Genomic DNA, 54,788 nt, shown 5'->3' on the forward strand with positions numbered 1-54,788 from the left:
GTAGGAGGCACAGGAGGGTAAATAGAAGAAAACTGAGAGGAGAGGCAGAGGGTACTTCTGATGGGGGGACGGGGGAAGGAGGGGAGGGAGAGTAGAAATGGAGAGATGAAGACAGTTACTAGAAGCTTCCTTCCTAAGTCACTTCTGAGATACAGCTGTGAACCAGAGTGAGGGCTAAGACAAGCTAAAATGACAGCTACCATTAGGAATAAATTGAATTATACAGATTCTCTGAGCTCTAATTTAGTGCCAGAGCCAGCCATCTTTTCACATATTATTCTCCTTGGTCATTTTTGGCATGGCTCAAGACCCTTTATGGGCTAGCATTAATTTGCATCCAGAAATCAGACCCAATATTCATAGCATGTAACTGCAGCTGTCCCATCTTGTCAGCAAATACCAGCTCCCCAAGCAATGTATTCTACCTGGACAGAACTCATGTCATAAGCTTAGCGGTTTTCAACTGTCATCCAGTCTCCTTGTGGATTCCTCATCTATAAAAGTTTAATTCCCACTTGGCCAGTGTGGCTCAGTGGTTGGGCATTGACCTATGAACCAGGAGGTCCTTGTTCAATTCCTGGTCAGAGCATATGCCTGGGTTGTGGGCTGGAACCCCAGGGTGGGGGTGTTCAGGAGGCAGCCAATCAATGATTCTCTCTCATCATTGATGTTTCTATCTCTCTCTCTCTCCCTCTCCCTTCCTCTCTGAAATCAATAAAAATATTTTAAAAAAATAAAAAATCACTTGTTCTCCTGTGCAAGTCTTCTAAAATTCTTTCTCAGGATATGGCAAGAATTCCATTCCAATGAGGTGAGGACGAGGACCCCCCACTTTTACAGGTAACAGTGGGAAGCTGCAGAAATCATAGAAACTGACCTTGTCCAAAGCCAAAATAGAGAAGAGGGCTCCTACATAAGTTAATATTTGTATTTCCCCCTCACATCAGCTCCAAGCATCTAACACTGTGTTATAAAGGCCCAACAGCCATTTCTTGGTTAATTGATTCTCCAGACCTAGGGTGGGGGCAGGGTAAATGATAAAATTTGAAAATGTAATATGAAAAATAGAAAAGCACAAAAGGGAAAGGAGACAAGAGAACATTCTAAGGAAGGCTATTTTGTGTGTCAGCCCTGCTAGCCTTGCCATGGAGGGAGATGACACATCAGTCCCTTGAGAAACACTAAGTAAAGGCTTGCCTGGTGGTCTTTTATTGACGGTCCTATTAAATGCCCTAGGCCTGTGGTCGGCAAACTGCGGCTCTCGAGCCAAATGGTGGCTCTTTCACAAAATACCACAGCCTGGGAGAGTCTATTTTGAAGAAGGGGCGTTAGAAGAAGTTTAAGTTTAAAACATTTGGCTCTCCAAAGAAATTTCAATCGTTGTACTGTTGATATTTGGCTCTGTTGACTAATGAGTTTGCCGACCACTGCCTAGGGCAGGTAGGTGGAATTTGCTTGACTACCATTAAAGAGAAAACCACTGGCCCAAAATGGAGTCACCTGGGCTAAAGCACCAAACCCAGATTTCACACCTGCCCGTTCAACCTTCTCCCAGAATGCCATGTCGGTCTGTCAATCTGGAATTTTCTAGTGGGTACCAAAGAGGTAATGTGTCACCTGGGTCCATTCCATCCCTCCCAAGGAAGTCCAGTTAATCTGCATGATAAAACCTTCTGCCTTCCGCCTAAGGAAGGGTAACCTTGCCTGGGCCGATCTTTCTTTTCTTTTGCTAATAACTTTTTCATCCTGCCCAGCTTCAGCCCCTGGCAGCCTTCCGTTTTGCCTGGAAAGCTTGCTAGCTGGAATGCTCCCAAAAGCTAATTCCATCTTCAGATTTAAACTTGATTGAATTTTTGTCCTTTAACACTGTTTTGTCCCTACCCTGATTCTTCTCCCGTTTTTAACCTTGTAAATACGCTCTAAGACACACACACCCAGTTCAGGCTCCTGCTCGTGCCTGAGCCTTGCTCTCCTAGGGCAGTGGTCGGCAAACTCATTAGTCAACAGAGCCAAATATCAGCAAACAATGATTGAAATTTCTTTTTTTATTATTGATTTTTTACAGAGAGGAAGGGTAGAGAGTTAGAAACATCGATGAGAGAGAATCATCGATCAACTGCCTCCTGCACACCCCGCACTGGGGATGTGCCCGCAACCGAGGTACATGCCCTTGACCAGAATCGAACCCGGGACCCTTCATTCCGCAGGCCAACGCTCTATCCTCTGAGCCAAACCGGTTTTGGCTAAAATTTCTTTGGAGAGCCAAATTTTTTAAACTTAAACTTCTTCTAACGCCACTTCTTCAAAATAGACTGGCCCAGACCATGGTATTTTGTGGAAGAGCCACACTCAAGGGGCCAAAGAGCCGCACGTGGCTCTCGAGCCGCACTTTGCAGACCATGGTCCTACGGTAAACATTCCACTTTTTTTTCTTCCCCTTCTTCAAGTCTCAGCACAAAATTTTCTGGGCCTAATTCACATCTTTCAGGTTTTCCTCATCTCTGAAATATCTAGGAATAAGAAAAATATGGGGGGGGGGGGGGATGGTAAAACCTATTACAGTTGCTGTGAGGATTAAATATTATATATATACTTGAAAAACTTGTTGGAAACTGTAAAGGACTATAAAATTAGGCGTTTCTAGTTTTTATTCCTAAAGTGTTGTTTTTTTTGTTGTTGTTTTAATATAACCACTGAGCCAAACCAGTTTTGGCCCTAAAGTGTTTTTGATGGTTACAATGAGGGTGCTAGGGTGTTTGGCTGCTGCGTCTCAAGGAGGAGATGAAGATATTACCAAGAAAAATCCACTCTACTTAAGTGGAGGTTAGCTCACCTTGCACAAGGCAATTTGAAGAGGAGTGAGTCTGTTTTAAAAAACTGGAGGCGTGGGAAAATAAAATATGCAAATACAGAGCCCCAAGGCCTGGGCCCCCTCCACCTCCAGGCACCCAGCGGCAGGTTTGTCAGGGACCAAAACAGAATATTGGGGACTACTATGAGGTATAAGAAATATGAATCACGCCCTGTAACAGATTGTGTTGTTCTGAGTAGAGAAAGCACATTATAACCTGGATGGCAGCTGTACTCCCCCAGGACCTGGGAGTCAACCTTGGAGTGTGGTCCATTATCACATCATCACAGATTAACATCCTGTTACCCAAACAATGTAATCTGTAACCATTATACCCAGTTTTATTGTTTTTGCCTACTTCCCCATGCCTGTAATATCCATTTTGCATACTCATTCTTTTTTAAAATATATATTTTATTGATTTTTACAGAGAGGAAGGAAGAGGGATAGAGAGCTAGAAACATTGACCAGCTGCCTCCAGCACACCCCCCACTGGGGATGTGCCCACAACCAATGTACATGCCCTTCACCGGAACCAAACCTGGGACCTTTCAGTCCATAGACCGAAGCTCTATCCACTGAACCAAACCTGTTTGGCTACTCATTCTTATTTCTTTTGCCTACTTCCCTATGTAATCTTTATCCTACCCCGTATAAGCAGCTGACTTAGGGGGTGAGGGGAGGGCAGCTTTTCATCAATGACCCACAGCTCTCACATACTGCTAGCATTGGAATAAACACTCCTATGATTGACCCCCTGCTTAATTGGCTCAGGTAGTGACAGGCAGCTGGGACTCTGGTTGTGGCCTTTCAGGCTGGCTTCTGGGGGCGTTTCTCTGCTGTCTTACCACCAGGTCTTGCTCCCAAGCCCACGCCTACCGGCCTTGGGGAGCTAAGACTTCAGGTCCTGGGGGTTTTAACACTTTCCAGTTGACCAGGAATTCTAAAACTTCCTCAAGCAGTATACCTGCCACTTCGGGGTGTCCTGCACACTCCATCCGTGGAAAGAAGGCCAGGAAAGTTATGGTATAACAAAGTGAGACTAAAGGTCGTAGAAAGAACAGGCGAGTCTTTTTTTTTAATTTTTTATTTGAACAGGCGAGTCTTTGCAGCAGTTCTACATGCTCTGGGTTAGGGGAAAAGACAGACTTGGGATTCGAATCCCATGTTTCGCCAGGATGTGGGAAACGCCAGAGCAATCTCGTGTAATTGAAAGAATACCAGGGGGCTGCAAAGGAAGTGCGGGACGGGGTATGCGGGGCCAGGTCAACTGTCTGCAAAGGAAGCGGAGCCCTCCCTTGTCTGAGGCTACCTCTGGGCAGGCCACGGTTCCTAAGTGTGAGGGTGGGCGGATTACCAGCTAACCGCCTTCACCGAAAGGGCCTGGGGTGTTCCGGTTTCAGGCCCGCCCGCTACTGAAATCAGCCATAGAAACCACTTGAGAAAACAGTTCTTTCGTTCTTAGTTCCAATGAGGTGTAAAAAAAAAAATAAAAAAAAAATGCAAGAAGCATGAACCGTGCCCAGAAAATGCTGCTGCCAGTGCAATCGGGGAGCGATCTAGGAGACAGCTGGAGGAAGATAAACTGGGCAGCCAAGGCGCGTGCAGCATGTCATGAAAACTGCACGTGTGTGCGCGCACACACACGCCACGGTGTGCAACGTCAATGCCGAAACGGAAAGCGTGCAAGCGGCCGAGTCGCCCGCAGTTCAGGTCTCAGAAACCGAGAGCCGCTGCTTCTGCGCTTGCGCCGAAACTGCGCTTCGCCCCGCCCCCTTAGAGCCCCGCCCCCGAGCCCGCTAGCCCCGCCTACCTCCCCTCCTCTTCCCAGCCCCGCCGGCGCCCGCGCATTGCATTGTGGGACACAAACAAAGTGCCCCCAAACAGGCTGGAGTGAGCGCAACGGCAACGGCGGCGGCGCCGTCCCGCACGCGCGCTCGGCGGCGGCGGCGGCGGCGGCTCCCTCCCAACCTCCCCTTCCCCTCCCCTCGTTCCCTTTCCCCTTCCCTCCTCCTCCTCCCCCCCCACCCCCACGCCCGGAAAACGCGAGCCGTCGCCGCGCTGCCTTCACACCGCCGCCTGCCCGCCTTCGGCCAACCGCCCCCAACGGCCGTCCCCTCTCGCTGCTCCTCCCCTTCGGCTCCTCGGGAGCATCGCGGGCTCCGGCCTCCCGCCGCTCCGCGCGCTTCCCCCGCTCGCGGGCACGTTGTTGCTGCCAGGCGCCATGCCCCGGCCGCGGGCTGCTCGCGGGCCTAGGCGCGGCGGCCCGAGATAGGGGCCCCCGTCCCCCGGGGGAGGAGAGAGGCTCGGGCCGCGCGCTCCGCCCCCTCCCCCCGGGCTGTCGCCGCCGCCGCCGCCGCCGCCGCCTCGCTGCCCCAGCTGGCGGGGAGGAGGAGGAGGAGCACCAGGCCTCGGTCCCCGCACCGCCGCCCGCAGGTAATGGGGAGCGGAGGGGAGGGGAGGGGAGGAGGGGGCGAACCTCGGCCAGCCGCCGCTCGTTGCCTGCGCGCCCTCGAGGGCCCCTGCTCAGGGGCTGACAACTGCGCGTTCCCCCCCATCTGGGCGCTAGACGGAAAGGAAAGCCTTGGGCTGGTCACCCTTATCTGCGTGAGAGACACCCCACAGGGTCCCCCCCCTCTCCCCCCTCCCTCCAATGGTATTTAATCCTTCGGGGAGGAGACTGGCCCCTCTTGCCGGCGCTGCACGTCATTAGGGTGCCAGTTGCCCGATACCCTAATCCGGAGGAGGCTGAGGGGTTCCCTCCTCTCACCTGGGCGACCCGGGGAGCCCCCAGACCTGATTGCCTTTATTCCCTCTGCTCCCTGGCTGCGTTTTCTCTAGAGCTGGGAAGGAAAAGGAATGGCACGTCTTAGGAAAATCAAAATCAAAATGCAATCACTTCTTTTCCTTCTCTACCTGAGGATCTCTCAGCAGCTGGTCGTTTTCTGCTGGCCTAACGAGAAAAGGGGGTTAACCTGAATGATAATTACGTTAGAACTAAGGAGAGGAAATCATGTCTTTCTGAGTTAAATGAATCGTAATTAACCAGGTTAACAACCCAATAATTGTGTACCTTCTTGGAACTTACAACAATGAAGGCAAAAATTTTCAACATATAGGTAGGTAACTAGATCTGTTGGCGGTTGGGGGGGAAGGGGGAAATCTCTAAGTTTCACTTATTTTCTGACTAGGCTAATACCAAAAGCAAACTTCACAGTTTGGTGACAAGTAGTTTGCATAGGTAGAGATTTTTATGGTTTTCCTATGGCTTGTTGACGGTTTTCCGTTGGAATTATTGGATAAAGCAAATATTTAAATCTTCATTTCCCCCCATTACTTCACATCAACTGCCACTGGATATTTAATTTTACCTAAAGTTGTTTCTTAATATGGGTTGTGAAAATAATGCTTTTATGTAGTCTTGTAATTTGGAGTGATTGCATTCATTCATTATGAGAACCAGATGAACTTATTTTACGCAGCGCTGCTAGCTAGGCATTTTACATACGTGATCTTACTTAATTCTCAGGACAACCCAACAATTTAGATATTGTTACTTGAGTTTTATAGATGAGACAAAATTAAGTGATATTAAGTAATTTGCCTTAGGCCACACGACTAGTTAAATAATAGAGGTGAGATTTGTGGCCAGATAGAATTCCAGTGTAGGTGTATTTTCTACTGTACCTCAGATGGGTACACTTGTTAAAAACTTGATTATGAAAAATTTCAGTCTTAAGGAAGTTGAGGAAAAAAATACAATGAACACTTTATTACCAAATTAATATTGTTCCCCCTCTTCTCCCTTTTTGTGTGTCTCGCATGTGCTACTATTTGAGAACAAGTTGCAAACATCTTGAAATGCAAATATTCCAGTATGCGTGTCCTAAAAATAGACACCTTTTCCTACTAACCCCAATTATCAACATATATAAATTTCCTTATTGAGCCAAAGTCTCTTTGGGAATCCCCCTAAAGCCATAGCTATATCCAATCAAGCTTCATGCATTGCATTTGGTGATTGTCTTTTTTAAAAGGCTAGCCTGACAGCTGATCAAACAAACTGTTTTATAGAATGCTCCCCCATTCAGACTTGTTGCCTCATACTATTATGCAATTTATTCCTCTGTCCCTCTGAATTTTCTGTGGCTGGAAGTTAGGTCTAAAGAAAAGCTTGATTAGCTTCAAGTTAAACTTTTCTCTGGCAACAAAATTTAATAGGTGGTGCTATGCACTTGTGATTGCACCTGGAGGAGGTGCATCCTATCGGTTTGCCATGCTATCAGTGATGCTAAGTGTGACCACTTGATTAAAGGACTACAGATCTATTACAGAGGTGTAGTTTACCTGTTTGTGATTTGTGTGTAATCCCGAGGTAGTACTTAGCACTGCTTTTGGTAAGAGAAAGGGTATCTTTTTAAGAAGTCCACTGGGAAAATGGAGATTGCTTGTGCTTTGGACCCATTCACTTGCATTCTGTCTTTAATCTTAGTAAAAATAGACTGTCCAAGATGCAAGTAATAAAATAAAAAAAAGGCCACAAATAAGAACATAGGTATGTATGCAGCTATACCCTTTGTGGTAGATTGAATGGACTAAATATTATGAAGGTGATGTTTACTAACTTTTGTTGAGCTCTTACAAAAAGCCAGCACTGTGCTAAACATTTTTACACATATGATTTAAATCTCTCACTGAAAGATAAATAAATCTCATATTGACCCATTCATATGCTGCTAGTATCTTTTTTAGCAAGTCAGGAGCATGCTCAATATCCAGGTTTCAATCTAAAGTCTGTTGGTCTTCAGGGCTGGAGCTTAACCACTTTGCTATAGCTGACAACTAAGTGTAACACGTGATAAAAGTGAATATATTCTCATTCACCACGACTGGTTTTTGTCCTGTAGCAACACTGGAAATTGCCTGCCCAAGAGCCCCACGTGCTTTGTCATGTCTATTATAGCAGACCTTGCTTCAAAAACTGCATTTAGAGAGCACTTTAGTAGGCATTTGAAGAGTAGATAAAACATCAGCAATCGAGATGGATTAATAGTTAGATATATGAATGATAAAACAAGTATGTATAGTAGAACGTTATTGGTAGAATCTAGGTCTGGCTGTTTAGGCACTAACTTGTAAATTTATTTAAATTTGCTGTATCTGAAAGTTTGCATAATAAAATGTAAGAGTGGTTGAAAATATATTCTTCATTGACAGTTGTATAAAAACCAATAACATGCTATATCCTCTATGTTGACAGTGGTCTTCTTAAACTTTGAGTAAGTGTTCCTGGCCTTGAAAAGATACAACTGTTTTGTCACTGAAAATGGCAAAGCATCAAAGACTATTGCAAAGAGGCTTCCTGTATTAGTTAGAGGGTTCTTAAGTAGTTAAGAGTCCTTCCGATTATAATTTTAAAATATTTTTATAAATATTACATATATTGTGTTTCCCTGACATTTTATGGTATTTTCTAGGCTGCTATTGAGCATGCTCTTTATATAAGCTTTATCGGCTGTTTTTACTTTAAATCTACCATATTCATGACTGAAATAGTTTTTTATATACTTCAGAATGACTGCTTGAAATTTATTAAGCCAAAAGATACATTAGTTTTTCTTTGTTGTTGTTGTTAATATATTTTTATTGATATCAGAGAGGATGGAAGAGGGAGCTTGACCGGAATCAAACCTGGGGCCTTTCGGTTCATAGGCCAAACCAGCTAGGGCTGTTTTTTTTTTGTTTGTTTTTTAATTTGTTGGGGTGACATTGTGTTTTTTTTTTTGTTGTTCTTTATATTAGAAGTACTTCACCCCATTTTAGGCAGTGAGATGGAAATCTATTTTCTTAATCACCAGATCTAAAATAATGATTATATATGTGCTTTTAAAAATAGAAAGATAAGTTAGATTTATATTATACTCCTGCTTGAAGGGCACATTGAGTATTGCATTAATTTCTTCACTAACATTATTATTGGTGCCAAGGGTGACCTTAGCCAGCACATTTTTACATAACTGATCCAGGAATAAATCACTGACTTATATCATAATCATATTTCACATTGATAATTCTGTCTTATAAGAGTGAAAATTGGTGGATGAAACTTAATAGCTTACTCTTCTTGGAGAACGTCTTCCTTGTCTCCACATGGAATGTTTTTCCATTTTAATAATTTTCTTGTATACCTTTAGAAAATACCTTAAAATAGAATTGGATACCCAGTCAGTTTGTAATTTTGATAGTCTTAAATCGCTGTCTTTCTACAGGTATTAAATGGTCTATTTCTTTATGTTGATGTGATTTGCTATTCATTTGGTTTTGACAGTTCTGATGCATTCAACTATAAACATCTTGGGTTTAACATATAACCAAGACCATGAATCTCTGGATTTTGTAGAACTTTAACCCTCAGCTTCTGAAGCAATTTAAGACAATTTTTTAAAAATGATTTTCTCTTTAATTCAGTTCTTAACCTGCTAAGTATTTGAGCCTAGCTTTCTCTTAGTAAGTAAGCATATTCAATATTACCCACTATTCAGTATTTTATTTGTGCTCCTTGATAAAATTAGGAAATTCTTTAGTCCTAACAAAGAAAACAAAAGGGTTTTCAGAGACTCAGACATACTTTACTTCCATTTCATTTTCCTCTTTTACTGGTGATTACTGGTTGTGTATGTATTTTCATCCACTTTTACCTTTTCTTCATTTTTAACAGGTTGACTCTCTGGGTTCTACTTTTTCCTTGGTTCTTTGCTTTGGATTTTCCAACACTGCTCATTTTCTTTTTGTGACTTCCCATTACTGAATGAGGACAGTTTCTTTTGTCTTTGGTGTATTTTATGTGCAATATAAAACTACAAACATACTTCTATGAGAAGTTTTTCTATTTATAGGAATCACTGCCTGTTTCTGATTTTATTTAATATGTAAAATAATTTTTTTAAAAATGACTGGTACATATAAAGTACAATGTAAGTACTATTAATGATTACTATAATTTTTTTTGAAATTGATACAAAGTCCCTGCTTTTGTTTTTGACACTTTATTGAGATAGAACTTAAAAACCATAGATTATTGCCACTACACATTTGTGGTCTTCAGTTTCAATTGGGTTTTCAGTGCCTCCTAGCCATCCTTAATTTCCTTGTCTCCACACATATTTCTCATGTTTTATTTTCCTCAAAATTCTACTTTATTTTCAGTCATCTACCTCTACCTCTAATTTCAAAGAGAAATAAAAGGCAACACTGTCAGACAAGAACTCCTATTGCTTCTTACCACCCATCTTTAAGCCTAACTAACTACACACTTCCTTTTCTTTTTTCCTTATCCTGGATCTCCTGTTTAAGGCCAGGCCATTCACTGGGCACTGAATCCAATTCCTTTCCATCTGCCCAGAGAGTTATGCTGTTATCACCTTTACAATTTCTTCTTCTCTCAATCTGTTTCCAACAACAATCAAAACATTCTCTGTATACTTTACCACAATTTTAAAAAACTTTAGGTTAAGGGGAATTGTCTAGTTACTCCCCATTTTATAAAAATACCAATACCTTCCCTCAAGCCCTTATTTTCCTCCAGCTAACCTCTTGCTCTATCTTTAGAACCAAACTTCTTAAGATTGAATTGTCTATACTCACAATTTTCACTTCCTCATTTCTGCAGACTGTTTATCTTTGTCTATCGCCATCGCAATCTAGCATCAAACTAGGCCACCTCTTCCTTATGTGCTATTATAAGGTCATCAGTGACTCCTGTGGCTAAATTAAATAGACTTTGGTCTATATCTTATTTGACCTTTCAGTAGCATTTGACACTGTCAACCACTCCTCTTTGGTTTTGAAACGTTCTACCGGGTCTTTCTGTATATCTTTCCCAGGTTTTCCTTATGCTGCCCTATCCCCTCCCCCTTTTTTCCTTGGTCAGTCTGCTGAAGGTTTATCTATTTTGCTTATCTCTCAAGAGAAACACGTTTTTGCTTTACTTTTTTTCTGTGGCTTGTCTACTTTCTGTTTCATTTATGTTTGATTTATGTTTGTACTTAATTTCCTTCTCTTTATTTTAGGTTTCTCTTGGTATTTGTAGTTTTTTAAGATAAAAGAGTAGACCACTACTTGTTCTAATAAAATTTGATTTGTGAAAACAGGAAGTAGATTGGGCCATTGATTTTTTTTTTTGTAGTGAAATAAAATTTACTACCTTAATCATTCTTTTTTTAAACATTTTTTTTTTTTTTTATTTCAGGGGGGCCGGGGGGGAGAGAGAGAGAAAGACAGACATCAATGATGAGAGAATCGTTGATCAGCTGCCTCCTGCATGTGCCCTTGGCCTGAATCAAACCTGGGACTCATTAATCCACAGGTGGATGCTCTATCCACTGAGCCAAACTGGCTGTTGGCTTACCGGTAACCATTCTTAAGTGTACAGTTCAGTAACATAAAGCAGTGTTTTTCAACCTTTTTTGGGCAAAGGCACACTTGTTTCATGAAAAAAATCACGAGGCACACCACCATTAGAAAATGTTAAAAAATTTAACTCTGTGCTTATATTGACTATATATAAAGTAATTCTCTTGAATAGGAATCAAATAAACACAAAGAAAGTATTTTATAATTACTTTATTATGAAATATTAAATAAACAAAATAGTGAAAAATTATAAAATTCTTGTCTGCACCTACGGCACACTAGGCAACATCTAGTGTGCCGCGGAACAGCGGTTGAAAAACGCTGGCATAAAGTATGTTTCCTTTGTTAAGTAACTATCACCATTATACATTTCTAGAACTTTTCATCTTGCAAAACTATACTTTACCCATTAAGCAATAATCAGTCTTACTTTCTCCAAGCCCCTGACAACCACCTTCCTACTTTCTGTCTATAAATTTGACTGCCCTAGAGGTGTCATATAATTAGAATCAGACAATATTTGTCTTTTCATGTCTGGTTTATTTCAACATGTTCTCGAGATTTGTGCATATCACAGTGCATATCAAAATTTACTTTTAAGGCTAAACAATATTCCATTGTATGTATATACCATATTTTGTTTATCCATTTATCAGTGGCTATTGTGAGTAATGCTCCTGTGTTCATTTGTGTATAAATAGACATTTATATGCCTACTTTCAATTCTTTGGTACATATACCCACAAATAGAATTGTTGGATCATGTTATTGGTTTCATTAAGTAATTGTTTCACTGATTTTTCTTAACCTGGAGGTAAATCTCAGTCTCTTCTCAAAGCTCTAAACTAGAAAAAACTTTATGTAGTAAAATAGGTGATATCTTTATTTGATTAGAAAATAGCTAGTTATAAAAGTAAATAGTTTTTTTATAACTCAAATATAGTAACCCATTTGAAAATTCTTCCTGAGAACTTAAACGCTTAAGGAGAACCCTTGGGAAATAAACCATCATCAGATAAAGATCGTATACATTTTTGTTAGTGTTCAGCGTGAGTAAAACATGTTCTCAAAAATGAGTATTCAAGTGAATCCATTCTAAAAACTGTTATTCTTTTCAAGAAAAACATAAGAGATATTTTGTTCTTGTTTAGATTGACAGCAGAGAACAAATTTTAAAATATTTGGCACTGAAATATTTTATTGCTGTGGCTGGGATTTCCAGTACTATCTTATATAATAATAAAGGAACGTGCAAATTGACCATCACGCTGTCACAAATATGGTGGAGCCCATATCCAATAATTGACTGTCGCGCCCTCAAAGATGGCGGCGTCCAGTCCCCTTAGCTCCCCTGGGCTGCAGGAACACAGCACGCTGGGCCTACCCCCAGTGGGCCCAGCTGCTCCGTGCACCTGCCTCCGGGGTCCCGCTTCCCCTCAGCCACCCAGGGCCAGCCCAAGGTGCAGGCAAGCCTTGGATGATTGCTGCCCAGGGCCAGAGAGGCTTGCGCTTCCGGCAGGGGCCTCCCTCCCCTGAGGGCTCCTGGACTGTGAGAGGGGGCAGGCCAGGCTGAGGGATCCCCTTATCCCCCCTTCCCATCCCCTCCCCACCAGTGCATGAATTTTCATATGCATTGGACCTCTAGTGTTGAATAAGAATGGTGAAAGTGTACATCCCTGACTTCCTGCTTTTAAAGAGAAACACTTTTAATTTTTCCCATTGAATTTGATGTTAACTAGGGTTTATCATATATGGTTTTTATTATGTTGAGGTATGTCCCTTCTATTCCCACTTTGCTGAGAGTTTTGTTTTTTTTTTATCATAAACTAAAGGCCCAGTGCACAAAATTGGTGCACTGGTAGGGTCCCTAGCAGCTGCTTTCTGGGGCCTCCCTCACTTCCCTGGCCTGCCCTGTCCCTTGGATGAACTCCCAGTCAAGGGGACAATTTGCAAGCTATGCTTTTATTATGTAGGACTAGAGGCCTGGTGCATAAAACTTGTGCACTGGGACCCCTTCAGCCTGGCCTGCACCCCCTCACAGCCTGGGACCCTTCACTCCTTACTGCCTGCCTGCTCTCTGCTCCTTACTACTTGGCTCGCTGCTCCTTAGTGCTGCCAGGGAGGCAGGAGAAGCTCCCATCACCACTGCTGCACTTGCCAGCTGTGAGCCCGGCTTCTGCTGAGGGGTGATCCCCCTGTGGGAGCACACTGACCACCAGGGGGCAGCTCCTGCAGTGAGCGTCTGCTCCCTGATGGTCAGTGCACATCATAGCAACCAGTCATTCTGGTCATTCCACCATAATGGTCGATTAGGCTTTTATTATATAGATGGGTGCTGGACTTTGTTAATTGCTCTTTCTGCATCTATTGATATGGTCATATGATTTTTATCTTTCATTTTGTTTATGCATTGTATCATGTTAGAAAATGTGTTTTTTAGCTGAAACTAGTTTGGCTCAGTGGATAGAGCTTTGGTCTGCAGACTCAAGGGTCCCGGGTTTGATTCCAGTCAAGGGCATGTACCTTGGTTTCGGGCACATCCCCAGTGTGGGGTGTGCAGGAGGCAAATGATTGATGTTTCCCGCTTGTTGATGTTTCTAACTCAGTGTTTTTCAACCTTTTTTGGGCAAAGGCACACTTGTTTCATGAAAAAAATCACGAGGCACACCACCATTAGAAAATGTTAAAAAATTTAACTCTGTGCCTATATTGACTATATATAAAGTAATTATCTTGAATAGGAATCAAATAAACACAAAGAAAGTATTTTATAATTACTTTATTATGAAATATTAAGTAAACAAAATAGTGAAAAATTATAAAATTCTTGTCTTGTCTGCACCTATGGCACACCAGGCAACATCTCGCGGCACACTAGTGTGCCACGGAACAGCGGTTGAAAAACGCTGTTCTAACTCTCTATTCCTCTCCCTTCCTCTCTGCAAAAAGTCAATAAAATATATTTTTTAAATGTGTTTTAAAAAAATATGTTAACATGTAATGGGGCTTATTTTCTAATAAAAATTTGTTTTTACAATTTTACATTTTAATTCTTAGTAGACATGGGTGACATAATCAAAAGCTGTTTAGATTCTCAGTAAGTTTTAAGAGTCTAAAGGGGCCCTGAGGTAAAGAGTTTGAAATCTTGCCATCTAGTGCTGAAGCTCCTCAAACCACATAGGTACTTTAAAGTTTCTCCATTTCACCATTTTTCTTGTCATTTACTGATTACCTTCCTATATTGCAGGATGTGTTGTGGGCATTTCAGAATCATTCATACTATTCAATTATTTTTAAAAAATGTATATTTTTATTGATTTCAGAGAGGAAAGAAGAGAGAGATACAGAAACATCAGTGGTGAGAGAGAATCATTGATCATCTGCCTCCTGCACGCCTCCCAGTGGGGATTGAGCCCACAACCCGGGCATGTGTCCTTGACCAGAATCAAACCTGGGACCTTTCAGTTCTCATGCTGACGCTCTATCCACTGAGCAAAACCAGTTAGGGCCTATTCAATGATTTATTCCATTCATAGGGGCAGCATGCTTTCTCATTCTTTACTAATATATTTAGCTCTGCATTTTATCTTAACCTTAATTACATACCTCTCTGTTTAACACTTGCAGCATTCTTATAATTTTTGTGCTTATTGATTATGCTGGATTTAATAATATTTATAACCACCTCATAACTAAGCACAGAGAGCAGACTCTAGTGAAGATTAGAGAGCAAAGACTAAATGATCTTGGAAGAGCATTGTCAGTCATCTCTTGGAAGTGGACATAATCAGTCTCTTGTCTGCCGGAGGACTTTGATTTGTCAGTAAACAATCATATGTAGGGATGTATCAAATCTTTCTAAATTTGGCTGGGAAGGGAGAGTAGCGAAGGGAAGATTTCCAGGTTTTGAAAGGAGGTGGGAGGTGGGGAATCAAAAATGAGCACCAGATTTTAAGCTCTGGGTGGCTGGGTAGTTGAAAACCATTAAGAGAATTAGAAATTTTGCAGTGGAGTATCAGTTGAGAAAAGGAATTTGAGTTGATTTTCAGATGGTTAATTTGAAAGTTTGCAAACATTCAGATGGAATTGTCTAGCACTCCAGCTAGTCACTAGAGGCCCAGAATTAAAAGTTCAGGAAAGATGATGGGGTTAGAGATTCTAGATGAATACAGCCAGAGGTGACGATAGAGTCCGAGATCTGTCTATAAGCATATTTCATCTATTCCTCATTACTGTATCATGTTCTTATGTGTTATTATATGCTAGACACTGGGCACGTTCCATATACAGACTCTTCCTGGCTTATAAGGCTGACTTAATTTTTTTTTTTTTTTTATGGTGGTGTGACCGAAATACGTATTCAGTAGAAACCGTACTTTGAATTTTGATCATGCTAGTGATATGCAGTATATACTCATGATTTGCTTTTCCTAGGTGGTTAAAGTTCTGGCCCAACAGTAATTTTTTTCCAATATCATTTTGTAAAATTTTCCTGACTTTCTGTCAGTTTGACAATTTAGAAATGTGTTTACTGTAGCGAGTCATAACTTTTCCCACCCAAATCTATTTTTATTTGAATAAAAGCAGCTTGTCATTTCCAGAATAGTTGATTATTAGTTTGAATAGACATTCTAGAAATAATAAGATAACTTTTATTGTGATAAGAGCAATTGTTTCTATATGGAAACAGAATTGTATTTGCACTATTATCAAATAAATCAGTGGGAAGAATGCTTGTCGTAATTTAGTGGGAGTACTGGCTCCAGATCCTATTTTTAACTAATTTTTGAACAAAGCAGTGGGTTCCAAGAATCAAATAACCTGGGCTTTCCTCCCATCTTCCATGAAGTTAATGACTTGGTTAACTTTTCTTGGCTCTTTATAGCACAGTATCTAATACCTGATAAATGTTGCACTAAACTTCTCTTAAACTACAAAATTCAAGTCCTTTCATTCTATTTCTGAGGGGTGTTTCCAGTTGCAGAAGAAATTGCCTCTTTATAGTCTTTTCTTCTATCCTTTATCTCTTTAACCTCTAAGAGTGTGTTGAAGCTGTGAATAGTAATGTCTATTGTATAAGAGAATAAACAATCGCAGAGGCTTACCTCACAGTCTGACACACAGTTCCTCTGGAGCTACTAAATACAGTATTGACTATCCACACAATGTTTTCCCACACTCAGTTGTCTATATCTTCACAGACTGGTAATTCCCAGAGTTCTGTAGGAGGAAGTCCTGGTCTTGAGCAGCTTTAGTCGGGGTCTTCAAAGGGGCATGCATATCTTTCCAAGGGTTTTGTGATTGGTATCTTTCATCAGTTGTGAGTTAAAGCTAGAGCTTGAAAAGTGGGGCTTCCATAGCTTAACTGCCACAACTTATTGTAAGCAACCATGACTACTGTACAGACTACTAATAGTTGTGGCAATTATGAATCATTGAAGTATTTGTCATAGTTACTTCAGTTTCATTTTTATTCATGGATACATTTATAATGAGAAGGATGGGTAACCAAAGTGTGAATTGTACATCTCTGAGACACATACCCATAAGATTAGTTAGTGCTTATGTTTTCTTCTGTGTTTTATTGTCAGGTCCTACATTCAAATCTTTAATTCATTTTGAGTTAATTTTTGTGTATAGTGTAAGGTCATACTGTAGTTTGTTTCTTTTGCATATGGCTGTCCAGTGTTTCTAACGTCATTTATTGAAGAGATTTTTCCTTTATTGCCTGTCCTTGGCTGCTTTGTTGAAAATTCGTCGCCCATATTTATGTGGAGGAATGTTGAATGTATTTCTGACCATGAACTTTCTCACTGCCATCTTTTAGTTTTTTGATTTAGCATAGTGGCTACATGGAAACTATATAAATTACCTATTATGACTACTAAACTATCAATTAATGCTTATTTTATGTATTTTTAGGTCATTTCTGATTCATTTGCATCTTTGAAGAGCATCTGTAAGAGAGGAAGGAAAAGATGGGTGTGAAAACATTTACTCATAGCTCTTCTTCCCACAGTCAGGAAATGCTTGGAAAGCTAAACATGCTGCGAAATGATGGACATTTCTGTGACATCACTATTCGTGTCCAGGACAAAATCTTCCGGGCACATAAGGTGGTACTAGCAGCTTGCAGTGATTTTTTTCGCACTAAACTTGTAGGCCAAGCAGAGGACGAGGACAAGAATGTGTTGGATTTACATCATGTTACAGTGACTGGTTTTATCCCCCTTCTAGAATATGCTTACACAGCCACTCTGTCAATTAACACAGAAAATATCATTGATGTGCTGGCTGCAGCCAGCTACATGCAAATGTTTAGTGTTGCTAGCACCTGCTCAGAGTTCATGAAATCAAGCATTTTATGGAATACACCCAACAGCCAGCCGGAAAAGAGTCTCGATGCTGGACAAGAAAATAACTCTAACTGCAATTTCACTTCTCGAGATGGAAGCCTTTCACCAGTGTCGTCAGAGTGCAGCGTGGTAGAAAGAACCATTCCTGTCTGCCGAGAATCCCGGAGAAAGCGCAAAAGCTACATCGTCATGTCTCCCGAGAGTCCCGTGAAGTGCAGCACGCAGACAAGCTCCCCCCAGATACTGGGTTCTTCGGCTTCCTACTCAGAAAGTAGAAGCCAACCAGTTGACTCTTCTCTAGCTTTTCCCTGGACTTTTCCTTTTGGGATTGATCGAAGGATTCAGCCTGACAAGGTTAAGCAGGCAGAAAACACCCGGACTCTAGAACTACCCGGCCCACCTGAGACCGACAGAAGAGTGGCTGACTTTGTGACTTGTGAGAGCACAAAAACAACCCTGCCTCTGGGGACCGAAGAAGATGTCCGGGTGAAAGTGGAAAGATTAAGTGATGAGGAGGTGCATGAGGAAGTACCCCAGCCTGTCAGTGCATCTCAGAGTTCACTGAGCGACCAGCAGACAGTGCCAGGAAGTGAACAAGTCCAAGAGGACCTTCTGATTAGTCCACAGTCTTCCTCAATAGGTACAGTGTTTTCTGTTTGTCATGATGCTATAATCAAATAAGTTCAAGCATCTTTAGCACTTACTAGATTAAAGTTTTTTTTTGCTGGGTCGTATAGGAAATACTGGGAAGAATAAAGCATAACTGAATTTTTTTTTAGAGGTTGCTACTACTACTATCATTATAAGTTATGCATTGGGAAAGAAAAATAGTTGAACAATATCTGATGGGACAAAGATACATACAGGTATATATGAAAGAATTGTGAATTACTTCCAATGCAAACAAAAAAAAAGTTTTAAAAAAAGTCCAGTTAGTGTTTTATTATTTATTAAAATATTTATTGAAAACATGTACCAAGCATTGGGGATACATGATTTAACAAAAGGATTTAATAGTCTAATTGAAGAATCAGATGTGTAAATCAATGGTTAGTGCTAGGCTAGAGGTATGAATCAAGTGTTATGATTCACAAAGAAAAAAAAAGTTAATGCTGTGTATTTACCTTAATGTTAAGTGGGGGTTTGCCCAGGTGAGGGAATGACATTTCTTTGGAAATGTATAAAAGCATAGTGATGTGGAAGAATCCTAATATATAAAAACCCAGCGTCTGTAATGACGTACCAAATACTGGAAGTCAGTCCTGCAGTCAGTTGCCATGGCAACCCAGAGCTGAACTGCCAAGGAGGCTGTGATCAGGCCCAGAGAGAGGCCCGAAGAGAGAGGCAGGGTCTGATCCGAGGTCTCCGTGGCAGCTGTTGATCAGCTGTTGCCTCTCTTTCTCTCGGGCTTTACCAGCAGCTGTGCCTCTGTTTCTCTCTGGGCCCCCACGGGGGCTGCTGATCAGCCCTGCCTCTCTAATCAAGCCCAGAGACGCTGACTGGCATAGAAACCGACCAATAAATTCCCCTTATTACCATTGCCCAAAATCTAACACCCCCAATTTAGGGCAATAGAAGCGCTAAATATAGCAAACAGGAAAAAACAAAACAAACACAAAGCACTAAGTTTGGGTTGGGTTTTGCTACTCAAAAAAGTAATTATGAATGTTTGGTAGAATTCAACAAAAAAATTTATAAGTGAGGAGGACTTTGTGATACTATTTCATTATTGATCTTGAAATACTCAGTTATCTGTAGCACCAATGATAGACATATAAGTAGTTCTAGATAATCCACAGTTTATTATCTTAACAAAGAAATTCACTTTTTTTTTTTTTTAAATATATTTTATTGATTTTCCACAGAGAAGAAGGGAGAGGGATAGAGAGCTAGAAATGTCGATGAGAGAGAAACATCGACCAGCTGCCTCCTGCACACCCCCCACTGGGGGTGTGCCCACAACCAATGCACATGCCCCCGACCGGAATCGAACCTGGGACCTCTCAGTCTGCAGACCGATGCTCTATCCACTGAGCCAAACCGGCTTCGGCAAGAAATTCACTTTTAAGTTACAGATTCTAGAGAGGATTTATCTTATTGCCATCAAGGCTTTTGAGAGTATATGGAGGATGTTTTTATAAGTGCTTTGATAATTGTAGTTTTAAAATTTTGTTTTTATTTTTATTTTTTTCTTGAAGTTGGTGGATAAGGACGATATAGAATCTGAGTAAAAGATAAAGCTTATGGAGTTTTGTTTTTAGCAATATCAGTGTAACTTGGGGTTGTGCTACTGGAGAAATAGGTTGGGATTTCCCTAGTCAAGAATACAGAATCTAGTAACTTTTTCCTGTCATTACAACATAGGTCTTTAGCATAAGAAAGCCTCAGTACATCCTAGAAATAAATAAATAAGCAGACTCAAGGCTTTTTGGAGGTAAAGACGCCCCCTAATGCTTGATTCCTGTCCTTGGTTCCTCCTTTCATTGACAGGGAAGCCATACATTGGAAACATCCACAGCGTCAACCTCTTAAAATCCTCACCTCGGTGTTGGGCCAGTGTTGATGCATCTCAGATGAATTCTCTTGTTTCTGTTAGAACTGCCCCCTTTCCCCAATGGCCTCTTGAAAATTGTCCTTAAGGAAATGGAGTAAGTTGAAAGATAGTATAACACTTAATCTTACAGTGAGAAAATATGAAAGAAGCAGATGTTGGCCTGCAAGAGCTGCAGTTTTAGATTGAGATGATTCAGGAGAACTGCAACGGTCCATAAGATTAATGCTTGTGCCCTACGTGCCTGGGTTGCTGGCTTGAACTCTAGTAGGGGGAGTGCAGTAGGCAGCTGATTAATGATTCTCATCATTGATGTTTCTGTCCCTCTCTCCCTTTCCCTCCCTCTCTGAAATAATATTTAAATATGTTTTATACCAAAAACATATTTAAAGAAAAATAATGCTTGTGCCTGGCCAGTGTTGCTCAGTGGTAGAGTATTGTCCCATACACCAAAGGGTATTGGGTTTGATTCCTGAGTTGCAGTTCTTTCCCTGGCCCCAGGGCAAGTGTGTAGGAGACAACCAATCCACGTGTAACATCATTGTTTCTCCCTCTCCCTCTCTCTCCCCCCCCCCCTCCTTTTTACGCTCCCTCTCCTTCCTATCATCCCTTCTACTCTCTAAAAATCAAAGGAAAGAGTATCGACAACAACAACAAAAAGAATAATGCTTGTGTAAATTTCTGTTTCCAGGGCTTGGCTAAAGGCCAGTTGTCATTGATCAGGAACCAGACAAAACCTCCTGCCTGCTTCTGGGCATATGACACCAGGGAACAATGACAAATCTGATTAGATAGCCAAAATATTCCCAAAAGACTTTTTCTTTTCTTTTAAAAAAAATATATTTTATTTATTTATTTATTTATTTATTTATTTATTTTTTTACATAGAGGAAGGGAGAGAGATAGAGAGCCAGAAACATGGACCAGCTGCCTCCTGCACACCCCCCACTGGGGATGTACCCACAACCAAGGTACATGCCCTTGACGGAATCGAACTTGGGTCCCTTCAGTTCGCAGGCTGACACTCTATCCACCGAGCCAAACCGGTTTCGGTCCAAAAGACTTTTTCTAGGAAAATAAAATATATCCAATACTTCAATGAAATATTTGAGCTCAGTTAGGCCTGAACTTACCTCCCAGCCATCACCGCACTATTGTCTGACTATGGATTATGTGTTTATGTTATTTGGCTAATCCTCTCACTTTCTTTCATCCAGAGAGCACCCCCAATCCCCTTCAGCCCTCCCCTGTGAGGGATTTTAGATGTGCACTCTTTTATTGAGGTTCTCAGTGCAAGGCAACAAGAGTTTCAGCTGTCTTCCTGAGTCCTCCATTTCGGCTAGTGCTCTGTTGCAGAGTGCCCCAGGAGCGCACCTGTAATGAAACAAGTTGGGTTCATTACTTGAGCTCACACACCATGGGGCCTTGGGGCTTCAGTCAGCAGACATTAGAAAGGACTTACTGGATTTGGGCTTGAGTTAGATGTTTTAGGGAAGATTAAGAAAGTGGGTTTTCTCAGGACTGGTGATGCCAGAGTATCTTAACAAATGTCTAGGACTATAGACCAAAGTGAACCTAAAACAGCAGTAGCTTATGTTTGGTGTTTTTGTGATTACACATTGACATTGTTTTTGTGTGTGCTTAAACAGAATTATGTATTGTTTCAGACCATGTGACCTAGTCTAGGCAGGTCTTCTGTGAGATTGTTTTATGTCCAACAGGAAAACACCAGGCACCTACCTGGCACCACCAGGCCCAGTGTCCATGTCCGGCCAGTTCCTAAATATTAGGGGCTGCTTTTTCTCTTCCTCGAGTATGAAATGAGATATTGTATTTATGCATTTAGAACAGTGTCCGGCACTTGGTAAATACTCAGTAGTGGATGGCCACTGTGATTAATTTTCACCACCAGAAAAGAGTTTTTGTAAGGAGTCAGTTTGATGTAGCAGAAGCTATATGAACAGCACTCCCTATTGGTGGAAAGAGTAGCATCTTTCTTGTTGAGATATCCCTTATCATATAAAGCTGATTGTTTCTATAATTCAGCTTTACTGTTTCATTATCCCTGAGTGATGAGATCAGAAAAGGCCTTAATTTCTTATATTACATACTTTTCAATATTAAATTTTTTACAAGTACTGGTTTGATCCCCAGTAGCAAGCATGCAGGAGACAACTGATGTTTCTCTCTCTTACCTCCCTTCCTCTCTTTCAAATCAATAAAATACTTAAAAAGTAAAATTGTTCCTTAAATGATTGTTATAACATTTTGCGTGAATTTTTGTTTAGTTTGCATTTGAATTGCTCTCTTTCTAACATTTATATCAAAGAAATAGTCCTAAAAGGTTTTAAGTAATATAAGGTATTGCCTTACATGTGATTTCTTTTTAAATCACATCAACAGTTAAAGTATTATAGGACACTTTTTAATAATTCAGGATATGCATGTACTTTAGTTCAGCGGTCACCAACCTTTCGGACCTCAAGGGACCACAGGTTGGCGACCGCTGCATTAGTCTGTTTTTAAAGGCTTAAAGTTACAGCTTGCAATTAGTGTCTTGGCTTATTGACACTGCAGTGTTCACACCTGTCTTTTATTTTCAGGCTCAGTAGATGAAGGTGTCAGCGAAGGGTTACCTACGCTTCAAAGCACTTCCAGCACCAATGCTCACGCAGATGATGATGATCGGTTAGTACTGACATAGGTTATTTTAAGGACTGTGCTTGCAATTCTTAAGTCGTTTATCTGGGATTATATAATAAGTTTATTGGGACCTCATTTTAGTATATTTTTCAGAGTAATAAGGTAGCTTTATCACATCAGAAATGAAAGCACCTGTACAGCAGTTTTGTTTTGTTTTGTTTAGCATTTTTGTATCTATAGCAGGGGATGGCAAACTGTGGACCAGAGGCTAGTTGCAGCCCACCAGCCTTTACAAATCAGGTTATATTGGAACATAGCCACACTTTGTTTATACATTGTCTGTGGACGGCAGAGTTGAGTGATTGGAACAGATCATATGGTGTGCAGAGCCAGAAATATTTACTGTCTCACCCGCTACAGAAAATATTGGTCAAACCCTCATCTACAAACATACCCATTATCCTAAGGTGACCGCTTTTGGCGGGACAGTCCCAATTTTTAACAATTTGTCCCGAGTCCTTAGGCATTTTATATAAAAAAATCCCAATTTTTGGAAAGAATATTTTAAATCTTAAGATTTCATCCTTAAACAAGCCCTCACAACTCTGCCTCCAAAAACATCCCTTACGGGTCCACTTTTCCTCCATCTCTGCTACAGCCACTTGAGCCCAAGTCACCACCATCTTCTGCCTCAACTACCGTATTTTTCGGACCATAAGACGCTCCGGACCATAAGACGCACCAGTTTTTAGAGAAGGGAAATGAAGAAAAAAAAATTCTGAAACAAATAGTGTCCTAAAATATTTTATGTGCATTAAAACCCAACATCACAGTCATAAACACATGTAATCAACCCTGTAAAGTAAACAGCAGCATTTAGAACCATTTTAGAGCTGGGCAAGCACACAGAGACCACACAGCCGGGCAAGTAAAAAAACTTTTTTTTTTAAAGTATATGTGTAGGCTATATTTGGACCATAAGACGCAGGGACTTTTTCCCCCCACTTCTGGGGGGGAAAAAGTGCATCTTATGGTCCGAAAAATACGGTACTCTGATTTCATTCTGCCCATACTCCAGTCATTCTCCATGTAGCTGCTGGAATGACCTTGTTTCCTATAGATTCACATTTAGAATCTAAATTCCTTGCTAATGCTTTTAAAGCCCCATATGATACAACTTCTGCCCAACCTCCTTTAGACCGTTCTCCTTGCATACTACCTTCTAGCCACATAGATCTCCTTTCAGTTCACGGGACATCCTATATTTGTTTCTGCTTTGGGGACTTGTCAGTTCTCAAGGGAGCGTTTTCTAGCCACCAGTGTAAAATAAAATAAAGCTGCACTTATCACTATTGGTTCACCCTATTTTAATTCTCCATTCTGATCATTTTCTGGAGTATTGTCTGTCTTTGACCACTGAATTAATTCCTCATAGAAAGCCCAGGGCAGACTTAAATACTGTATGTGTTGAAAACTTGAAGCATTCAAAGACTGCAAACAAGGTTTATTGTTCTTGAATAGCTAAACCTGGCATAGCAGGTTAGGTACCAGTCATTTGAATAAATAATGAAGGTGTAAACAAATGTAAATGTGCCTAGGCTCCTTAATTTCACACATTAATGAGGTGGTCTGTTCTATTCTTAGATACTGTGGTAAGTGGTAGAGATACTAGAGATGAAATGTATAGTCCTTGGCCTCAAAAGAATCAAACCAATTTGTGGGAAAGAAGAGAGGTTGAAAATAGGCAAAGTAAACATAATCTCAAATGATCTGCAGAGGGTTCTGTTGCTCTGTATAGTAAGGTAGCTAACCTAAGCCACTGATAAATCAAAGAAGGCTTCGGGGGGAGGAGGAGGCAACTTGACCACATTCCATAAAATGACTAGGCATTATCTAGGCCACATGTGTCAAACACAAGGCCCTCGGGCCAAATCCATCCCGCCAGGCCTTGCAATGTGGCCTGTCATCAATGTGCGCTGTCATCACTGCACTCCGCTGCGTTTCCATCACAATGACAGTTTATGACTGTTCAGTAAACCATTCGGCCCGAGATTTAGGCTGGATTTTAGATTTTGGCCCCTTCTCTGATTGAGTTCGACACCCCTAATCTAGGCAATGACAGTAGACTAATAGAGGAAGTTCAGGGTTTAAAAGCACAGCACTGAGAGAACTCTTAGGAGGAACAGCTTAGTATAGGGTGTGTTTGGGACTGTGACAAGACGTGAGGCTGGAAAAGTACACAGAACTCAGGTCATAAAGTGCTTTGCAAAGGGGTTTAGACTTTATTCTAAAAATAACTGAACTTTTGCAGAAGTTTAAATGGTGGCTGACCGAATCCGAGAAATTGTGAAACAGAAGGATAGATTAGAGGCCTGTGGGCTAAAGAGAGGGAGTTACTAATTCAGCCTTGCATTGATGAGGGCCTAAATTAAAGCAGGAGTAGGAAGGAAAGAATTAGAAAGATTAAAGATCCTTGAGGTAAAGTGTTTTTGGTGTGTTTTATGGCTGTACATCCTTGCTTAAGATACCCTTCTGGACAACTTTTTCATAGTGCCACAAATGAAACTTGTCATCTAACAGTGAAACTGTTTCCAAAAATCTTTAAGTGCCTTTTCTTTTGTTCACTTAAATGTTGTGCAGAAATGTTTATTCAACTTAAAAATCAGAGCCTGGTTGCCTTCTTTGGTCTGTTTTCTAGATTGGAAAACGTTCAGTATCCCTACCAACTCTACATTGCCCCTTCCACCAGCAGCACAGAGCGGCCCAGCCCAAATGGTCCGGACAGGCCTTTTCAGTGTCCGACTTGTGGAGTGCGATTCACCCGAATTCAGAACCTAAAACAGCACATGCTCATCCACTCAGGTAACGTCGCTTTCCCTACCATGACATGAATGAGTACTCAAGCATTTTACTTTGGAATCCCAGTTAAAAATAGCAAACAGGTGGTTTTTAGTTAAAAAATGTACAGGTATCTCTGGGAGGCCAAATGAGAACAGATAAGCGCAGGTCTATTGTTGAAATAGCGCAATGTCAGAAGCTATTAGTATGTTTTCCACAGGCATAGCATTAGGTTAAAGCTTAGTGCTGTGTGTGTGTGTGTGTGTGTGTAATGTAAGTAAAAGATGCTGAGTGTGTTGGTATGTGTATATATGTGAGGTATAGAAGCACAAATACGGATTGTAAAGCAAATGGCATTAAAAGAGTGTTAAGTGTTCTATATACTGTTTTCTCTATAAGCTTAAAATTCTAAATAAAATGATTTAATATTTAATAATTGAATTTTGATTCTTCAATCCTGAATTTCTCTGTGCCTTGTCTAGTTAGCTTTCTAGTCCTTTTTTAATGTGAAAAAGATTTTGGATAAATGATGTATAAAACAGATTTGAAACAAGTTCAGTGATCACAGAAAGGCAGAAGAATTCTTAGAGGAGAAACACCGACCACTGATAAGTCAGAAATCTGTCGTGTCCAGCTGTGCCATCTCATGCTCCTCCTCTTTAGAAGCATCTAACAGTCTTGTGACTGATACATCAACAGATTATATTCTAAAGATTTTTAAAATTTTTTTGCCAAAACTGTTGATAATGACCTATCATTATTACATTAAATACCTAAAACCTAAGTGGTAGTTCTCTCATGATTGTTGATTACGCTCAGAAAAGTTAAATTTTTCTTCTCATTTCTCTCAGTAGATACTAATCTTTTTCACATCATTTCTCTCAGTAGATACTAATCTTTTTCACATCTTTTCAATATAAAGCTCACTAATGAAATGAAACAAATGTTATAAGGAATTTGATTCATGTTTAAATACTGTAAGTTGTGTTTTGACGCTTGTAAAATAGATGATTTTGAAGGGTGTTCAGATACCAATTTGAGTATATATTACCTAGTTTACTCCCCGCTCTTGCCCTTGTTTTTTTGTTTGTTTGTTTTTTAAGTAGCAACTTCCGATATTCTGTAGCATTCCTAAGATAACTGCAGTTCACTTTTGCTGGTGATTTTTTGTATTTTCAAATCATCTATTGCTACAGAATGATAACTCAGAGATGTGTGAGGTTGATAAATTCAGTTAATTTGTTTTCAGATAATATTTTATTTTATTTTATTTTATAGGAATTAAACCATTTCAGTGTGACCGCTGTGGAAAAAAGTTCACCAGGGCTTACTCGCTAAAGATGCATCGCCTAAAGCATGAAGGTAAACGCTGTTTCCGGTGCCAGATATGTGGTGCCACTTTCACTTCCTTCGGGGAATATAAGCACCACATGAGGGTTTCCCGGCACATTATCCGCAAGCCTCGGATTTACGAGTGCAAAACATGCGGCGCCATGTTCACCAACTCTGGAAATTTAATCGTGCACCTGAGGAGTCTGAACCATGAAGCGTCAGAGCTAGCAAACTACTTCCAGAGCAGGTGAGGTGCACAGCGAGAACCCCCAGGAAACTGCTTTCTGACCTCTCTTCCTGCTTCTAGGGCAGCCTGCTCTGTCTTTACCAGGCTGCCAGGTAGCCAGGCACATTCCTTTTAAAATCCAATCCATATTCCAATCTGAGAGAGAAAATTTTGCAAAATCTAAGTATAAACAATTAAAAATACTATTTTTGAAATTAGGAATCTTTTTCTATAGGAATAGGCTACTGATCTTCTTGGGGTTTGTTTATTTTTTAAGGTTTTAAATAATGTTTTTATTGATTTCAAAAAGGGAGGGAGAGGGAGGGAGAGAAACATCAATGATGAGCCAGTCATTGATTGGCTGTCTTCTGTGTGCCTCCTACTGGGAATTGAGGCCACAACCTGATGCCAGGACCTAGAATCAAACTGTGATCTCCTGGTTCATAGGTCAGTGCTGAACCATTGAGCAACACTGGTCAGGCTTCTCTTGGGTTTTTGTTTTTGGTGTTTTTTTGTTGTGTTTTGTCATATATATAGTATGAAGTTAAAGTAATTCTATAATGGATCTTAAATGGACCTTATTGGAAACTTGCCATGTTAGATGATGATTAGTGATATTGGATTACTTCAGACTCTTTGGATGTTAATAAAATTCTTGAGCATTTCTCTTTTTTAGTTCTATATAAAGGAATATATAATAAGAGAAATTGCAGTAGCAGTTATAGCAGATATGATTATTTAGATCAAGTGGTTTTCCTTTTTTCCTTTTAGCTTAAAACTTCATGCTTTTACTATTACTAGTTTGTGATGGAATTGCCTTTCTGATTTATAGGGTATCTGAGGAAGTCAGGTTCTAGCTTTGCTGTAAACTGCTGTTGTGATGAAGTATGTCACTTTCCCAATGAAGGGGCTTGCAAGTTAGAAAAGGATAAAATGTGGGCTGGAAAGGTGATTTCTAAGGTTCCCTCTAGATACAAAATTCTGTTGTCCATTTTTTTTTAAATACATGTTTATTTTTTTACAGAGAGGACGGGAGAGTTAGGAACATCAGCTGCCTCCTGCACACCCCCTACTGGGGATGTACCCGCAACCAAAGGTACAATACATGGCCCTTGATTGGAATCGAACCTGGGAGCCTTCAGTCTGAAGGCCCATGCTATATCCACTGAGCCAAACCAGTTAGGGCTGTTGTCCATTTTTAATACATCTATAGGCATTCTTTGTTTCTTATAAAATGAATCTTAAGTTTTAAACCATTTATTTTTAAAAATTATTTCTAAATAAATTCCAAATATTCTTACAGTTTGTTTATCGACTGAGCCAAACCCGTTTTGGCCTGAAGAGTTTTTAGAAAGTGTCACATGACATCTGAAAGTGCTGTACCTATGAGCATATTTTAATTTTTTTATTAATACTGGACAATTCAATTATAGAATAAGTGTATGGGTTGACATTTTAGTATGAAGCAAGCAATCAAGATTTAAAACATCTAAGATAAAACAGAAACATCTAAGATAAAAGAAATATAAGTCTTAACTACAAAAATACTTGTAAAAATTTAATATTTAAAAGTATGGAATATAAGAAATTAAGGCCTTTTCTGATCTCATCACTCAGGGATATCTACTGTAGTTAAAATTTTGGTATATTTTACATCCAATAATTAAATACGTATCACTTATATCGAAAGTCTCTGAGGACTAAAATGTAACTAATCTCATAGCATTCTGATTCAAATGTAATTTTAGTTTTTACATGCCAAATGTAACAACAGGGCACACATAAGTTAGTTTTTTAGATTTCCTATAAGGTCATTTAAGGATACTTATCTTTAGTAAGTAATAAAACTACCATTGATTGATTGATTTTAGAGAGAGGAAGAGGGGAAGAGAGAAACAGCGATTTATTATTTTATTTATTTATGCATTCATTGGATGATTCTTGTATGTTCACTGACTGTAGGTCAAACCCACAACCTTGGCATATCAAAACAATGCTCTAACCAACTGAGTTACCTGTCCAGGGCTTCTATACCTTGTAATAAGTATATAGTCCAAGAAAGGTTAAGCATAACTTTACTCAAATGTTCTTTGCTTAATAGAAACTGTTCTACATAAAACAAAGGTGACATTGAATCTTATCTATTGGTGGTAGTGAGAGTTGATGTACTTTGGTTTTAATAGAGCGCTTAAGTTCATATTTAGAGCAGTTTAAAAGTTAAATTTCTAATTCTTGTTAAAAATCCTCACCCGAGGATATTTTTATTTTTATTTTTATTTTTTTTAAATATATTTTTTATTGATTTTATACAGAGAGGAAGGGAGGGAGATAGAAAGTTAGAAACATCGATGAGAGAGAGTCATCGATCAGCTGCCTTTTGCACACCCCCTACTGGGGATATGCCCGCAACCAAGGTACATGCCCTTGACCGGAATCGAACCCGGGTCCCTTCAGTCCCCAAGCCGACGCTCTATCCATTGAGCCAAACCTGTCCCGGCCCGAGGATATTTTTAGAGTGAATGGGAGCGGGAGAGACAGAAAAACATTAATTGGTTGCTTCCCACACACACTTGAAACAGGGTCCATTATAGAGCCTGTATCTGAGGTCCAAGACCTTGACCAGAATCGAACGCAGAGCCCTTCAGTCCACAGGCTGATGCTCTATCCACTAAGCCAAACTGACTAGGACTAAAATCTTGAATTTAATCTCCCTTTAAGAATTGGAGAAATAAAACATCCTGATCTTGTTTTACAGATCAGGTCTTTTCATCGTGTCTTGTTTACTACAGGTTTGAGAATTAACTCTGTTTCATCCTTTGCCTCTTAGTGATTTCCTAGTACCGGACTACCTAAACCACGAGCAAGAAGAGGCCCTAGTTCAGTACGATCTTGGAGAACACAGTTTTGAAAGCAACCCCTCTGTTCAAATGCCTGTAATCTCACAGGTCTCCTCGACCCAGAATTGTGAAAGCACTTTTCCCTTGGGGTCTCTCGGCGGGCTGGCAGAAAAGGAAGAGGAAGTGACAGAGCCCCCCAAGACCAGTGCTTGTGCCGAGGCCACCGGAGAGGACCCCCCAAAACCAGAGCTGTCTTCGATAACTATCAAGTAATTCCATGGTTTGACTTCATTTTGGTTTTTGGAAAGTGCCTGTGCTTGGTCTTGTACATTTAAATTTAAATTTAAAAAAAAAAAAAAAGGTTTTGGGGAAGAATTTCCCTTTCTACTTTGTGAGCCCTGCAACTGATGTTTTGTTTTATTTTTCATGACTGGGAGATTGCTTCTGTAAGTACACTATAACATGGTGTAGAAATAGAATACGACTGTTGGACGTAAGGAGAACTGATTGACTTAAAACTTCTCATTTCTCCTTGCATTGCTGTCAATAGGCTAACAGCAGATCGTTAGGTAACGAAGGAATCAGGTGACTGTTGGCCTTCCTGAGATGGAAGGGCACACAGAAACCAACTACTAAAAGGAACTTGACCGATGGCCTGAATAGATGTTTACTCCTGTACACCGGACGTTGTACAGTATAAAGCCTTTTGTTTTTGGAAGTATTTATGGTAAGCTATCTTAAAAATTATTGAGGTAAATACTTTTTTTTTTTTACTTCATAGAGGAAGGAAGAGGGAAAGAGGAAGCATCAGTGGTGAGAGAGAATCATCTATCAGCTGCCTCCTGAATGCCCCACACTGGGGATGGAGCCTGCAGCCTGGGCATGTGCCCTGACCAGGAATCAAACTGTGACCTTCTGGTTCATAGGTCAGTGCTCAACCACTGAGCCCTGATGCCTGGGCCTGGTTTTGCTTTTGTTTGTTTTTTTAGCATTGTCCTTTCTGTTCTCATTTTTTGTGGTGAAAATTTGATATTGGGAATAGGCATTCCCTGAATCTTTATAGAACCAGTCCTCCAAATAATCTTATCTTTCTTCTATAAAAGAAGGCAAAAACCATGATTGAGAATAGTCCAGCTATGCATGAATGACCAGGAATGGAGACTGTAGTATGTAAATTCCAATTTCATAGGAGCTCTTTATAATACTACTTTTCTGGCTGAAGTTGTCCACCTGGTCTTCGAATGTTAATGTCTGACTAATTAGGTCACTGCCTAAATTAGTTTCCTCTTGCCCCCCCCAATACTTTCTCTTGCATATGCGGTCATGATACTATATAAAGGAAAAATATTGGAGATATTCTATATTTTATATGTAGGTTTATGTATTGTTGGGGATGTTTTTGTGCTGTTTTAGACAAAATAAAAATTATATTAAGACTACGTTCTTAACTCAGCTAAGATTGTTTACAAAAATTCCATATGGCAGTGATACGTTATCCTTGTCCCAAAATATTTTTAGACGTTGCCAAGTTTATTAAGATCAGTTAGTGTAGTTTTTGCACAATGTAAGCAATAATGTAAAAGATGAGGATAGTCTATAGAATGATGGTCTGTGACTCAAAAATCTGGGGGAAATAGTTAAGACTAAAGAAAAACAAAATCTTAAATAATATCACTTTTTTGCTGCTAACCAATGAAACTTTCTGATTTATAGTTGAATTTCTATGATACTCTAGGCTGGAGTTCACTTTTCATCTAGTGCCAGTTAAAGCGTCACTCACCTTGATCTGGAATATTCATGTTTATGAACAAGGAACTTTGAGTAACCATGTGTATACCCAAAGTTTAATAATTATGAGAGCACCTGATTAGATCAGAAAAAGGGGGAACAAAATACAGTTTCTTATTCAGCAAACCAGAAGATCTGAATTTTGTCCAGGTGCTAGACATTAATAATAAAATATATTTTTTAAGTTTTAGTGATTTGTTTTTCTTTTCTTTTTTTAATTTGCTAATTCTGTAATTTATCCCCCCACGAATGTAAAGGAAGGAAAAGTAAACTCATTGAAGTTTTTTAAGGCTAATTTTCTTTTAGTCTCTTTCCGTATTCTTCTGCCTTTAACCTGTTTCCAACTCTTAATCTCACTCGTTAATCTGTTCTTACCCCTCTGATCTCAAATGTGTGCATTACCTTCAGGAAAGGTGACGTAGGCAGGTTCTGATGGGCTCACATGCACGCTGCTTGACTAGTAGGGTGGAACAGCCCGGCTGCGTCCCACCAGGGTGAAAGGTCAGCGGTTCTTATTCTCAGTGTCAGATACTTTGGAAACAGATATGCCTGCCGGTAGGTAAATGTCAGTTAATTTTTTAATCTACATGGATAAGACAAACAGTAGGTAAAATTATGACCAGAAGTTGTTACCCTCAGTCGTAATAAGAGTTATTTTTAAAAGAAGGCAAGCAGTGGGGTTAAATCTTGTCGCTAGAGGGTGTTTTACACACCTGCCTGAGAACTCTACTTGAACAGAGCTGGCACAGCTTGGGCAGCTCTGAGGTAGACTGTGCCCTCAGCATGGGGAATCACCACCATTGGCTGTTCTTCCCCAGATGGAAACTTTAGGTTTTCATTGGCAATTCACAATTGCACAGATTTCCCATTTTTTGAAAAATTAAGAGTATAATACTGTGAAAATGCTGCATACTTAGTTACTTGTCTTCTTCCCAAATCTTAGCAATATGGTTCACTAACTAGAATTTAACATCAAACGATATAAACAAAGGCCTTCTCTCAGGGAGGCTCATGTTTTTCTTGACACACAGTTTAAGGATATTTAGCTTACCTTTTGAGGGATAATAGTACATAGTGGTAATTGGATTTATTTAAAATTCATGCAAATGAGGGATGTTTGGACATGTAATTTTTACCAGAATATATGGAAAACATTGCAAACAGATGGACGCCCGTTACGTTATCTCAGTCATTAGCAACTGTCAGTGTAATTAAACATTAAAGAGTCCAGTTTAGAATACTTAAGCATAGCTACCTTTTCCTTAAGCCCAAGAGGGTAACTGATATTTAAAGGGCTTAAATTTTAGGATACAGAATAAATTGCCTTTTTAAAACCAAGTATTTTATACAAGAGAACACATTTATTTTCCATAAATAAGCTACTGCATCGGTGTGATATAGTTTAGAAATGAGCAGAGATGTTAAGTTTTCTGTAAAGGAAAGTAAAAGGAATTTGTCACCCACAAGTATATTTAAGTGAATTTTTATTTCAAGTAATGAGTTATACATTTAGTTAGTTACATTGTCTGTTCTTAAAGTTCTTGATTTCAGTGAGACAAAGTGTACTAAAATATTTAAATGGCCTTATTCAGTCTTATATTTCAGCAGCCACTCTGACTTACAGCAATTTGGTTCCTTGTTAGGACATAAAGCCTTTTGGCTTTCAAAACAAAAAAGCTTCCATTTCGTTAAAGTATTTTACCGAAGTGGACTAGCCAGCACATCTGGTGTATTTATTATTGAGAACACTGTTACCTTCAGACTACTGAGTCAGTTTCTCCTGACGGAAACAGTTCCCTGGGAGCCTTTGAAAGCTGTATTGCTCTTTCAGTATTTTATTTCTTATTTTTTATTCTCGTACTTACCTTAATCTGAATAGAGACCAGTCATCTGCTTTAGTGGCTTTATTTTGAAGACTCTCAGATCATGTGTTCATCTCAGTTTTGTAGTCCCTGGTGGGAGGGGTGGAGGGAGAACAAACAACATTACTGTGTGGTGATGGATACTGGATAGTACATGCAGAGAATTAGTACTTAACGAATGAACCATCCCAAAATTGTAATATTTAACTGAAAAGAGTGTGAGATTTGAGGAATAGATGAAGAGAAGGAGAAACTTTCATGCAGCACTTAAGTATTTCCACTCATCTGGGAAAGGTGAGGTTATAACTGAAACATACTTACGTCCAAGTGCAGGATCACAGTTTTCTAGGTGTTAATCTTAATTGGGGAGAGGCTTCAAAGTTCGCTTTGAAAGGACCCGAAGTTGCTAAAAGGTAATGTGGTTTTCCCACCGAGTTATTGACATAAGATGCTTTATTTATAATATATTTATGTTTTGAAAGTTAATGAAAGGAGAGTATATAGCAGCCTGATTCCCCCCCCCCCCCCCCCTCTCTCTGAAGCAGTAAAACAAAATTGGGAGAATCTCCATTATAGTAAACATGTCTGTGAGGAATAGTTATAGCTGAACATAATCTTACAGGCTTTACATTAAAATCAAATGACTAAGTCCTTATTTTGCTTGGACCCAATTTTATCTTTGAGTTGTCTGACCATGTAGATAGCCCTCAGCAAGACAAATTTGCAAAAAGTAATAATGATTCAGCTTAAACAAGTGAAATTGAACCAGCTTACAGGCTCAACTAAGGAACAAACACTCTGGATATTTCATTTTTAGATAATAAGTATCTTGAGATTTATTAATAGAAAGTTAAATCTGTCAGTTTATGTTAGAAGACTCTAGGTGACATCATAGATGTACTTTTTTTATTTTTTTTACTTCATAATAAACTATACCGTTAGATGGTTTCACTATATCATAGTGATATTTTTATGATAAAGTAATAGATCCATGCGCTTATGCCTTTATGTACAGCCTCTGCACCTGAAGCCGATGTCACAGGCTCTCAGTTGGCAGTGTCTGAGCAATGAGCCCGCCTGGAAGTGTAAGTTAAGCCCCAGGCAGCTCCAACCAATGCCAGGGTTGCTGTTTACCTGATCGTTTACAAAGAAAAAAGAGTTCAGACCGCTGATAGAAGACAAAATCTAAACTCATTTTTGTAATCACTTCTTCCCCTAGGTTTTTAGGGAGAGAGGAAGGAAGAGGGATAGAGAGGAACCTTGATGAGAGAGAAACACCATTGATTAGCTATCTCTTGCACGCCCCCCACTGGGGATCAAGCCTACAACCTGGGAATAGAACCAGTGACCTCTTGGCTCCTGGGTTGACCCTCAAACCACTGAGTCACAACATTCTGGCAAAATAAATAAATGAATAAATTTTAGTTTGAAGTGCCTCTTTCTAAAATCAAATTTGTATTGCCTTTCTCTTCTCAGTTGAATAATTTTTCCTGATTAGCTTAAAGTGCTGGGCTCAATTGTGATGGTTCTTTGATAAAATTGCTGCCCGATGGCTTTTAAGGGGCTGGAACTTTTAAATTGTCCTTTCTCAAATGCCATCTAACCATATCCAGTTTTCATTATTCAGTTTTTAAAAATCTCACTGTACATGAATGTTCAGGTCACCAAACACAGTCCAGGAGCCCTCGTCTCCCCCGCTTGTTCCCTGGGCGTCAGTGGGCTTATCATTCAAAGATGGGAACAGCCGGCAGCTTCTCTGAGACACGGGTGGGTTGCAGATGGCAGATGCCAATCGATCGAGGCTCTCATGCTGAGAGGAGTCCAGCGCGTGGTTGGAAGTTGCACTGCTCTTTGTCTCGCAGGTGCCTCCTGAAGTAAGTGCCCCGGGTATTTATCTGGAAGGAGTCAGATCCTTAGACTTGATCCATTTCTTCCTTGTACAGAGTGATGGCTTCTGATGCCTCGATTTCAAGGTCTTTTCAATAAAGAACAGTCCTCCAAGGGTGGAATTTGATTTCCATCCAAGTCCCAGTAGTCGTTGGTTTTTCTGTCTTACTGGTGCTCCCGCATCAGTGGAGAGCGCTGTCTGCGGAAGGCACCCTCATGGCACCTTAGTCCGACCGGAGGATAGTGCATGGCTTCTTCGAGTCTGCTATCTTTTCAAAAGCCATTTTATAAAGAGTCTATGTAGCCTATTTTAATATTTAAATATATATATATTTGTGAGAGAGACTTTTAGAACAGACTTTGTTCGTTTACTTTAAAATTCTTGTATTCCCGTTTTTAACAGTAAATTTAAACTTTCCAGCATTAGGACATGTGTTTTTCCACAGCGACAAAATGAGAAAGTCAGACCGAGACAACAGGTCATAATTTCGTGGTAGGAGGAATCAATGTCTGGTTAAAGGAGACAGATATGAAGGGGAAAAATCATTTTAATGTTAACAGAGATGGATTTTTTAAATAAAATTGTGGGTTTGTTTCTGTAATTTCCTAGTTGCTGCTACATTAGCTCAATATCTTACAGAGCGCACATGTAAATCCGGCTCCTTTTCAAACTGGAGGACTTTGTAGGACCACCAGCCCAGCAGGAAGCTGTCCCCCAGTCTTCAGGGGGCTGCTTTAGTCCCATTTCCTACAGCCCAGCATCCAGGAGGCTGGGAGACCTGCTAGTTACAGCATTACGAATCCCGGTGGGGGGCAGGTAATGCTGAGGAGGAAATGTGAATTAAATTATGTAGATGGTGTGTGTCTTCTCCCCCTCCCACAACCAGTGCAGCTCTCCCCACTGCGCCAGCCCCCACCCCGCTCACCAGCTCCGTTCCCAGTCATCTCATTCACGTGTGGCTTTTCTCAGTGACTGTGGCCATAGCTTATAAGTTCCTTGGCATGTTTGACTTCCAACAGCATCAACAGTGGTGTGGGATTTTACTTCCTAACAGTGTATACGGTGTCAGAACCTCACGTTTTGTATACTAGTCTCCGGCTATTAGTATTTTACAGGAACCGTAGTTCTTGGTGATGACATATATATATATATATATATATATATATATATATATTTTGTGACTTTTTTGTAAACCAAGTGCCGTTTGAACATTACAATCATTTTTGGAGTTATTGTAATCAATGTGAAGATTGTTTTTTCAAATCTGTTCTGAGCCTATAGTGTTTGCTTTGTGCACATGTGTATTGTATATATTCTGTATAGTTACACTGTACTGAAATACTAGCCTGTTTGATATAAGGAAAGTATGTATTGAGTACCATTTTTGCTAGCTTGGTTGTTTAATCTTTTTTAAAAAGGTTTAAACTTTTTTTAAAAAAAGAAATCTTTACACTGGCCTTTATTACATGGTCACAAAGTTAGAAGGGATAGGCAGGGAAAAATTACATTTGAGTGTCTGAATAGAAACAAGACTAAGATAATGGGTTTTTCCTCATTAAAATATCTTAATGCTTTATGGACTAAAACTTCCTGCTGTTGTTATTTAATGTTGGCTGGAAGGAAGAATTGGTGGCATCGGGTTATGGTCAAGTGGATACAGAAAGTCATCAGAATACATAACCTAGATTAGCATCCATGCGTGTGCACACCGGGGAGCATTGCATTGGACAGCACTTGTCAGCTTTCTGGGCCTAAGAAAGAGCTGCAAGTGCAAAGATTGCACACACCCCACCCCTAAGATCGAAGGGGCCACAGGAGAGCGAGAGAAGCATCAAGTCCCACAGCTATGGAACCCGCTCTTTGCAAAACCACTTCCTGAGTGGTGGGTGAGCTGCATCTTGAGAAGTTGCTCTAAACCACTGTTACCCAAACTTTTGACATTTGTGTACCCCTTCTATAATTTTCGTAACGTTGAGTACCCCTTGTACTCATGAGAACGTAGAATTAGGCACAGCTAAGCACGGTGCAGTGCATATCCCCACCAAATTCCGGTGCAACGCGTACCCCCCACCAGACTCTTCCCGTCCCCCTGGGGGGACGCGTACCGCACTTCGGGAAACACTGCTCTAAACCTTTCTGAAGTTACTCTTCATTGATTAGAAACCTGTTGGTGACTTTTCAATAATATCTTAATAGCAGGAAGTAGAAAAGAGGAGGAAAGCAGCTCATTGCACAGGTAGCGAGCCTGTGAGAGCCTCAAGGAAAGGCTTTCTAACTTCACAAATTCATCTACATGTGGGTTCTCACAATAATACTTCAGTCCAAGAAAGTCATCCCATTGACCCAAAGCTGCCAGGGTCCCATTAAGAGTTAAGTTCAGGGAGGAATGGGGTGAAATGTCAGAAGCACTCGCCCTCATTCAGTGAGTGTGATGTGTGAATGCTGGTTTTTCAACCCATTCACACTGTTGGGCCCCTCAGTAGTCTTACACAAAGATAATGTAAATAAATGCAAGGTGTATAATTTAAAATAATTACACGCTGGAGTTGGATTTGCATATGAATTACAGTCTTGGGGGGGGGGGCGGGGGAATCCTTTCAGAGAACAATGCTAAAAGTAATAACCAAAGATACCAGTGCCCGTGACTGATAGTGTTGAATAGTTTGGGCATTCTCTCGAACTGGAACATTTGCTCTAAATACCAAACTGAGAAAGTTAACAAAATCTACAAATATACTAAGAATTTAAGTGGGGGGAATTTGCTTATAAATATCCAATTCCAAAAGTTAATCTAACTCATGTTTGTATGGATAAATTGTTATACAGGTGGGAAAACTAAGATAGGGCATTTTAGCCTAGATAGAAATTTCTTACCAGCAAACTGATGTAGAACTAGGGTCTAAACAGCTCTACAGACAAAGGGAAGGCTGTTTACTGCTGTCCTCAACTCTGTTGGTTGGTTTGAGTTTTCCTACAGAAGATACCTGATGTTTCTGTACCTACCCATCTATAGGTAAGCAGATGAGTTTTGGCAGAGGCTCTGGGTGGGGCTCCCACAGGATCCCACACCCTTCTTGCCCTGTCTATGATGGATAGGAAGGACAACTGACATTTCTGTTTGCCTTTATCTGAAAGTCAGTTAATGAGTCTCATTGGCCAGAAAATCTGAAAAATTAGGTGTAGCAACATGGGACGCGTATACGCACATAGACATGCCCCAGGAAAGGCCTCAAATGGACGGCCTCTGATGAATCTTGCCATCTGGAGACTGTTGGGAAAGTTGCTTTAATAAAATCATTGCAACCAAATTACATTCTGTAGTCCATCAAAACAAGGGGCCGTGGCAGGGGCATGCTCTCTGGCATCAACAGTGCACATGGTAGGACTTTTGTACATGCTAACTTTAGTCTGAACATTTTTAATTGGGGTGACACTAGTTAATAAAATTATATAGTTTGCAAACATACAACCTATACTACATCTGTATATTGTTCGTTTACTACCCCAAGTCAAGTCACCTTCCATCACCATTTATCCCTTTTCCCGCTGGTAATTATCATCCTATTGTCTATGAGGTGTTTTTTGTTGGTGGGTTGTTTGTTTGTTTGCTTAATCCCTTCACCTTTTTCACCTAGTTCTCTCCCCACACACACACAACACACACCCTCTGCTGATAGCTGTCAGTCTGCTAAGAACAGGTGTTTTACAGTTCATAAAATGCTAGCACTTTCAGTAATACAGCCTTCAAAACCCCAGTGAGACAAGGAGAAAGAATAAATGCAATAAATTCATGGAAGGGAGGCAGGCCGGGCTAGAGCCTCTGGGCTTGCCGATGAGCCCTTCCAGGGGCTTAAGATCCCCGGGCACAGCGGCAGGAAGAGAAGCCAGGACCTTCTATCTTCCAGATCTAGGGTAATTCTTGGGCACTACTAGCGTTTGGAGAGACGCCTGCGAGAAGCGGGTGATGCTGGCGGAAATGTGGATTAAATAATGCAGGTGAGGTGGTGGGTTAACAATGGTGGCAGAGTAACTGGATGCTGCACAGACATGCTCCCAAAACAAACTATATTACAGCTAAAATACAGAAAAACTTCCTGAATAATTAATGAAAAAATCGAAGGAGAGAACCCTGACACCCAAGGACTCAAAGTGGAGACCGCATAGAGACTTGGCGGTGTGTGTGTGTGTGTGTGTGTGTGTGTGTGTGTGTGTGCACATAAGGGCTGGCCGGGCACCCATAGATGGCAACTGAAGTCCCAGAGAGAGATCTCAGCTGTGGGTTGGTTCCACTGAGATCTCGGATCTAATCCCCAAGCTGGACCCCCCCAGCAGAGAGCACCAAAACTGAGGAGGCTACCCACATTAAATCTGGCTGTGAAAAGCAGCAGGGTGCTATCTGCCAGAGGAACATCTGAAAATTCTGTCACCCTCTAAAAGAGCCAGCACACAAAATTCCCTGTGGAGCCATCCACCTTGTGCTCCCACAGAGGGAGGGTGAAGTGGACCGGAGCTATGAGAGCAGAAGCCAGAACTGTGGACTTGGGGTGGGGGGGTGGAATAGAGTTCAGAAGGTAGACACTCGGTTTCCTGGACTGAGTCATTCCCTCACACAGCGGAGGACATCTTTCCCACTTAGACATTTGTCTTGCCTGGGAAGAAGACAGTTGACACACCCTATTGGAAACCACCTTGCCCTAAGGCCACTTAAGAGATTAAAAATAACAGTTATCCTCCAGGCAGAAGCAATTTACCCCATCCTGGTGAGGGAAAAAAAAAATTTTTTTTTTTTCACCACATCTGAGGATGATTGCTTGGAGGCTATTCAAGTTAGAAACCTATCTGTAGGCAGAGGTGGTTTCTAGAGGCTTTGAGTCTTTGATCTAGTTAGTTAGTTAGAAACAGCCTTAAACACTGTCCTGCATTAAAGATTGAAAGGTGTAGAGGATAGGTGTACCTAATACATAGTCACAAGCCCAAACCGCCAAAATGAGGAGACAACCCCCAAGTGAAAGAACTAGAGAATTCTTCAGAAGACCTAAATTAAGCAAAATTAAATTTATCTGAAACAGTTCAGAGTATTGATGGTAAAGATGTTCAACAGCATGAAAAAAGAACAGTCTGAGATAAAGAATGACATAGCACAAAGAACATATTAGAAGGAATACACAGCAGATTACAGAAGCTGAGGATTGAATCAAAGAATTAGAAGACAGTTGAAAATATCAGTGAATTAGAAGACAGTTTAAAAAAAAAAAAGTTTAAAACAGGAGGACAGCTTAGGGGAGCTGTGGGACATGAAACAGTATTAGAATAGCAGCTGTGCCAGAAGAAAAATGGCAGAAAACTTCACCTAAGCTGGTAAAGGAAAAAGTCCCACAAGTTCTGGTGGCACAGATAACCCCAAACCAGAAGAATCAAACATGCCCACACCCATCATAATTAAAATGCCAAAAATTAAAGAATCTTAAAGGTAGCAAGAGAAAAGAAAACATCTAAAAAGGAGATCCCATAAGGCTGACACCTGATTTTTCATCAGGAACTCTACAGGCCAGAAGGGAATGGCATGAAGTACTCAAGGTAATGGAAAGCATCTGAGACTCAGATTACTATATTCAGCAAGGCTATCATTTAAAACAGTCAAAGAGTTTCCCAGACCAAGAAACCAAAAGCTAAAGGCGTACATCACCACCAAGCCAACAATGCAAGTAATGCTAAAGGGATTACTGTAATGAGCAGAAGAAACAGAGAAACCTAGCCATTTGCAATTAAAATGGCAATAAATAAGTACCTCTATCAGTAATAACCCTAAATATAAATGGACTAAATGCTGTAATCAAAAGGCACAGGGTAGCTGAATTAATACAAAAACATGACCCAATTATATGCTGTCTAAAAGAGACCCCCCTAAAAATAAAAGACGATAGTGAAGGGATGGGGGCAGGGGGGGGGGGGGAAATCTCCCATGCAAATGAAAAATAGCTGGGGTAGCAATACTCATATCTGACAAAATAGACTTTAAAATAAAAGCCACCACAAGAGACAACAAAGGTCAGTACATAATACTAAAGGGATAGATCCAACAATAGCATATAATCCTGGTAAACATATATGCACCAACATAGGAGCACCTAAATATTAAAAAAACAAAACAAAAAAAACAAAACAAAAAAAAACACTTCTAGAGGAATTTAATGGAGAGATCAACCAACAATACAGTCATAGTAGGGGATTTTAACACCCCTCTGACTTCACTGGAGAGAGCTACCAGACAAAAACTTAACAAGGAAATGGAGACTCTAAAAGAACAGATGTGTTTAATTGACATTTTAACTGGATCAGATGGGTTTAATTGACATTTATAGAACATTTCACCCCAATGCAGAATATACATTCTTCTCAAGGGCACATGGATCATTCACAATGATAGACCACATGTTAGGACACAAGTCTCTACAAGTTCAAGAAGACTGAAGTCATATCAAGCATCTTCTCAGATCACAGTGGAATGAAATTAGAAATCAACTACAATAAAAACACCCCAAAACATTCAAATACATGGAGGCTAAATAGCATGTTATTAAACAATGAATGGGTTACCTATGAGATCAAGAAATAAAATAAAAAACTTCCTGGAAACAAATGAAAATGAACACACAACAACCCAAAATCTCTGGGTCACAGCAAAGGCAGTCCTGAGAGAGAAGTTCATAGCACTACTGGCATACCTCAAAAAACAAGAAAATTCAACAATAAACTAACCCTACAACTTAAAGAAATAGAAAGAGAAGAGTAAGAAAAGCCCAGAGTATGTAGAAGGAAAATAAAATTAGAGCAGAAATAACAGTCTAAAAAAATCAATGAAATTAAGATCTGGCTCTTTGAAACAGTAAATCAAATCAATAAGCCATTAGCCAGACTCATCAAGAAACAAAGAGAGAGGACCCAAATAAAATCAGAAACAAAAATGGAGTAACTACTGACACCACAGGAATACAAAGGATTGTAAGAAAATACTATGAACAACTATATGCCAACAAGCTGGACAGTGTGGATGAAAGAGAAAAATTCCTAGAAAGATACAATCTCCCAAAACTGAATCAGGACGAATAAAAAATAAAATAAAATAAAATAAAAAAAAAACTGAATAGGCCAATAACCAGTAATGAAATAGAAGCAGGAATCAAAAACACCCACCAAACAAAAGCCCAGATCCAGATGGCTTCACAGAGGAGTTTTACCAAAATATTCAAAGAACTAACATCTGTATTCCTCAAACTATTTCAGAAAATCCAAGAGGAACACTTCCAAACTCTTTTTATGAGGCCAGCATTATCCTAATTCCAAAACCACATAAAGACACTACAAAGAAAGAGAATTCCAGGCCAATATCCCTGATGAACATAGATACTAAAATCCTCAACAAAATATTAGCAAATTGCACCCAGCAATATATTAAAAAATATCATACACCATGATCAAGTGGGATTTATTCCAGGGATGCAAGGCTAGTAAAATATTCGCAAATCAATAAATGTGATACATCACAAACAAATTGAAAGACAAAAAAATCACATGATCATATCAATAGATGCAAAAATAGCATTTGACAAAATCCAATACCCATTTTTTATAAAAACTCCCAGCAAAAACTTAAACCATTTCCCCTAAGAACAGGAACAAGACAGGGATGCCCACTTTCACCACTACTGTCCAACATAGTTTTGGGAGAGCTAGCCATAGTGATCAGATGAGAATAAAAGGCATCCAAACTGGAAAAGAAGTAAAACTGTCATTATTCACAGATGACATGATTTATTACATAGAAAGCCCCAAAGGTTCCATCAAAAAACGACTAGACTTAATAAATGAATTTGGCAATGTAGCAAGATACAAAATTAACACCCAGAAATCTATGGCTTTTTTTTTATACATCAATAATGAACTTACAGAAAGAGAAACAAAAACAAAAAAATCTAATTTACCATTGCAACAAAAAAAATTAAGATACCTAGGAATAAACTTAACTAAGGAGGTAAAAACCTGTACTCAGAAAACTACAGGACATTGAAAAAAGAGAGAGGAAGACAAACAAATGGAAGAATATACTGTGTTCATGGGTTGGTAGAATCAATATCATTAAAATGTCCCTACTACCCAAAACAATCTATAGATTCAATGCAATCCCCATTAAGATACCAATGGAATATTTCACAGACCTAGAATAAACTCTCCAAAAATTCATATGGAATAAAAAAAGACCCCGAATAGCTGCAACAATCCTGAGAAAGAAGAACAAAGTTGGAAGGATCACAATACCAGATAACAAGCTATATTACAAAGCCACTGCTCTCAAAATTGCCTGGTACTGGCACAAGAACAGACATATAAACCAATGGAACAGAACAGAGAACCCAGAAGTTGACCCAAGCCATTATGCTCAATTAATATTTGACAAATGAGGCAAGAGCATACAATGGAGTCAAGATAGTCTTTTCAATAAATGATGCTGGGAAAATTGAACAGATACATGCAAAAAAAAAAAAATGAAACTAGACCACCAACTTAGACCATACACAAAAATAAACTCAAAATGGATAAAGGACTTAAACATAAGATGGAAAACCATAAAAATCTTAGAAGAAGCCATAGGCAGCAAAATGTCAGACATTATCTTTACTGATACAGCTCCCAAGGCAATGGAAACTAAGGAGAAAATAAATTTGACTACATTAAAATAAAAAGCTTCTTCACAGCAAGAGAAACCATCAACAAAATAACAAGAAAGCCCACTGCATGGGAGAATATTTGCTAGTGTTATCTCCGATAAGAGTTTAATCTCCAAAATTTACAGGGAATTCATACAACTCAGCAAAAGGAAGATAAACAATCCATCAAATAATGGGCAAAGGACTTAAATAGACACTTTTTAAAATTATATATATATATAATTATATATTATATATAAATTATATATAAAAAATAATATATATAAATTATAATTACATATAAATTATATATATTAAAATTATATATATAATTATAATTATATATAAATTATATATATAATCAATTATATATATATATATCAATTATATATATATATATATATATATATATATATAATTGATTTTTTTACAGAGAGGAAGGGAGAGAGATAGAGAGCTAGAAACGTCAATGAGAGAGAAACATCAACCAGCTGCCTCTTGCACACCCCCTACCGGGGATGTGCCCACAACCAATGTACATGCCCTTGACCAGAATCAAACCTGGGACCTTTCAGTCTGCAGATCGACGCTCTACCACTGAGCCAAACCGGCTTTGGCTAAATAGACACTTTTTAAAAATATATATATTTTATTGATTTTTCACAGAGAGGAAGAGAGAGGAATAGAGAGTTAGAAATATCAATGAAAGAGAAATATCAATTAGCTGCACACCCCCTACTGGGGATGTTCCTGTAACTAAGGTATATGCCTTTGACTGGAATCGAACCCAGGACCTTTCAGTCTACAGGCTGATGCTATATCCACTGAGCCAAACCGGTTTTGGTGTAAATAAGACACTTTTTGAAAGAGGTCATACAGAAGGCCAAGAGGCATATTAAAACATGTTAAAAGCCACTAATCATCTGAGAGATGCAAATCAAAACAACAATGAGATACCATCTCTCACCTGTCAGAATGGCTATCATCAACAAATCAACAAACCACAAGTGCTGGCAAGGATGCGAAGAAAAAGGAACCCTCGTGCACTGCTGGTGGGAATGCAGCCACTGTGGAAAACAGTATGGAGACTCCTCAAAAAATTAAAAATGGAACTGCCATTTGACTTAGTAATTCCCCTTCTAGAAATATATCACAAAAAATCAGAAACACCAATCAGGATATATACACCCCTATGTTCATAGCAGCACAAATGACCATAGCTAAGATTTGGAAATAGCCTGAATGTCCATCAGCAGATGAGTGGATTCAAAAACTGTGGTACATCTACACAATGGAATACCACTCTGCTGTAAAACAGTAACTCTTACCATTTGCAACAGCATGGAAAGCATTATACAAAGTGAAATAAGTCAATAAGAAAGATAAATATCACATGATCTCATTCATTTGTGGAATATAATAGCATAAACTGATGAACAAATAAAGAGTCAGAGGAAAAAATATTTTAGAATATATATAGAATATAATAAGAAATCCTGTTATTTGCAGATTTCTAATATTTTCTACAACGTTTGTGGTATTATACTATGTTAGTACAGTTTTGGTAATATTACATTTTAAATCATTTTTAATTCGGACAAGTGGTTTTGTCTTTTATGCCAGGATCAGGTTCTCAAGAGTAAGGGGTTACCTTACAATGTAAAAAATTTCACATGGCCTTGCTCGAAAGATTTGGACTGATCACGTGCTCTTACCTAAACCTCCACTTGGTTATCTTGATAACACTTTATATAACTTCTTTCTCCTGCTACCGGTCACTGAATTCAAGCCTGTGTTTTTGGCCTAACAAAACCAGCCCTCTAGCTGCCCTTCCCTCTGCAGTTGGACCCCTCTAGTCTGCCCCTCACATGCTGCCAGCAGCTCTCCACCCAGGCCTCTGCCCTTCCTAATTCTGCCTGCTCCCTCCCCACAGCCCTCCCAGCCCACTCTGCCTGCTCTCCCAGTTGCATCCACACAGGTGAGGATGCAACCCACCCCTCAGTCCCCACTCCCCCCTATTGTGGGCTTAAGGTCCCTCCTATCGGTTCTCTTAGCACAGTGGTCGGCAAACTCATTAGTCAACAGAGCCAAATATCAACAGTACAGCCATTGAAATTTCTTTTGAGAGCCAAACAGGTCAGGACACTTTTTAAAAAAAATTAATTTATTTATGTATGTATTTATTTATTTAAAGCATGTTAGTATTTTTTTTTTAAATATTTGATTGTTTTTTTACAGAGAGAAAGAGAGAGGGAGAGTTAGAAACATCAATGAGAGAGAAAAACATCGATCAGCTGCCTCCTGCACACTCTCTCCTGGGGATGTGCCCACAACCAAGGCACATGCCCTTGACTGGAATCAAACTGGGACCCTTCAATCCACAGGCCGATGCTCTATCTGCTGAGCCAAACCGATCAGGGCTCTCCTGTTAAATGAGGGTGGTAAATACAAGGCCATGTGGGGTTCTGAATGAGAATTAACTTGAATCCTCAGAACAATCACCATCACCTGGCCACATTTCCCCAACTTTCCCTCTGGGAGTTTGGTCCTTCCCTGTTCTTCCCTTGGTTCTGTTCACCCGAGCCGCTTCTTAAGGAAGAGCGTGCGCGGGCCCCCCCCCCCCCCCCCCCCCCCCCCCCCCGCCGATTACCCATCTGGGCTGGGGTTCCCCATTAAGCTCAGATAGCATCCTATACACTTTTATTACATTGGTATCGATTATTTAGCCTCAGCTGGCCCAAGCTCCATTAGATTAGGTTCCATCAGGGCAAGCTGTCCTCAGCCCCGAGCTGCTTGAATGAACCCATCGTCTCTGACCTTAGGAGCTTATGGTTTCTGAAGTAAAAAAGAACTGTAGACATAAATCTCATGTAGAAATAACTGCCAGGGAAGAACGTGATTCACGGAGGGCCCGGAGGAAGGGAGCGTTACAGGCAGAGACGGGGGGCGGGGACCTGGGAGAGTCGGCTGGGCCAGATGGGAGGAGGCCCGGAGAAGAGGAGCCGAGTGTGGTGGGACTCAACCATCGCACATGTGCAGGCAGAGAAACCACTCCGCGGGCTCTAGGGAGACGAGAACACGCCTGTAGAGGAGGTTAGAGGGAAGGCAGGGGGACTGAGGCCAGATCTCTGCCCAGTGACTCAGTGGTTCCGGGAAGAGCCTGGAAGGAGAGCCAGAGGGCGGGTGAGAGCTGAGCCTGCGACCCCAAGACCAGGTCTCCTGTCTGAACAGCAGACACAGTGTCTGCTCCACAAGGTCTATCGGTGCCGCGCACTTGACCTCAGCAAATTCTTAGGCCACTCCCCTTTGTGTTAGGAGAGAAAACTGTGTCTTGGAGAAAATAGGGTAAGAAGTAGGCAAGTGTGAATATAAGCCAGGCAGTCAAAGATAAACACCACATGATCTTACTCATTTATGGACAGAAAAGAACACGACAAACTGTTGAACAAAAGTAGACGGAGGCAAAGAAGCATCGAACAGACTGTCAAACTATAGCGAGAAGGCAGGGGAGGGTTGGGGGTAAGAGATCAACCGAAGGCCTTGTATGCATGTATATAAGCACAACCAACCGAGGAAAGACACTGGGGGAGAGGGGATGAGGACAAGAGTTGGCGGGTAGGGGAGGCCGGGAGGCAGGGGGTCAGTGGGGGAAAATAAGACACATATGTACTACTATTTGTAATACCTTAAACAGTAAAATGAAAAATGAAAAAAGAAGCCCTGACTGGTTTGGCTCAGTTGATAGAGCATCGGCCTGTGGACTGAAGGGTCCCAGGTTCGATTCTGGTCAAGGGCATGTACCTTGGTTGTGGGCACATCCCCAGTAGGGGGTGTGCAGGAGGCAGCTGATTTGATGATTCTCTCTTATCGATGTTTCTAACCTCTATTCCTCTCTGTAAAAAATCAATAAAATATATATTTTTTAAAAATTTAAAAAGAAGTAGGCAAGTGTGAGCCAGGTTCCAGAGCTGAGCTCGCAGGGAGGCTGAGGAGAGAACCCCCACCCCCTCCAATCGTGCAAATAAACTTGCTCCACTGGTGGCCCTTTCAACAGCACCCAGCTCCTGCCAAACCGGGGTGGTGGGGCTGGAAGCTCCAGGGACATTTCTCATGTCCTAACACCCTGCTCACCACCCTCCCGCTTCAGTGAGCAGGTGCAGGTTTGGGTTTATTTGGCAACGTGAAGCTCCTCCTCCCCAGCCACATATTGGCTGATGGGAGTTGAAAATGCCACTTCAAAGACCTGCCCGCGTCTAGCCCCCAGCCACTCCCTTTTCCACAGGGGGTGACCACACGCCTACATACATGTGCACTAAGCCCAGAGCTGCACATGCACCGTAAGCACACAGAACCGGCCTTCAGGCTGTCAACACGCGTGGCGTTTGTGGGGCGGTTTCTTTTCCCCACGAACTTCCCGGCAGGTGAGGAGTTGCACGTCAGCTGCCTGGAAAGGTTCACTAAGTGGCTTTTAAAGAAACGGAGCCCAGCCGGGCGCGGCTCAGCTGTTGAGCATTGAACCAGGAACCAAGAGGTCACGGGTTCCACTCCCGGTCAGGGCATATGCCCGGGTTGTGGGCTTGAGCCCTAGTGGGAGGCATGCAGGAGGCAGCCGATCAATGATTCTCTCTCATCATTGATGTTCCTATTTCTCTCTCTCCCTCTCCCTTCCTCTCTGAAATTAATAAAAGTATATTTTTTAAAAAGAGAAAGAAATGGAGGAAGGCCCATGCCAGGGCTGAGGTTTCAATAGGAAACTGCACATTCGTGGAAAAACTAAGCAGGATTCACCCTAAGTGCCCAGGATGTGCCAGGTACAGCCTGCATAACCTCTCTCCATCCCTGCTTTCCCATCATCCCTGCTTCCCACGTCACATGTGACACCTGTGAGAACTCAGGTCTCCATCGGGGTCTGCTACACCACCCTCTGCTCTAGGCCCTGCGAACGCAGCATCGACCCATACAGAAGCCTGGCCCCCGGGGAGTTTATATTCTTGGGGGGGGAGGGCAGGGAGGGTCTAAGACCAACAATAGATAAGATCCACAGTGTCGTGGGCAGGTGGGAGGTGTCAGGGAGGATGGCCAGAGTGAGAGGCCATGGAAGGAAAGGTCCCAGCGGGGGAGGCAGGAGGACTCCAGGCAGAGGGCAAGTTCACGGCCTCAGAGGCCTGTGCCTGCTGCCAGGTTGAACTTTAAAAAAAAAAAAAAAAAATTATTGATTTCAGAGAGGAAGGAAGAGAAACATCCTTGATGAGATGAGAGATAATCCTTGATCGGCTGCCTTCTGCACACTCCTCACTGGGGATCAAGCCCACAACTCCGAGCATGTGCTCTTGACTGGAATCAAACCTGAGACCCTTCAGTCTGTAGGCCGAAGCTCTATCCACTGGGCCAACCAGCCGGGGCAGCCAGCTTGAACTGACAGGGGGCCGGGGCCCCTGCCCAGATGGGTTTTGTTTGAGGCCCCGGTGGCAAACGCCAAAGCAGAGCAGACCCCGCCAGAGACGAAAGGGTGATACAGCAACGAGCATGGAGGTGGTTTGTTGTTCAAGCAAATAGGCCTTTTCCTGGCCAAACCCCAGGAAGGCCAGTCCTCCCCAAGGGCAGGAGCAGGACGCTCCCAGTTAGAACAGCTCCAGGCCAGACCGGGCCTGGTTGAATGAATCTAGCAGCACCCAGCTTCTGCCAAACCGGGGTGGTGGGGCTGGAAGTTCCAGGGACATTTCTCATGTCCTAACACCCTGCTCACCACCCTCCCGCTTCAGGGAGCAGGCGCAGGTTTGGGTTTTGGGGGAACTTGAAGTTCCTCCCCCGGATCCACGCTTTTGGCTGATGGGAGTTGAAAATGCCACTTCAAAGACCTGCCGGCATCCAGTCCCCAGCCATTTCCTTTTCCGCAGGGGGTGACCACACGCCTACATACATGTGCACTAAGCCTGGGGCTGCACACGCACCGTAAGCACATGGAACCGGCCTTCAGCCAGGCAACACGCGTGGCGTTTGGGGGGCAGTTTCTTTTCCCCACGGACTTCCCTGCAGGTGAGAGCTTTGCGTCAGCTGCTCTGGAAAATGGCATTAAGTGGCTTTTAAAGAAATGGAGCAAGGGCTGAGGTTTCAACAGGAAACTGTACCCATTCGAGGAAAAACTAAGCAGGATTCATCCCAAGTGCCCAGGATGTGCCAGGCACATCCTGCATAACCTCTCTCCATCCCTGCTTCCCACGTCTCACGTGACACCTGTGAGAATCCAGGTCTCCCTCAGGCCCTAGGAGAGGCTGGGCCAGCCTTGGGGGAGATGTTAACTTCCCCTTGCATGCTGTAAGTGCCCCCAAACACACAGATATACATATGCGTATGCTTACACACACGTACCCACACTCAGCCGTCCCTCTGTGTCTGCAGGGATGGGTTCCAACCCCCCCCCCCCCCGAGATGCTCAGTAAAATGTCCTATTTGCAAATGACCTACGCACACCCTCCCATGAACTTTAAAATGGCTCTCCCAAATACCTAACACCATGGTAAATGCTACGTAAATCGTCGTGCCGTATTGTTTAGCGAAGAAAGACAAGAAAACAAGTCTGTACATCTTTAGTGCGATGCAAACACCCACCACCGTCGGCTACCTACACCGCCTATGCCAGCAACGGCATTAACTTTTTAGGGTCTTTTTGACCACAGAACCCGTGACTTCGGGGGGCTATGTCTGTGCACACACAAAACTTCTCTCCGTCAAAAGTGGGAATATCTGAAGACATGTGTGCTCTCTCCTTGGGTTGGAGGGCACCCCTGTAGCTCAGAATCACCCCCAACCCCAACCCCCACCCCCATCACTGCAGTCCTCCTGAAGCCCATGCCCTCTAAGAGCCTGCTCCCTGCCCACCACCAGGTCCTCCCTGTGGGGTGGGCCTGAGCTCCACCCCTGAATTACCTGGGACCAGAAGCCTGCCGTGCTCGGTGGATAGGGGCCGCGGTCCCCCTTTTCACACTCCTCTCCCCGCTGTCTGTGTCGGCAATGCCCGCCATCCTAGAGCCGGAGGAAATGCCTGGCTCTGTTCACAGGCGCCAGGTGGGAACGCTTCCCCTGATCTGCTGACTCTCACCTGGCCCGCTCCCTCCCAGCCATCGGTTACTGGGGAGCATCAGCTCCCGTGTGGGTGGGTGGGTGGGGAGGGGCGTTCCAGTTCTGCACAGGGAAGTATAGGCTGGGGTGGGTGGGAATGGAAGGGATGAGCAGAGCCAAGAACTAAGGAAAATTCGAGCAACTCCCCAGGTTTGCCCAGCATCCTCCCCACCCCTACCCCCGCCCCCGCCCAGTCTCCAATGGGCCCAGCCAGCACAACACTGAGCACCTGAGCTCCCGCACCTGAGCCCGGCCTCCCCTGCTTCTCCCCACGCTCCGTGCCCAGTGACCTGCGCAGTGATCTGAATAAGTTGTAGAACCTGTTTTCTTTTTCTTTTTTTTAAAGTATTTTATTGATTTTTTTACAGAGAGGAAGGGAGATAGTTAGAAACATTGATGAGAGAAACATCGATCAGCTGCCTCCTGCACACTCACTACCGGGGATGTGCCCACAACCAAGTTACATGCCCTTGACCAGAATGGAACCTGGAACCCTTCAGTCCACAGGCCGACGCTCTATCCACTGAGCCACACCGGTTAGGGCTGTAGAACCTGTTTTCAGTGTAGACTGCACGCTGGGTCCTGGTTTCCAGGGAATTGTAACACAGGCCTGTGAACTATCTAAGCACAGAGCAGAAGGGGCTCGTCAGCAAACTGCGGCTTGCGAGCCACCTGCAGCTCTTTGGCCCCTTGAGTGTGGCTCTTCCACAAAATACCACGGCCTGGGCAAGTCTATGTTGAGGAAGTGGCGTTAGAAGTTTAAGTTGAACCCCTGGTAGCAAATATGCTCACCTTTCCGGAGCCCAAAACTCATCTTTTTTCTTCTTAATTATTTTTTAATATGTTTTTTTATTGATTTTTAGAAAGAGAGGGGAAGGGAGAGGGAGGAGAGAGAGAGAGAGAGAGAGAAAAAAACACCAATGTGAAAGGGCAACCTTGATCAGCTGCCTCCTGCACGCCCTCCACTGGGGATCAAGCCTGCAACCTGGGCATGTGCTCTGACCAGGAATCGAACCAGCCACCTCTTGGTGCATGGGATGACACTCGGCCTACTGAGCCACACCGGCCAGGGCCCAAAGTTCATATTTTAGTAGCTGGGCATTCTTTGTATGAAACTCCCTGCTTTTGAGGTTCTAATCTCCACGCCGCCACTCCCCCCCCCCCCCCCCCCCACACACACACACACTCCACCGTGATCTTGTAGCTCTTTGGAAAAAAGCAGAGGCTGAGGATGCAAGAATGCCCTTTTTTATTTTATTTTTTAAATATATTTTATTGATTTTGTACAGAGAGGAAGGGAGAGAGACAGAGAGTTAGAAACATCGATGAGAGAGTCATCGATCAGCTGCCTCTTGCACACCCCCTACTGGGGATATGCCCGCAACCAAGGTACATGCCCTTGACCGGAATTGAACCCGGGGCCCTTCAGTCCCCAAGCCGATGCTCTATCCATTGAGCCAAACCGGTCCCGGCAAGAATGCCCTTTTTTAGTTTAACGAGTCCACATGCAGTTCCAGGGGAGGGGTCTGGCTCAGAGATTGGTATTCTCCATCTCGGGGGCGTGGGCAGGGAAACGCTGACACGTCCAAGGTGAAGGGCACATGCAGCGGAGTAGGCAGAGCGCCGGGGGAGAGGAAGAGTGTGGGCGGCATCTCCGGAAAACGCACACACCCTCCCGCGGGGAGCAGCTGTGACTGACCGTGGAAGAAACAGCCAGCGGAATCGGTCCTCCTCCGAGGGAAACAGCTCTGGGCATGGCTTCAGGGAACAATGGAGGGGAGGGGTGAGGACAGAGGGAGGCTCGGAGCTGCCCACACAGGACACTGGAACTGGGCAACAGGGAACAGGGGGCGAAGCAGGAAGGCATCATGGAACTCCTTAAAGCCCTAAGACCGTGATCGGCAAACTGTGGCTCTCGAACCCCATGCAGCTCCTTGGCCCCTTGAGTGTGGCTCTTCCACAAAACACCACGTGCAGGTGCACAGGTACAGTGCGATTGAAACTTCGTGGCCCATGCGCAGAAGTCGGTTTTCGGCTCTCAAAAGAAATTTCTTTCTTTCTTTTTTTTTAAAAATATATTTTATTGATTTTTTTTACAAAGAGGAAGAGAGAGGGATAGTTAGAAACATCGATGAGAGAGAAACATCGATCATCTGCCTCCTACTCACTCCTCACCAGGGATGTGCCCAAACCAAGGTACATGCCCCCAATCGGAATCAAACCAGGGACCTTTCAGTCCGCAGACCAAAACCGGTTTGGCTCTATCCACTGAGCCAAACCGGTTTCGGCTCAAAAGAAATTTCAATCGTGGTACTGTTGATATTTGGCTCTGTTGACTGATGAGTTTGCCGACCACTGCCCTAAGAGTTAGGGCTCCATTGAGCATCGTGTCATCTCTGGAGGCAGCTTAGGCCGCAGGGCGACTAGCGTGATATGCAGGCGCTGCTCTGAGGACCGAGCGAAGCTGCTCTTTCTTCTGCATCTTTCCTGGGCAGCGGGTGGGGCACCTGAACCTGAAGGTGCTCTAGACCGGCCTCCCCTGAGGTCAGCGGTGCCAGGCCCCACTCACTCCTCCTCTTTCCAAAGGGCTGCTCCAGCTCCCTCTCCTCTCCTGGCCCTGTCACGGCTCAGAAAGGGCTCCTCCTCCGAGAGCCAGGCCCATCCCTGGCTGCCAGCTGGGTCACAGGAGCCTGTGTCCCCGCACAGACGCAGAGGGAAGACCAGGGCACAAACCTGTGGGCATCTTCCCTCCCCGCCACCGAGGCCAAAGCTGAAGTCCCTGAAAGAGGCTTGAGCCGTCTTCCAGGCAATCCCACCGCGTAAGAGCAGGTGATAAACATCCACGCTCCTGCTTTGGGGATGAGCCTCACCTTTCTCCGGGTTACCTGCCGGCTTTCCAGGCTCCCTTCCTTACTGTTACCCTGAAGAACCCCAGCCAGGGACCAGGGCCTGACCCGAGAGCAGTTACCCGCCACCTCTCCCAGCTCAAGGGGCCTGCAGACCCCCAGAGCCCACACCACACAGGGAGCAGCGAGGGGGTCGGAAGAAGTCATTTCCACCTCCCAGTGGATTGCAGGCCTTCGCTCCACCCCCTCAGAGCCTCCTCAGGCCCTGCTCCTGCCCGGTTCACACCCTGTGGCCGCCTTAGGGTACCCAGAGATGCCACCTGTGCAAGGCTGCAGGGCGAGCTACTCCATTTATGCGGCCTGTACAAAATGAAAATGCAGGGCGCCTTGTTCAATAAGAATTTGCCCAGCCGGTGTGGCTCAGTGGTTGAGCATCGACCTATGAACCAGGAGGTCATGGTTCAATTCCCCATCAGGGCACACATGTCGGGGTTGCTGGCTCCATCCCCAGTGTGGGCCGTGCAGGAGGCAGCC

The 54,788-nt window shown here is 42.0% G+C and overlaps 1 protein-coding gene across 6 annotated transcripts; it reads left to right on the top strand.

Moving 5' to 3' along the window:
- The first annotated feature begins 4,781 nt into the window (after positions 1-4,781).
- Positions 4,782-37,164, top strand: ZBTB44 (zinc finger and BTB domain containing 44). 6 transcript variants are annotated; one of them, XR_004989969.2, is made up of 7 exons: positions 4,794-5,287; positions 17,186-18,259; positions 22,774-22,858; positions 25,512-25,675; positions 26,930-27,230; positions 28,042-28,144; positions 30,037-30,169. XR_004989969.2 is itself a non-coding variant. In XM_036448945.2 (6 exons), exons 2-6 carry the CDS (start codon positions 17,242-17,244, stop codon positions 30,317-30,319), a joined length of 1,800 nt encoding a protein of 599 aa, XP_036304838.1. In that variant the 5' UTR covers positions 4,782-5,287; positions 17,186-17,241; the 3' UTR covers positions 30,320-30,829. The 6 variants fall into 6 exon arrangements, 4 of the variants coding, with proteins under 4 accessions (XP_036304838.1, XP_036304839.1, XP_036304837.1 ...); XR_004989968.2 differs by lacking the exon at positions 28,042-28,144 and adding an exon at positions 36,984-37,164 and having other exon boundaries at positions 4,801-5,287; positions 30,037-30,387; XM_036448945.2 differs by lacking the exon at positions 28,042-28,144 and having other exon boundaries at positions 4,782-5,287; positions 25,563-25,675; positions 30,037-30,829.
- Positions 37,165-54,788: the final 17,624 nt, after the last annotated feature.

The sequence above is a fragment of the Pipistrellus kuhlii genome, unplaced genomic scaffold (genome assembly GCF_014108245.1).
Source record: "Pipistrellus kuhlii isolate mPipKuh1 unplaced genomic scaffold, mPipKuh1.p scaffold_m20_p_20, whole genome shotgun sequence".
Taxonomy (NCBI): domain Eukaryota; kingdom Metazoa; phylum Chordata; class Mammalia; order Chiroptera; family Vespertilionidae; genus Pipistrellus; species Pipistrellus kuhlii.

What these genes read in the sequence shown, in the direction of transcription:
- ZBTB44 (XM_036448944.2), top strand. Translation starts at nt 17,242, where the DNA reads ATGGGTGTGAAAACATTTACTCATAGCTCTTCTTCCCACAGTCAGGAA. An exon ending in TCCACAGTCTTCCTCAATAG is followed by an intron (nt 18,260 to 22,773) that starts GTACAGTGTTTT and finishes TTTTATTTTCAG; the next exon opens with GCTCAGTAGATGAAGGTGTC. An exon ending in GCAAACTACTTCCAGAGCAG is followed by an intron (nt 27,231 to 30,036) that starts GTGAGGTGCACA and finishes TTTGCCTCTTAG; the next exon opens with TGATTTCCTAGTACCGGACT.